The 72,089-nt window shown below is 42.6% G+C and overlaps 1 long non-coding RNA gene and 1 pseudogene across 1 annotated transcript; one reads left to right on the top strand and one right to left on the bottom strand.

Annotated features, from left to right (window-relative positions):
* Window positions 1-35,191: 35,191 nt before the first annotated feature.
* Window positions 35,192-48,673, bottom strand: LOC136158198 (uncharacterized). Its single transcript, XR_010661322.1, has 4 exons — window positions 48,555-48,673; window positions 45,046-45,140; window positions 44,605-44,695; window positions 35,192-35,447 (listed from the first exon to the last, which is right to left on the bottom strand). It is a non-coding gene; the product is annotated as an uncharacterized lncRNA (long non-coding RNA).
* LOC136159022 (eukaryotic translation initiation factor 2A pseudogene) lies at window positions 36,363-37,506 on the top strand (annotated as a pseudogene).
* Window positions 48,674-72,089: the final 23,416 nt, after the last annotated feature.

Raw genomic sequence — 72,089 nt, 5'->3', positions numbered from 1 at the left:
TTACTAATTTTATCAAACTTTGAAAATTTCACCTCGCTCATGGTTTTAAATGATATCATTACTGCTTTAAATGGATACTTCTAGATAAGAAATTGATTATCAGTCAATACAAATTGCTGAAAATTTTTATTTCCTTTACTGTGAACAGCCTCTTTAAATATTTTGATGATTTTTCCATTTGTGTTTGTCATTTACAAATAAAGGAGGTTTTCTTGTATTTAGGCTATTGGTCTTATACTTATTACCTATGTTTTAATATTTACTTATAACTTTTTCAACTTTTTAACGTAATATCTATACTTTTACAACCTTTTAAAAATGTTTTTGATTTTACAGTTTAAAATGTTGTCATCATATTTGTCAGTCTTTATGAGTTTAGTCTGTATTTCTTATTTTAGGTCTTTTTACTCCTAAATCATAAACATCCTCTCTCCTAAATTATTTTTGACTTTTAAAATTACTATTGTTTAATTCTATAACCCATCTGGAACTTATTTTTATGAATGATACATGAGGTAGAGAGCTAACCTCTTTTTTAATGTTTATTTAACATAATTATAATTAGATAGCTCATTTCTCTCAATTGACTTTAAATCTTATTATTTTCCTATGTTAACTAACCCACATCTATATGAAAATGCCTATACATTCTATACTTTAATAAGTCTGTCTATTCTTGAACATTGTTTTATTAATATATTCCTTTTCTTTATATTAAATTATGATAGACAATAAGGAAAATTGTTACTTCTGCTCCTTCTTCAAATTACTTTGGAGATAGGAATCAGAATTAGAATTTTACAATTCATAAAAAGACACTGTAGCATTCTAATGAGTGTTGAATTGAAATTATAGATTTCTTAAGAAGGTATTGATATATTTACAGTATTGAGTTTTTCCCTCAGTGAAAATGGTTTACCTCTTCATGTATTTAGCTTTATTATTTATGCATAACTATATTTTGTTTATAAAGAATTTTATTCATAAAGATCTATATTTCTTGCTAGAGTTATTCCTAATTGCGGTATACATTTTATTATTACTGGAAATCAATTATATGGCATATTTGTTAATTGGTTGCTACAGACATATTGAAATACCACCGATATATATTTTGTCTGTTAGATAGTGACCATAAGTGGGTCAGTAGGACTGATGGCAAGTGTGGCACCCACAGATTTTACCCACACTTTCTAAATCATTGTATTCCAACTTGGGGCATAGCACTGTAATGTGGCCATTTATGGTAAATATTTAAGGTAAATATTACATCTTGCAAGTGCCCTATTCTCACAATAATCTGTGTCCAGACTGATGTCTCAGCTATATTTTTAAGAATTATTTCTCTGTTTGCTGTGAAAGTGGTTTCTGCAGGATGCGATATATGAAAGGATCCTCTTCAATGTGAAGTGGGTTGCTTATCTGAAGTGATGTTGTGTGGAATCCCCCATAGGTGGATCTAACAGTCTAACCCTTAGGTGGTAATGTCTTTTCTGAAGGCAGAAAAGACAAACCTACACCTAGGACACATGTTAGTCAGGGTCAGGGTGATGCTACACCCCTGCCAGAGTGAGGCATCAGGTTTGATGTAATCAGCTTGCCACCAGGTGGCTAGAAGGTCTTTGCGATGGAGGGTGCTGATACCATATTGTAGTTTCGGTGTTACTCTGTTCCAAGTAGCTTAGCCTTAGATAGATCAGACCTGGCAGGTAGGAGCCCCTACTTTTGAGCAAGCCCATTCCTCCAGAACCTCCATCCTTGTTACCATAGCAACTGTGCTCATGTACCAATTGTGCCAGCACTAGGGTTGCCAAAGATGTAAGCTGTCTGAACTCAGCTGGCCGAGTCATTCTCACCACTTGGCTGTTTGTGCCATTTCTATTGTGAGTGCTCTCAGTGGACATTAACATGTGATTAAAAAAAGTCTTCACACTTTCCTTTTCCATCGTTTCATACACATGCACATTCCTCACACTTTCTTGTTTCCAGTTTTTCAAGCTTTCTCCATAAAGAGCCTTGACCAATAAGCCAAGAAATTTGAAATGCTCGTGAGTTTACTTTTAACCTTGCTTAGAATGTTTTCTCTTTCTGCACATAATTAAGCAATAAGGTATATGCTTGCATGCTAAATTGCTTCAGTCATGTCCAACTCTTTGCAACCCTATGGGCTGTAGCTTACCAGGCTCCTCTGTCTATGGGATTCTCCAGGCAAGAATGCTGGAGTGGATTGTCATGCCCTCCTCCAAGGGATCTTTCCAACCCAGGGATTGAACCCGTGTCTCTTGTATCTCCTGCATTGGTAGGCATGTTCTTTACCAATAGTGCCACCCTTGATAAGCCCATGCAATAAGGTACACTGCCCAAACTGTGCATTTCGAGGCTCTTCTCTCATCACTATCTTTCAAGACTACTCTGTGTGTATGTGCATGCTAAGTGGGGCTTTAATGCACTATACAAGGGATTATGACTGTTCACCTAGGTATCTGCTTTCAGTCTTCTGACTTATTTTGACTGCATACATTAAGCAATACACTTGCTAGCTACTATGTATCTTGTCTCTAGAGTACCATTATCCATTAACCATATCTCTTTTTGCTACTTAGAGCCCCAGGGCCACTCTGATATTCCTGATCATTATAATATCTGTGCCTACTTTGACTCTGATGTCACTGGACCAGGTGTCAGCTGGCCTCTAACGTTTTGTAAATTTATAATCAGCATCGTTACTAGGCATCACAGTTCCCTAGCAGCATCTTCTATCATCAACCTGGCCTGTAAAGGACAGCCATCACTGATGCTAGAACCAGAACATTTCTAATATCTTTGGGATAGAGTCATAGAGTTAAAAAAAATTGTTCATAGGCTTAAAATGAATTCTATAATGTGGTGCAAGTGTAGGAAATTATGAATAAGCTTACTGATGGGTATAAAGAATGCAATTTTAACATTTGTCTTTAAAATTCACTTTCAATTCAAATGTTTTCTGGGGAAATTCCCTCATGTGATGTATCTCTTATAATGGAACAGAAATCAAAAGGAAATTGGGATTTCCTCTTCGTACATTTGACGAGAACATTCTATATGTAACCTGTATTTTCTAAAAGTTCTCCAATTATAAAAAGTTCTCTCTAATTATAATAACTCTTAATAGAAGGAGTTATAATAATAGCTAACCTTTGTTGAACATTTGCAATGTGTCAGCACTGAGCTAGATGTTTTAATTGCATTATTTGAGAGAAATTAAGGAGGTTGCAGAATGAAAGAGACAGGGCAGAGTAAACCATCACTTGAGGATCAGCTGACTTTATAAAGGGAACAAGACTCTCTGTAACCTCTCAAATGATGGGGTGGGAATTAGAGTAAGGACCCCATTAGAAAACACATATCACATTGAGCAACAAGAGACCTTTTTAAGACCCAGGTCCTCTGGAAGGATGATTTATTTCAATTTATTAAATTCAGCTTTCCCTTCTGGAGATGCTGTGAAGGTAGTCTGTATACATGAATCTGTTTTTCCTCTGCATCTATTACATATAATACCTTAGGAAAATAGTCAGCTTTTCTGACACGGGAGGGCACATATAAGGTAGTTTGCTAAATTCCAAGTTAGGTGAAGTCTTTGAAATTCACTCTGAAGGGCTCTGAGTGAAATTCCAAAAACCCAGACAGCCCTCAGAGCAGCAAAAACTAAGGCACAAGGAGAGAATGGTGCGCGAGACTGAGTGGCAGAGTGAATGTTTTTCAATATAGTTAATGTTCCTCTTGAGCAATGCTAGGTAAACCAGTGACTTGGGATCTATAATTCTGGAATTATAGTCCCATCTTGCTCTGCTCCTTCAAAATACAACTTCCAATTCCTGGAAATGGTAGGATAAAGAAGCAATTTTCCTACAACCCATATGACATTGCTGCTGTCTAATAGGCTGAGAACAGTGAGAAAGGCTCTCTTTTCTTTGGAGGCAGGACATTTCAAAAGAGCCACTGGCTTACCTTAAGGTAAAGGCAAACTGAAAGATGACTGCATGCCATGAGTTTAAGAATCCAAAAAGGAGACAGATTAGAAGGAGCACAATTCCACAGCAAACAGAGAGATAACTTTTACATGTGCATGCATGCTAAGCTGCTTCAGTCATATCTGACTCTTTGCGATACTATGGACTGTAACCCACCAGGTTCCTATGTCCATGGGATTCTCCAGGCAAGAATACTTGAGTGAGTTGCCATTTCCTCCTCCAGGGGATCTTCCCGACCCAGGGAACGAGCCCAGATCACTTATGTCTCCTATATTGGCATAGGGGGACAACAGAGAATGAGATGGTTGGATGGCATCACCAATTCAATAGACCTGAGTTTGAGCAACCTCGGGGAATTGGTGATGGACAGGGAAGCCTGGCTGTGTTGCAATACATGACATCACAAAGAGTCAGACACGACTGAGCGACTGAACTAAACTGATATTGGCAGGTGTTACCACTAGTGCCACCAGAGCACATGGGAGACCAGCCTGAATTCAAGGAATCATACCTTGAATCTACCTAGGGCAGATTCCGTGTGATCTGCCCTAGATTTCTATGCCTGCCATAACACATTGCCATGAACAACACAAATTCATCATCTTACTGTACTGTAGGGTGGAAGTCTGACATGGGTCTCACTGGGCTAAAACCCAGGTGTCAGCAGGACGGCATTCCTCCTGGAGGCTCTAACAGGACTATTTCTTTGCATTAGATCCATTTTCCAGCTTCTGGAGGATGCCCCTGGCTAGTGGCCCCTTCCTCCATCTTCAAAGTTTACAATATTTCACTTTTGACACCTTTTACCTCATCCTGTTCCTATCATCACATCTTTTTCTCTGGCCACAGTCATGAAGTTCTCCAATTTTAGGACTCCTGTGATGACATCTCCCCATCTCGAGATCCTTATCACATCTGAAATGTCCTTTGGCCACTAAGATAATATATTCACAGGTTCTCAGAATTAGGACATGGACATCTTTGAGGGTATTATTATGCCCACCATATCACCCAGTGTGACATGTTATAAAAAGTTCATGATGCGAATGAAAAGTGAGATGGTTACATCTTAAAACAAGTAACTGTGTGCCTCGGTTTTATTTACATGTGAACTAAAGATATCAGTTGCATGGTCAGGATTCATGTAATGTTTCCTAATGGCAGTACATTATCTAGATTCATCTGTCTAAGGAGGGATCTCCTGGGTTTCTCCTACAAAGGAACCACTTTTGGAAAGCAGGCAGTGTAAGCGTGCAGCAAGCAGATGCAGTGGGTCCTGGGAAGCAGGAGCCAGGGAATGGCAGGCAAGCCAGGTTGGGGTGGATGCTCAGGATTGAGACACAGGGTTTGGAGCCCCAGGGGAGGGGCAAAAATGAGGTGCAAATATTAATGCATATATATGGAATCTAGAAAAATGATATTGATGAACTCACTTGTAGGGCAGGAATGGAGATGCAGATATAGAGAACGGACGTGTGGACACAGTGAAGTGAAGTGAAGTTGCTCAGTTGTGTCTGACTCTTTGCAACCCCATGGATTATAACCTACCTGAATCCTCAGTCCATGGGATTTTCCAGGCAAGAATACTGGAGTGGGTTGCCATTTCCTTCTCCAGGGGATCTTCCCGACCCAGGGATCGAACCCAGGTCTCCAGCATTGTAGGCAGACGCTTTACCATCTGAGCTACCAGGGAAGCCCAGTAGGGGGAGGAAAGAGTGAGGTGAATGGAGAAAGTAGCATCGACATATATACACTACCATATGTAAAATAGATAGCTGGTGAGAAGTTGCCGTATGACATAGGGAGCCCAGCCTGGAGTTCTGTGATGACATAGAGTGGTAGGTCGTGGGGAGGGGAGGGAGGCTCAAGAGGGAGGTGATATATGCATAATTACAGCTGATTTGTGTTCTTGTATGGCAGAAACCAACACAACATTGTAAAGCAATTTTCCTCCAGTTAAAAAATAAATTAAAAAAAAAAAGAGACATGAGCTCCTGGTAGATTAGGAGTCCCTCACTTGCACTCCTTCTTTCCCAAACTCTGCCCCATCTAGGTGGCTTCCAGTTCTGATAACCCCAGCTTTTCACCCTGTCTTTTCTCAGGAGAGTCTTCTTTCCCCAGACTCTCATGCTCTCTCCCTAGACTATTAGGAAGGAAGGAAAATTGTGTTACTTCCCTGAGAGCTGGAAAAACATATGCTCAATTGTAGCTTATATTTCTCTCTTGAAAAAAAAATAAAAAGCAATCCAGGTCTATTGGCCCCCAAACGCATATTTCAAACACGATTAGAACAATTTTTTTACCAAAGTAACTCCTTTTATTGTAAATTACAGACAATCTGATATTCCATCCCTAAAGAATTTCATATGAATCTGTAAACATGTTCTGTAAGCATTTTTCTACCAAGCCAAATCCATAATTCCAACTTAACAGAGTTAACAATAATTCCTTCACACCAGCTAATACCCAGATCAAGTCCATATTTACTTACTGTCCAAAAATAGTTTTGGTGGGTCAGTCACTACCATGTTTCAACCCATGGCTGCATGCTGTGTTGCACCTTGAATAAAAGACCAGAATTTGTGAGGAATCTGGTTCACATAGCACTTGGCTTCCTGGAGATACTTTGGAATTTCTTGGAGACTGTATTTAATCCATTACAACACTAAAGGGCTCAAATTTGGGCCCTAAGTCTTTTTCAAAAAGCAATTCAATAATGACATGTTTCCAGTGAGTTGATCACTGATGGGCAATCAATTCTGAACATTTTCATGAACTCTTCTTCAAATCCTCCCACAGCATCGAACATTGTGAGTAGCCACCCCAGCCTCTAGTGGCAAAGATTTTGTCTGGAGATCTTCTATGTTTCACCTCAAAACTCAGAAAGTGTCTATGCTTATGAGGAAAGGAGGACATCTTGAGTATTTTGGGTAAGTTTATAAGCACCAGGCAACATAAGATCCTGGGCCAGTTGATGGCACATCAGAGAAGGCAGAGGATGGGGAGGCTGATAGACTTCAAGACAAGTTTTTTCCAGGGTCCAGGGCTCCGAAGGATCTGAAGTAGTGACTTTCTCTGAGGTACTCCGAAGTTAGGGTAATTTGACATGTCCATTGCAAACAGAACATGACCACATCATTTGCTGTTAAACCCTTTTATACAAGCTGGTCTCCCAACAAAAGAGGAATTCTGGGCTAACTTGAGGAGTCATTTCACCAGATATAAGATTTTTGGATGGGAATCAAGGCTGCTGAGAACAGGCCAAACCTTGCTCTTTGGTCAAATGGTTCCTTGTTTATGGTGCCCAGCTGACAGCTAAGATGAAAACCAGGAACCATTTTGCCCATCAGCAAGGCTGGAAAACATCTGAACTACTCAACTGAGCGGAACCACAGAAAGGGTATTTCTGTGATTGACATCTTCCACCAAAACTGCCTCCAAAGAATGGATTTTTTTTCAGAGTCCACCAATTCGTCTGAGGCTGGTACTTATGGGCCTTTGGGTAACTCTTTCCATGCCCAGATCTGATTAACCTGACCCAATGGTAAGCATGGTGGGAGGCTTGCTACAAGAAGACAAAGAGATCAGATCATGAGGATGAGCAAGTGAGTTCAGTAGTGGGGAAAATAGCACAGAGCACCCACGGATAGTGTCCTCAGAGCTCTGGGCTTCTCACAGGTGGGAGAGGTAGGGGAACTTTGACCAGAAGGGCCACAAATCACAAGGAGGCACCAGAGGGGGATGCAGGGAGTGTATTAGAATGAGACAGCTGACTGAGAAGGTGGGCTGAAAGGTGAGCCAGACTCACCTTTCCTGGCTCATCCTTGTCAGATTTCATTAGTGCTTTAGGTTTGGGGAACAGAAGGAAGAAGAATTGAAACCGAGAGAGGCAAAGCCAAAGAATGTTCAAACTACTGCACAATTGCACTCGTCTCACGCTAGCAAAGTAATGCTCAAAATTCTCCAAGTTAGGCTTCAACAGTTCATGAACCAAGAAGTTCCAGATGTTCCAGCTGAATGTAGAAAAAGCAGAGGAACCAGAGATCAAATTGTCAACATCCGTTGGATCATAGAAAAAGCAAGAGAATTCCAGAAAAACATCTGCTTCATTGAGTATGCCAAAGCCTTTGACTGTGTGGATCACAACAAACTGTCAAAAATTCTTAAAGAGATAGGAATACCAGACCACCTTACCTGCCTCTTGAGAAACCTGTATACACGCTAAGAAGCAACAGTTAGAACCGGACATGGGACAATGGACTGGTTCCAAATTGGGAAAGGAGTATATCAAGGTTGTATATGGTCACCCTGCTTATTTAACTTATATGTAGAACACATCATGAGAAATGCTGGGCTGGATGAAGCACAAGTTGGAATCAAGATTTCCAGGAGAAATATCAATAACCTCAGATATGCAGGTGACACCGCCCTTATGGCAGAAAGTGAAGAAGAACTAAAGAGTCTCTTGATGAAGTGAAAGAAGAGAGTGAAAAAGCTGGCTTAAAACTCAGCATTCAAAAAATTAATATCATGGCATCCGGTCCCATCAATTCAATGCAAATAGATGGGGAAACAATGAAAACAGTGAGAGACTTTATTTTCTTGGCTTCAAAATCACTACAGATGGTGACTACAGCCATGAAATTAAGACACATGCTCCTAGGAAGAAAAGCTATGACCAACCTAGACAGCATATTAAAAAACAGAGACATTACTTTACCAACAAAGTTTCATCTAGTCAAAGCTATGGTTTTTTGAGTAGTCATGTGTGAATGTGAGAGTTGATTCCCACCCAAAAACCTTTCTTTCCATAAAGAAAGCTGAGCACCACAGAATTGATGCTTTTGAATTGTGGTGTTAGAGAAAACTCTTGAGTGTCCCTTGGACTGCAAGGAGATCAAACCAGTGCATTCTAAAGGAAATCAGTCCTGAATATTCTCTGGAAGGACTGATGCTGAAGTTGAAGCTTCAAAACTTCGGCCACCTGATGCAAAGAGCTGACTCATTTGAAAAGACCCTGATGCCGGGAAAGATTGAAGGCATGAGGAAAAGTGTACGACAGAGGACAAGATGGTTGAATGATATCACCGACTCAATGGACATGAGTTTGAGCTAGCTCTGGGAGATGGTGAAGGACAGGAAAGCCTGCCGTGCTGCAGTCCACGGGGTTGCAAAAAGTCAGACATGACTGAGCAACAGAACAACAAAGAAGGTGAGGCAGCAGTTTGGAAGGGTAAGATCATGGGCAATCTGGGTCCCTCCTATCTCTGGCTAAGGGCCTTGAATGCAGCTAAGGGTCATTGACTCTGCTAAGCTTTAACTTTAGGAAGAAAACAATTTGTCTGCCTACCCCATTTCAGTTCAGTCACTTAGTTGTGTCCAACTCTTTGTGATCCCATGGACTGCAGCACGCCAGGCCTCCCTGTCCATCATCAGCTCCTGGAGCTTACTCAAATTCATGTCCACTGAGTGGTAATGCCATCCAACCATCTTATCTTCTGTTGTCCCCCTCTCCTCCTGCCTTCAGTCTTCCCCAGCATCAGGGTCTTTTCCAGTGAGTCGGTTCTTTGCATCAGGTGGCCAAAGTATCAGCGTTTTAGCTTCTGCATCAGTCCTTCCAATGAATATTCAGGACTGATTTTCTTTAGGATGGACTGGTTGGATCTCCTTGTGGCCCAAGGGACTCTCAAGAGTCTTCTCCAATCTAGTGCTATAAGCACTGATCAGCTCCCCGGAGCTATGATGGCCACACTGCAACTCTAGGTCCTCACAATGGGATGCAGTTCCAGAGATACCGGGAACATCCCAGATATTTTTCTTTTTTTTTTTGGCCTTATTCTACTCTATGCATCCACTCCAAGTGTACACATGCTGCTGCACATACGTGCCATTTGTACACAATTCACCTATGTTTCCCTTCAGCATGCATTAACTTTGACTAACTCAACAAACTTTTGTAAAAGTGAAAAACATAAATATTTTGTATAGTTGCAGCTGCAAGATCAATATGTATAAATGAATATGTAAAGATAAGAGAGATATTTTACAAAGTAAGAATGTAATCAGAAGTAAATACTTGGGGAATGCAAAAGAAAAAGAAAAAGTAGTGCCAAAAATTTATTCTAATTGAATATTTGTAGCTCATTTCCATCTGGCAAAAAATGCCACAAATAAAGAGATGAGAGATAAAACATGACACTCCACTGGAATTGGACATCAGTCAGAAAATCTGTTTCTTATATACTCACAAGCTATGTTAGTTCAGATCTCCATTTTTCTTGACATTTAGAAATTGTCTACACATATGAAGGCTTGAAATGCTTGTCATTTGAATTAGTCAAGTTTTTACTTTTCAGAAAAGTCTCCACCGTTCCTTCATGTCAGGCTTTGAAGTGAAAATTTCCTCTGGGTGCCAATTAAGACCAAAGAGACAATATCTTCAACAGCCAAATTAACAAAAATTTAAATAAAGTTACCTTAAGATAGTTCTAAACCTTGCCAGCTCTGTTATAAATCGGTATAATCTTTCTGGAAAGTAACCTGAAATATCCATCAAGAGTCTTAAGCATCCCATTTATTTTTAGTGCATTATTTCTACTTCTAGGAACCTAGGAACTTGGACAAATACACATGAATAATATTTTCATATCCATATGATTAAATTTTCACCATCTTTAATGATGAATTAATCGACTCTAATGAATTAGATCTATATTTATTCAAAGAGAATAGTGCTTGTTATATTCTGATGTGAGAGAAAAATAATTTTTAAATTATTTTTAATTTAGAAATAATGCAAATATTGAACTCCTTATGCTATATATATATGTGTGGGTTTGTGTTTGTAAGTATATCTCATTGATACATATAAGTAGTGAACAATGAAAACAAACTGAAAACAAAATTCCATAAGCATGTCTACTAAAACTGCAAGTAATTCCACTTATTTTGGTGCTTTCAATTATTTGATATCTCAGACTATTTGTTACAGCTATAACTAAAAATAATAAAACTGTTTTTATTTGAATGCACTTATGGTTAAAAATTCAGAAAATAAATGAGAAATACAAAAATAAAAATCACCAAGACAGTCCCCAAATAGAGATAGTATCTATATGTATTTGTTTTTCATTCCAGATTTAGATGGATTCAAAATAAATGTGAATGTATAGATTCAAGCAAATGTGTATTTATTTCATTAAGATACATATAGGCACCCAAATGTCAATATATAATATTTCAGTCTGAAATTTTATTTTGATTGATACATAACAGTTCATCAAACTGACCTGACTTCTATTATTCATGCAAAAATTCTCTTCTTGTTAAATATTTAACTTGTTTGCAAATATTTTGCTACTCATGATAACACAGTGGTGGAATCTTTGCACATATATGTTTGGATAAGATACTAGAACAATTGATAAGCTAAAGTACATATGCATTTAAAACTATATATTTGTATGTATACATGTTTGTATGTATAAATAATCAAATATACTATATAATCATATATAAATAAATAATTGATGAACTGAAGTGCATGCACATTTAAATAAATATATATAGTCATCAATTATTTTTCAGAAAGTTTACATCAATTTATAGCCCCATGTTGAGAATAACAATGATAATTATGATAAGATTAGTTAATGCTAGGTAGCATTTACTACATGCCCAGGAACTTTTCTAAGAATTTTGCATGCTGATTCTCATTCTGCCAAGAACTCTTTGAGGATTATTAATCCCATTATACAGATGATATACTGAAGCATAGAGATGGTGACAGCCAGTGACTAGATATCAAACCAAGGTGGATCTGCTCATGTCACCCTGAGCACTCTGCTTTAAGGCCTGCCTAATAATACACTGTTTTTCTTTTTTTTTCCTTTTTGAACTTTTAATTTTATATTGGGGTACAGTTAATTAACAATGTTGTGATAGTTTCAGGTGAACAAGGGAAGGGCCTCAGCAATACATATATATACATGTATCCATTCTCCCCCAACATCCCCTCCCATCCAGTCTGCCACATAACATTTAGCAGATTTCCTTGTGCTGTACAATAGGTCATTGGTGGTTATCAATTTTAAATATAGCTCACTGTGTTTCTTATATATTGTATTTTTTTCTCTAGGTTTGTTCTTTGTTTCTAATCCGCATATATGGTAGACTGACTTCTACAGAAATTTCACTTTTTATGCAGTCATATTTATCATTTTTTTCATTTGTAGTTTCTGCTCAGATAATCTGTGGAATTTATTTTCTACATATTTGATTCTAATGTGCTTTTAGAAATAGTTGTTTCACTCTATATGAAATATAAGTGTAAGTTGTGAGATAAGAATCCTACTTTTCTCAAGTGGCAAAGTAGTAAACCCAATTATCACTTTATAAATAGAAGAAATAAATTTTCTTGTAAAATGAATAGCAACAAAGGCCCAGAGGAGTGTGAAGCCAACGCTGGGGAGAAATTGTAAGGAAATGGTCTCTTCTTTAAAATCTAAACCCCATGCTCTAAACAGCACAAGGAAGATATGCTCCAGAATAAGATGTCTTGCTGATGACAGAGATCAGAAATTACCCCTCTATATCCTGTATCCTGAATCTTTCTTCTCCTTGGAGCCTTCATCTAACTCCAGTGCAATCCTCAGACATTCACCCCCTACTGCATATGGGACATCCATTTAATTTTTTTGATAGCAGACCCTTTCCTTTGTTTCGTTTGTACCACGGATTTGAGTAGCATTTTCACTGAGAACTTATTAAAAACCAGAAAGACACTGTGGGTAGTATAAAGTAGCACAGTTCTGCTCCTGTCCTCATATCTTGCTCATTCCTATGAGAAGGCCTGGCACCCTGGTACATGGCTATCTGGCCTGGGGAACTAGCCCACATTTGCTCTCATGGCCACAGTTTAACTCTTGGCCCAGTCCCTGAGGCTACTTTCCTGTCCCCCAGCTTTATCTTTCCCAGTCAATATTCAAAAGACCAAGAGTGGGCTCTTATATGTGTGGCTCATCTCAGCAGAGCCTGGAGGACCAGCTGGGCTTTGTGTGGATGAGACGTTGCACTGGGACTTCCCTGGCTAAGTGGCTAAGCTTAAGTGGCTAAACTAAGTGGCTAAGTGGTTCAGTGGCTAAGATTCCACACTTCCACAACAATGGATATGGGTCCCGTCTCTGGTCCTTGGTCAGGAAACTAAAATTGCATGCTGCACAGTGTGGCCAAAAAAAGAGAGAGAGAGAGAAAGAGAGACACTGCATTTTCTATAGGTGGAAGACAGCCAGCAGCTGAGGCCCATGGTAACTGTCTAGTCCTTTGCTTGACGGCATTACATTCCACATTTATTTCCAACTACACATTTGTTTCATATCACTTTCCTCTTTTGACCCATTTCAATTCAAAATTTACCACTCATTTTGTCTTATACCATTATCTCTAGCATGTCTTGACTCATTATCATAGTTTGTGGGTGCCTGGGAATATCCCATTAAGTGATTTAGAATGCACAGGCACTTTTAGAACTAAGCCCCAGTGTCTTAGCGAAACTCTTTCCCTTAAAAAACGAATGAGACAAACTTTATAGTTAAATGTCCTTCGTATACTAGGCATTTTAAATATTATTTCATTTAGTGATCCTACCGTTTCTCTGAGACGGGTGTTATTTCCATTTTACAGATGATGAATGCTAAGTTCAGAGAGGTTAAGTAACTTAAAGATCCAAGATCGCTGTTGTTCTTTAGTCACTAAGTTGTGCTTGACTCTTTGCGATAGGATGGACTATAGGCTGCCAGGCTCCTCTGTCCATGGGATTTCCCAGGCAAGAATACTGGAGTGGGTTGCATTTCCTTTTCCAGGGGATTTTTCCCAACCCAGGAATCAAACCCACGTCTCCTGCATTGGCGGGTGGATTCTCTACCACTGAGCCACCAGGGAAGCCCAGTCCAAGATCACTCAGCTTATAAATGGTAGAATAGGGATACAGATCAAATATGACTTTCTCTAAAGTTAATATTCTTTCTACTATGCTGCCCCTTGAATCTCAACTATGGGAGAGCATCTAGATTTCATTTGTGGTGAAGAAAAGAAAGGTCTTGAGAAACACTAGCAGTCATTACGAGGTAGCATGAAGTCTCATCCCCTTATCCTTAATGGACAATTTATTCTTTCAGTTTATTGGGCCATTTATGGTAGTTTCATATCTTCAGAGCTTCAGCAAGAGGTTTAAATCACTTCAATTTGAATTTTAAACACAGGACTGTGTTTAAGTCCAATTCACTTAAGGGGGATTGACAAGCAGGAAAGAGCGATCCCTGCCCCATGGACAAGTAGAAGGGCCCCTTCCTTGAGGTATACAGTACAGAGTAGACTAAACTGGACATCAGAGGACCAGGCTCCAATCCAGACCCTGCTACAAGAAGCCCTTGTAAATCCAAGTCTTCCTGAGCCTCAATATCCCTCTCAGTAAAATGGAGAGGGTTTCACCATTTGGAGGATGATGAGTAGATTTTAATTCCCATGCCAATTTTATACACGTGGCCATAGCTCCCTGGAACACTGTGTTGGGGATTCTACAGCTTAAGGGAAGGAGTCTGTGCTAATTCCTGAAGTCCACCCAATTTGGACACAGAAGATCAGAATGCTGGCATCTTCATTCTCCTAGATCCAAGAAACCACTAAGTTCCCTTTAAGTTATGACACTTGTGGCCATATAAATCAACCCCTTTGTTCTTGTCTAAATTCAACAGCCTCATTAACATAAGTCCTCCTGGATAGTCATGCATATAGGACATCACAGGACATGAAAACGTGGAGACTCATAAGAGCTGGTCCTCACTGGGGAGGTGCAGGAAAGTTAAAAGGAGAAATGCTTTCAGGCCCCCTTCTCACCCTGGAGCTGTTTTGGAGAAACGGTGCAGTATTTGAAGCTAAGAATACACTTGTCTTAGGAATGTTGATTTTCCTCAGTGGTTCAAAAAAATGTAAAGCCTTGGGCTTTCACATTAAAACAGGGTAGGAAAAAAAGAAAAATGTATTTACATGATTTTTTAAAACTAAGGCAGTGCAAGGAAATGTAGTGCTTTTCTAACTTGCTCTGCTCCCAAGAACTTACACGATCTGCTCCTTTTCTGTTAGCTTTCCTTCTGTGGAAAACTTGGAAAGTACCCATAGAAAGAGGAACAGGAAAGTGATAACCAAACAGCTCAATCAGGAAAAGAAATTGTCTTGGATCAGGATCTTGTCTCTACTTGGAAACAGCAATACTTGATACTAAGAGCCAGACTGTGACCTCAGGAAGCTCTAGGGAAAAGTCTAGACCCCAGCTGGGGCCTGTGAGATATTGTAGCATGAACTCTGTTGAGCAGTCTCCCTAAAATGGGGCCATTGTGCTGATGGAAATGGTAAGGAAGAAACATCTTTTGTCTCTAGCCTGCATAAACGCATGGTTATTCATTAACTGTAGTCTCCATCTTCCAAATAGCCTTCAGGTCATTATATTCACTTGGCAAGTATTTATTTAGAATCTATTATACTATGTACCAACTATGATACAAATTCAATAATCTACTTAATATCCTACTGGTATCTCAGATCCATGACTGCCTTGAACCTGGTCTTCTTTTGTATGTCCATCTGAGTAAACACCACCATCATCACCCCAGGATCTTAGCCAAAAGACAGGCATCATTCTCCTCCCTACCCCCACCCTCCTCCGCCCCAGTTCATTCTTCATCACTGAGTCAATCTCTAAGCCCTGTCCATTTTAGGACAACTCAGAATTGAGTCAGAAAGAGGCCTTTAGTTGTCTTATCTCTGTGTTTTTGGAACTAAGACTTGTCAACAGCTGCTGCTTCAGCTTCAGTCGTGTCCAACTCTGTGCAACCCCATAGACGGCAGCCCACCAGGCTCCACCATCCCTGGGATTCTCCAGGCAAGAACACTGGAGTGGGTTGCCATTTCCTTCTCCAATACATGAAAGTAAAAATTGAAAGTGAAGTTGCTCAGTTGGGTCCAACTCTTCGCGACCCCATGGACAGCAGCCTACCAGGCTCCTCCGTCCATGGGATTTTCCAGGCAAGAGTACTGGAGTAGGTTGCCATTGCCTTCTCTACAGTCAACAGCATCTGCTTCCTATTCTGAAAGCATAAACCTCTGATACTTTCCCATGGGCTTGGCAAGCAAGTCATCCTTTTCGCAATTTTCCCCAGTGCCAACAAGGCTGAGTTTCTCTGGGCAACAGCAGCGGAGTTCAGCCCCTTTGAGCATGGCCAGTGTTGCTGAGGCTGCAGGGCAGGTGGGGCCCTTAGGTGAGGCAGGTATGGCCACAGAAGTTACACCAAACCAACCCTGGGTGTTGATTTTGAACAATGTCTTGCCTGGCGCCTAGCTTCCCTGGTGCCTGATCAATGTCTAGCCACTCTTTCGTGGTCTTCCTAGTGATGCTTCGAATTATCCAGCAGCCTTTCCACAAATCCCTTTTCTTAATGTTATCAGTCAGAGTCAGTTTCTGTTGCATGCAAACAAAGATTTTGCCCAAACAGTTATCAGAGTGCTGGGTATCACTCCCTGGTGAAGAAAAGGGAGGGGACAGAGCCCCAGATGACACCTGGGGTGTGGTCTTAGAAGTAAGGACCAAGGCAAACAAAGCACTGGCCAGGACTCTGCAGCAACAGATGCAGCCAGGCAGAGAAATGTGAAATCTGGACAAATATTTACAGTGAAGCCAGAGAGGAAAGGAGGAAATGGCAACCCATTATCATTATAATAATTAATGTAGTCTTAATAGTGCATCCTCACAGCTCAATGAGGTAGTCATTGTTGCCTCTGTCTCACACTTGAGAAATCGCACACAAATGAAGTGACGTCATAGGCCCATATATGAACTTGACCCAGGCCTATCTTCACTCATGTTCTACAGTCTTTTTCCAGCCCCTTCACTCAGATGCAAATTAATGGAAAGGGCCCAGGACTTGTATTAGGTGCCACTCCTTTCTACCCATTCAACATTGGAAGAAGTCTCTCTCTCTCTCTCTCTCTCTCTCTCTCTCTCTCTCTCTCTCTCTCTCCCAAGTTCTAATCCACGGCCAAGGAAGTCAGGCAGAAACAGGGGGTGAGTCTGGTGGCAGGTGCTCCCCCACAGGCCTCTTTTGTGTGATGAGCTTATTGTTTTCATTTAATTTGAATGCCCTAGGGCAAGTCATGTCCAACTGTTTGCAACACAGAGCCCGCCAGGCTCCTCTGTCCATGGGATTCTCCATACAAGAATACTGAGTCAGTTGCCATGCTTTCCTCCAAGGGATCTTCCAGATCCATGGACCGAACCCATGTCTTTTACGTCCCCGCATTGACGGGTGTGTTCTTTACCACTAGCGCCACCTGGGAAGTCCCCAGGGCAAGCAAGAGCTCTAAAAGTTTCAAGTTGCTCACCCCAACCAACCCTCCATTTTAAATTGTAAGGACCCAGTTCAAGCCTTAATGTCATCTGCTTGGAGTTTGTAAGCTTTTAAACCTGAACTCCTGGGCTAGCTACCACTGTACCCTAATTACACGTGACTCCACCGATGTTCTCATCCCTTTCCTCCCTGACATCTCTTGATGAACCCAGGGTCTGCTAGAACCCGGGCATCAGGTCCAACAAGAAGCCAGTGTTACAGGACTGCTGTCCTCTCCTCTTGTCAGTATATCTAAGGGTTATTTTGAGTATTTTTAGGATAAGCACACAAAGATGTGAGACCCTCAGGAAAAAAAAAGATGCCTACAAAAATACCTCGTATTATTCAGAGGAATTCAAACCATATGTTTATGCTTCTTTTACTGATTCTTTTACAAGTAAACTGTTAAAATGCACTCCTCTAAGAGCTGTTTGATGTCCCAAGAGCTCCCAAACATTTTACAAGCTGTTTTCCTTAGAACCAAAGGATGTGTTCAACTTACCTAAAAGATTGTGGAAGGCACCCAAATCTGAAAGATTCCTTCACAACCTTTGAATTGGATGCAATAAATTGCTTGACTCTAACTCTGCATGACAGATGAAATTTGTAACTGTCCTTGTGAAACCACTGATTTGGTTTCTGGGAGCATTAGAAAGAATGTCCTTGGAGGGAGCCAAGACCTTAGGAAAATTGTGACATTTGTAAATGTGGCTTTTCTGATGCCGAGTTCCTTTCTCTCAGCTGGAAGTTGCTACGGAGCAGGCAGAAAACAATTGAAGTCCAACTTTCATAACCTGTTCATCTCCAGGATCTCCTTCTCATATTTTCTTTTGAAGACTTGTTTAACAAACAAGTGCCATTTCTTTTTCTGTTCTAACCAGCAGATAATAATCATCTCACCTCTGCGGCAGGCTGTGCTTTGTTGTTTGTTCAGTTGTGTCCAATTCTTTGCGACTCCATGGATTGTAGCCTGCCAGGCTCCTCCGTCCTTGGGATTCTCCAGGCAAGAATACAAGAGTGGGTTTCCTTGCCCTCCTCCAGGGGATCTTCCTGACCCAGGGATCGAACCCAGGTTTCCCCCGTTGCAGGCGAATTACCATCTGAGCCACCAGGGAAGCCCCAAAATACTGGAATGGGTAGCCTATCCCTTCTTCAGGGGACCTTCTGGACCCGAGAATCAAATCAGGGTCTCCTGCTTTGCAGGAGGATTCTTTACCAGCTGAGCTACCAGGGAAGCTCCATCTTACCTCACACAGTAGATCTGAGTCCATCTGAGAGCAAAGATCCAGTGTATCTTCATCAGCCTGCCCTATCTTGTTGAGACTCAGTGTATGGCTTCCTTTTGGCTCTTGCAGAGAACATTATTATTATTCTACTTCCACTTTCTAAGGCTTTTCACAGACTATATTTCTCTCTCAGGTATTAATTTTTTATTCAGACAAAAAAATACAATAGTAGCTTAAATATCTCACTTTGTCCAGAGATTTAGTCTTTGAAAATTCTCCATGAATTCTATTTTTTTATATTTTACTGAGGTGTAATTGACATATTATATTAGTTTCAGGTGCACAACATAATGATTCAATATTTGTTTGTTTTGGGGAATGATCAACACAGCAAATCTAGTTAACATCCGTCACCACACATTATTACAAAATTTTTTTCTTGTGATAAGAACTTTTAAGACCTACTCTTTTAACAACTTTCATATATACAACACAGTATTATTCACTGTGGTCACCATACTGGACAGGACATTCCCATGACTTATTTATTTTATAGTGGTAACCCATGTATTCTCTTAAGCCTTACATTTTATTCTAACAACAGCCCTGGGACCACCGTCTCAGCAATCCATCATCCAGGTAAGACAAGTGAGGCTCCAGGGGAAATTAAGGACAAAGCTGAGACTCAGGGTCCTGGGTTTAAAAACCACTGCACCTTCTACTCTGGGGTCTTAAGCACAACATACTTAATGGAGCTCAACAAGCCAATCTACCCTATGAACATCTATGATTGAATCAGCAAAAAAATGAGCAAATTTCTAGCACTAAGGAAACCAGAGAGGATTTCAGCTAGTTAGATGTCTAGCTGAGAGATGGGCATCTAACTAACCTATTTTAAGATTAGCCCAATGGGAGAACTATCCTTTCCAGTGAGCTGATGAAAACCTTTAAGATCAAAGGGAGAATACAAGTAAGACTGAGCAGGTTCATTCTACTTTAAGAAAATACAAACTAGTCAAATTAAGAGACTTCTGGAACTGCATAATTGTGTACAGAAAAAAAATAGCCTTGGGCACCTGGATCTTTTCACAGTGGAAGAACTGTTTAGAGAAAAGTCAACAGTTGGCTGTAATTACTGGTTATCCAATACTTTGCAAAAGCCCTCGATGTTTGCAGTGCCAGAGTGATTCAATGTGAAATATAGCTTCGATCATGCCTTGGTACAGATGACAAAGAACACAGTGCTCTTTCTGGCTCCAGCCATGCTCCTGCCTTCCTCCATGTCCAGAGCATAGGAAGAGGGTGGCTTAGTGAACTGGGCAGTTCCAGTCCAGTCCTGAAGTCCAGTCCTTAAAGATCCAAGAAAGTGTCCTTCTGAGCCTTGTGACCAGCATGCACACAGAGCACTCTGAGCCCTATTATAAAAGTTCCACCAGCTTCAGCTTAATATTCATTCATCCAGTCTAATGTCTCTTGACAAAGAAAGAGAAGCATTACATGTGAGGAGTCCTGTTTTCTGCCTCAGTTCAGTTCAATTCAGTTCAGTCGCTCAGTCGTGTCTGACTCTTTGCGACCCCATGAATCACAGCATGCAAGGCCTCCCTGTCCATCACCAACTCCTGGAGTTTACTCAAACCCATGTCCATCGAGTCAGTGATGCCATCCAACCATCTCACCTTCTGTCATCCCCTTCTCCTCCTGCCCCCAATCCGTCCCAGCATCAGGGTCTTTTCCAATGAGTCAACTCTTCGCATGTGGTGGCCAAAGTACTGGAGTTTCAGCTTCAGCATCAGTCCTTCCAATGAACACCCAGGGCTGATTTCCTTCAGAATGGACTGGTTGGATCTCCTTGCAGTCCAAGGGACTCTCAAGAGTCTTCTCCAATACCACAGTTCAAAAGCATCAATTCTTCCGCGCTCAGCTTTCTTCACAGTCCAACTCTCACATCCATACATGAGCACTGGAAAAACCATAGCCTTGACCAGACAGACCTTTGTTGGCAAAGTAATGTCATCTGTCAAAATTGCCCTCTTCACCTCCAGCCATGGGCTCATACTCTCCTTGAAATTCTTATTCAAAATGTCACTTAAAAAAAAAATGTAAAAGACTTGTTGACATCCTTAGTGTGATGATCACTGCCTCAGATTATCAGAAGTTTGATACCACCCATGCCATTCCAGAGGGGTCACCCAGTTCATGGTCAGTGTCTCATGAAAGGGAGTCTCAGAAGCTATTTCTTTGTCCATGGCCTCCGCCCTGAGCCTCCTTCATCTAGCACCATGTTTTCATCCAGTTCTCTAATTCCCGTATCATCCAGTCTTATTACAGTTTTCTTACATAGGACTTAGTTCTACCTTCTTACCTAACACCTTCACAATACACACACGTGCACGCACACACACTCACACACAGGGCTTCTCTGGATCCATCCTCTGTTGTATGTCCATAAATACTCATAATGTATTATTTTGGTGATGCTTGTTGTTTAGAGAAAGCCCTCACTAGTTCATCTGGGGATCAGATGAAAACCTTGGCCAGAGCATCTTTTTCTGAGATGGTGCTCCCATGTGCAGGTACCCGTGTCCATGGTTGGTCCCTAAACATCCTTAACATTGAGTGTTATTCACAAGCACAGGCTTAGGAGTTGGAGGAACTTGTGTCTCAATCATGCCAGCACTGCATCATGCCTGTGAGGCCTTGAACAATTTCTCAGTCCTCTGGCCCAATTTTGGTTTAACCCAAAGACAACTTGCCTGTTCAAAATGTTGCTGGCAAGGATTATGAACTTAGCTTTGCCATTTTTTTTTTCCTTCTGTGCAGTCAGCCTCCTGTGCCCACATTCAATGCAGTGCTGCTCAGGAGCAGCCCTTGGTGACTTCTCTTCTCACTCCATGGTCTTGTTCCGAGTGATGCCACCCAGGTCCTTAGCATCACTTCCCACCCACAATCAGGTGACGCACACCTGTGTACCTCCAGCCAGGCCCCTTCTCTGAGCTCTGGATGTGGATATTGCATAACCAACTTGACACTTCCTCCTAGGTGACCCAGGAACTATCAATTCAACACTTCCAAGATTAAAGGTGGCATCCAGACTTCCCTGTGGCCCAGTGTTTGGGAATTTGCTTGCCAATGCAGGGGACATGGGTTCAATCCCTGATCCAGAAAGATTCCACATGCAGAAGTACAACTAAATCCGTATACCACAACTACTAAGCTAGCACTCTAGAACCCTCAAGTCGCAACTACTGAAGCTGCGTGCCTAGAGCCTGTGCTCTGCAATGAGGGGTAGCTTCTTGCTGCAACTAGAAAAAGCCATGTGCAGCAATGAAGACCCAGCACAGCCCAAAATTAAAAACATTTTTTTTTAAAAAGAGCAAGGAGGCATTCCCCCCTTTAAAAAAAAAAAAAAAGAAGAAGGCAACGTCTCCCACCCTGCTAATCAACGTTCTCTTTCTCCACAAAGGGCAGCACCACCCACCCACCTCTCCAAGGCACAGGCCTCCTCTCATCACCTGATTTGTCCACTGCCTCTCCAGACACAACCATCACCAAGTGTCACCTACCTACCTGCAACAGCAAAAGGAACTCTTGGGCTATAAAGTTGCATCCAGCTCCTCACACTTCTATTGATTTATTGATACACTTCATCCACTCATTCTCTTGATAAATATTAATCGAGTGCCTACTAGGACATTGTTGATTTCTGTTGCCTTGATTCTTAGTAGTTTTAAACACATAATTGAAACATAAATTATATTTAGATAGCATCTCATAGTCTCCAAAGGGCTTTCTGATTTCTCATAAAAACACAGTGGAGTAGGAAAACGGAGATCGATAGACCCATATTCATATAAGCCAACAGAATCCAACTCACTCAGGGCTACACCACAAAATCCCATTGAGGCTATGATGGAACCCAGACAGCAGGTCTCTCTTTCATTGTACTTTCAACTCTACTCTGCTCTCTCCACCAACTCACCAGGTGCCAAGTTAATTGATTCTCCCTCAGAACCTTGGCTGGTGGTTTCCAAATTTGGCAAACATCAGAATCACAAAGCTTTTGTTAAAGAGGAGGGTGTTGGCCCTGCCTGCAGAGTTTCTGACCCAGCAGGTCTAGGGTGAGCTTGAGAACCTGCATTTCTAACAATTTCCTGATGCAGCTGCTCCGGGAACCAACAGGATGAAAAACACTGATGTGGGCTGACTCGTCCACCTGTGTTCTTGTGCCCTTTTCTTATCACCTTCTTTGAGAAGAAACTTGGCCCTACCTGTGTTTTCTGCCTTAACTCACCTTTGAGCAGAGGCAGGAGTCTTCCATATAAGGACCATCCCTTATTTCTTGACATTGACAAGAAGACCTGCAGTTGTGGTCATATGGAGGGGCTACTTGGTTCTTTAAGCTTTTACCACTGACTAAAGAGGTTTGCCACATGGGTGCTTGTCAAACCCCACTGTTACAGCCTCACTGCCTTTCAGAATTGTTCAAAACCTGGCTAAGGAAAGCAAAGTTTATGGAGAATTCAGAGACTCTTGCTCATCCATTTCTCCAAATACCCCCAAAGACTCATTACTGTATTGAGGCAAGCCAGCTGATATCCCCCACCTGGTCCCACCTGGCCCCACCTGGCCCCCTGGTACATCCTCCTCTGCACAAAGCCCTGAGAGACGCTGGGTTAGTGACCTGTGCGTTGCGCTGGGCCGTCACGCACACCCGGGGCCCTGCAGGAAACGTCCTCTGAGGGCACACTCTGTGAAGCAGCCTCATCGCTGGTCCCAGCGGAATGTCACTCCTGATTTGTTCCCAGCATCATTGTTATTCATGAGCAGAAGTGACCTGTGCGTTGCGCTGGGCCGTCACGCACACCCGGGGCCCTGCAGGAAACGTCCTCTGAGGGCACACTCTGTGAAGCAGCCTCATCGCTGGTCCCAGCGGAATGTCACTCCTGATTTGTTCCCAGCATCATTGTTATTCATGAGCAGATGCCATGGCTTTGCCGCACAGACACTGCAGCTCCTACATTAATAACTGTTTGTGATCACCTCATCTCTTGGCCACTAGGTGACTTGGCACCAGCTCTGTGACCCTCCCTAGAGGTCTATGGAACACCCACCTGCCTATTTTTTCCTTGTTTCATTATCACACTTATTTGGAATGTGTGGTGTTTTGTTATGCTATATGAAAACATTTGACCCTTCCTAAAGCATGACAGGTAAGGGAAGATGGGTGGAAATGTGGACCAACAGCTGAAGAGGCAGAATGAAAATGTACTGGAGGGTTCACTGCTGGTCAATGGCAAACACTCTTCCCACAACACAAGACAACAGCTCAGCACGGCGATGATGAAGGTAAATGCCTAGACCAGGGCCTAGAGGGCAAACCATCTGATTTTGTTCCTGACCTTCAAGATGTCATGTTTGAAGGGGTTTTCAAATGTTACAGACCCAAAATGTGCCATTTTTTCTGGTTAAATTAGACCGAAAGTATTAATCACTCAGTTGTGTCTGACTCTTTTCAACCCCCTGGACTGTATGTAGACTGCCAGGCTCCTCTGTTCATGGAATTTCCCAGGTGAGAATACTGGAATGGGTTGATATTTCCTTCTCCAGGGGATCTTCCCAATCCAGGAATCAAACCTGGGTCTCCGGCAAGGCAGGCAGATTCTTTACCATCTGAGCCACCAAGAAAGTTCCAAATTAGCCTAATAAATTAATTAGTACATAAATGAACCCCAAACTGGCTCTGAGCTTTGTGAACTAATATTTTCTGGTAGTATTGTAATCAGTATGATGTTTTCCAAAATAAATTTGCAAAATGTATTAAATTAAATGCAAAGGTCTATACTGGCCTTAATATCTAACATAAATATGGAAAAAAAACATTCACATGTAGCTCATCATAGCAGTATTTCTTGTTACATGATGAAAAGGCTAATAATGACATATGCTATATGAAATATTGGGTTTCCATGGTAGCTCAGTGGTGAAGAATCCACCTGCCAAGCAGGAGACAAAGATTCGATCCCTGGGTCAGAAAGTTCCCCTGGGGAAGAGAATGGCAACCCACTTCAGTATTCTTGCCTGGGAAGTCCCATGAACAGTGGAACCTAGAGGGCTACAGTCCATGGGATTGCAAAAGAGTCAGACATAACTTAGCACCTGAACAACAACAGCAACATATGAAACATTAGGGAGTAACCAAGTATTGATCAACAAAACTATACTGCAAGGTGAAAAATATAATTTAGTATTAAGTAAAATCAAAGTCATAAAGCTAATTGTCAGACTTAAGATCAACTATGATAAGAAATATTCTCGGAGAAATGACAACAGTGTTTATAGTAATGAGATTTAGAATAATTTCATCTTGCCTCTATTTTCCAAAACACTTTATTATGTGGTTATATTACTTTAGTAAAGTAAAGTATATGAAATAAAATTTTAAACATTACCATTGGGAGTGGAAACTTAAGTTGTTCAAGAGCATAAACAGGCAGCCCACAGGCCCAGGCTCAGAGCACATGCAGAGATGCCAGAATCGGACAAAGTAAACAGAAGCACAAACGTGGCTCCCGTACGGGCAGTGGCTGCCAGACCCACAGGAGGCTCAGGGGAAATGGGCGTCCAGTGTGCCGGAATCTCCAAGTGTCCATGAGTCAAACTTGATACACCGGCTGTTGGTCTCAAGCTCTTATTGTCACAGGCCATAATCTCGGAGAACACTTAGCTCCTCCCACCAGGCTGTGGCCTAAACATTTGCTGGCTGGACTTTTCCACTGAACACAGATGCCAGCCCACAAGTGAAGGAGAATTACATATTTGAATGTGAAGCAGAATTTGTCTCACTTCGGGTGTCTTTGATTTTCCGAATCTTGGGATGATAAATATGACCAAATAAGAAGCATCATCTCAGAACCACATCCAGGGATGTGGGTAGTGGGCAGAGGCCTTCTCTTTCCCTCTTAGCTCTTCTTCTGCAAATAATACTTTGAGACCAAGTGATCCTGGGAAGAAGCGTACGCTACAGGGAACACAGACATCCTTAGGTTCTCAATGACTTTCATGGACTCCTCCTTTTATTTTCTCCTACTTCTTACCAGTGGGGTAACTTCTAATATGTTCTGTTTTAAAGGGAAGCTTTCTGCTCTGTGGAAAACTCTAAGTTGTGCAATGGCATTCCTGAACCATCCTGAGCAGGCTGGATGCTGCAGAATCTCCCAGGCCCAGCAAAATCCATTGATGTAAGACAAATCAGAGAGCCAAGATTCCTCATCAAGACCCCATATCTGATGAGCATCATAAACTTGGGAGCTCTAGGAAGCCCAAGTCAAAGATGAACTCCCAGCAACGGCTGCATTTTCCAAGGGGAATTCCTTCCCCTGAAGTGAGAGAGTTGGCAGCTCCATCAGTCAGTATGGTCCTGGTACTGACCTAAGAAGGAATGGACAGAATTTATTCACCATGACTTTCTCAGCCACGGCCAGGTTCTATGAATCTATTTCACTCAGTAGTCGCTCATGTCCTTTGCAATCTGAGATTAATGCTCCAAGTGAGAGATTCTGAAAGCAAGATATCACAAGCTTTTGCCATCTCATTCTTATGCCTCCTATAATCCTCAGACTCCCATCCCCAGAAGTCAGGTACCAGCAACCCACATTGCCTGTGAAGTAGTTAATACTTAAACCAGGTCAAAGGATGCATGTTGTTCTTAGCTTTGACAACCTGAAAGGGACTTCCCTGACCATCTGGTAGTTAAGATTCTGAGCTCAGAGTGCAGAGGACACGGGTTCAATCCCTGGTCAGGGAACTAAGTTCCTGCATGTGGCATGGCATGGCCAAAAAATAAATAAGCAAATAAAAGTTTAAAAAAATAAAGACGTGCAAGATTCAGCTTTACATCCTGCCTGAATGCCCCAGGTCACTATATCCCCAAACAAACCAGGCAGCTCTTAATGAAATCTCTGGGCAGGGGAACACTTTTAATTCTCAGTTTTCTTGAGGGAAAGTAACTTTTCCCATTGTCCCCAGTGAAGTCACCAAAAACTCTCCTGTTTTTTTTCTAAGCTCCATCTTTCCAGCCTCTTCATCATCTTTGGGACCATTCCCAATAAGGCCTCTGGCTTCTCTAAATCTCTCTTAAAAGCCTTCCTTTTGTACTAAATGAAAGCAAGCTGACACATTCCCTGGACCCAAAAGTCTCTAGCTTTGCGTGGCCTGCAATTTTTCAAGAATGAAAAAAAAAAAAAAAAAACAATAAAAAACGCATGTCTTTGAGGAATGAGTCAGAGGCGTTAAAGTAACTCCTTGTGCAGGGGACTGTCTCCACAGGCTTGATACCTTGGCCCTGCTCTAGACATTTCTCATACTGGGAAGAGGTCTGAAATGTTAATGCCTTGGGACCCTGCCACAGTTTACAAAAAGCACCTTCTCCTTCAAAAGCTTCTGTGTTAACCAAAAGTGATTAAAACCAGGTCCTTGCCAAGGGCGTTCTTTCACAGTTCTGAACAAGTAAGGAAAAGCAGAGATGATTAACCGACCAGCCCAGCAGAGATTTGCTCCTTTCTATAAAAATATACATGCTGACAAAACAACAGCTGTAGATTTACAATTTGTCTGATTTGATCACCTTTCAGCACAGGAAAACCTGGCTTGTACACTCCATTAGAGGAGCTGCTGTGGGGACTTTCATGGGAGACAAGGCCCAGCCTGGGACCCAGAGCAGAGATCAAGCTCGGATATCACCTGAAACATCACTCCCGAGATTCGGCTGGAATGTCCCAGGCCCCCAGGAAAGGTCCCTTGGTTTCTATGTTCCTGCAGCCTCACGGCTGACCCTTGCAGCACATTGTGGGGTGTGTGGTGATGTGTGCCTCTGTCCACCTCATGCAATAGCTTGTGAGTTCCTTCTTATTTCAGTGGGAGCCCATTAAGCTTTTTCTGAATCACTAAGGGCTTTTCCCTGGAAAGTCAAGAGAACTTCTCTTTCTTTTAAACAGACGTAAAATGGAAAGAATCGGTACCTTCATTTTCACCCAAACAAAGCAGTGCTCATCCAGGCTACTGACAACATCGTCTCAGGCAAACTGTGAAGACATTGCAGGTTCATTTCCAGAAACAACAACAAAGCAGACAACACAGCAAACCTAAAACAAGTCCCAAGAATTTTTTGGTCCCTCAGTACCATTAAGTTATATTTATACTATACTGTAGTCTATTAAATGTGCAATACAGGATCATGTTTTTTAAAAAGTGTACATATCTCCACTAAAATATATTTTATTGCTAAAAATGTTAACAACCATCTGAGTCCTTGGTAAGTCATAATCTTTTTACAATAGTAACATCAAAGATCACAGATCACCATCACAAGTATAAAAATGAAAAAGTTTGCAATAATGTGAGAAATACCAAAATGGGACACAGAGACATGAAGTGAGTAAATGCTGTTGGAAAAAACGGTGCCGATAGACTTGCTTGATGCAGGGTTGTCACGAACCTTCAATTTAAAACAAACAAACAAAAAAAGAAAAATAGCTGTTTGGTTTGGTTGGGGATATAGGGACCTGGGGGCATGCAGGCAGGATGGAAGGCTGAATCTTGCAGGTCTTCATTTTTTCATCTTTATTAGCTAATTTTTTTTTTTTTTTGGTCATGCCATGCTACATGCAGGATCTTATTTCCCCCACCAGGGACTGAACTCATGCCCCCTGCATTGGGAGCTCAGAATCATAACCACCGGATGGCCAAGGAAGTCCCTTGCAGGTCTTTAAAAACAGGAACAATGTATGAAACACAATAAAGAAAAGCACAATAAAGAAAGCACATTTTAAATGAGGTCTGCCTATAATTGTAAGACGTATCCAAAGGCACTTCCTCTTGTGGGCAGAATTCAACTAGAAAGGTCCCAGTTCATGGATACTGAAGATGCAAGAACGCTAGACAGGAGAATGGATGTTCTTGCCCAGCACCTCCGCCCATCCAGTGGTACCCACCCTCTCTCCCAGAGACAGCCTTAGGAAAGAATCGGTTCAGTTCTCCACCATAGCAGAAATCAAAACCATGCAATTTAAAACAATGAGGTGCTATTTCTAGTCTATAAAATTAACAAAGTTTTAACTAATAATGATAGTTTTCATAAGGCCATGTTCTAATAAATACTCTCTTACACTACTTTGTGTGTGGTGGGGGTGGGGGAGATATATTGGTGCACATTTTCCAAAAATCAGAATATATTCAAGGATTTTAGAGATACAAACAAAGATACATGCTTTAACATGTCCACTGAAGCTTTATTTTCAAATAAAGAAATTTAAAACAAACTCAGTTATGAACAAACTGTGGTGACGCACTAGTATACACTAAGTTGTGCAAAGTATACACTAAGTAAAGGTTGAAATTTCACCATCTCGACACAACTGAACTTTATTTCTTACTTAAAGTCTAATATATGTTGAACATCTCCAGGCAGTTTTCCCCCAAGCAGAGACTCTTAGATCCAGGCTGCTTTCATTTGCCATCTGCCATCCGCCGTTACTGATGAGGGGACAGAAAGCCTGGGGAGCATACTGGATTTTTCCTTTAATTATTTGTTTGATTATTTTTGGCTGTGAGGGGTCTTGGTTGCTGTGCATGGGCTTTTTCTAGCGGCAGCAAGCAGAGGCTACTTTTCGTGTGGTGCACAGGCATCTCATGGCGGTGGCTTCTCTTGTGGAGCACGGGCTCTAGGCATGCAAGCTTCAGTCATTGCTCAGAAGTTGTGGCTACCTGGCTCTGGAGCACTGGCTCAGTAGTGGTGGCACAAGGGCTTAGTTGCTCTACGGCATGGGAGATCGTCCCAGATCAGGGATAGAACCCGTGTCCCCTGCATTGGCAAGTGGATCCTTAACCACTGGACCACCAGGGAAGCCCCTGGGGAACATACTTTTCTGAGAGCAGTGTGGTTCTCCCTCATCTGCACTTGCAATGTTTTACTAAGCTGTTCATACAGAATCATGTCACAGGTTCTCCACAACATTTCCTCTCTCTGAGCATCAGGGAAATGTGGGTTTCCAGATCTCCTCTGCAGTCTGATTGGACCAACAGGTTGAAATTCTGGACAATAGGATATGGCACCTTGGCCCTTTGTGCTTAGGGCAGCACTCCCGGTTTATTTGTCTTTGGCCAGTTTTGCCTTGAATTTCATGACTTTATATTTTCCCCATTTAGTCCTTCATACTATGTGTCCCCAAACGAGAGTACAAGGCTTCATGAGGAGAGGAGTTTGGTCTGTGTTGTTCACTGCAGTATTTCTGAACTAGACTATATATACATATGTGGCGGGGCGGGGGGGGGGGGGGGGGGACAGGTAGAAGGAAGAGGTGGTGAGAAATAAATAATAAATAAGTAAATTTTCCACACAGTGTGCTTAACCACTGAATGAGGACACATAAAATGGTTCAAAGGATAAAGTTCTGGTCAAGGAGAAATCATTGTATGAGACAGCTCAGAGAAAAATCAGGGAAAATGGCATTTTTCTCATGTGAATCTTGCCTTATTTCTATCCTTCCATATGAGCGTCCCACTCACAGCTCTGTGATCAGCCAGGTAGCACAAAAGGCTAGTGACTTCCTGGGTGTAGATTAAAGCACTCTGGGCTGGGGGCCAAGAGACCCCGAGCCAGTTATAGCTATGCCCTGGGTCTGAGATTTTCCTACTGTGAAATTAGAGGGCCAATATCATAAAACACTAAAAGATTCTAAAATTCTTCAGGAAATGAATTCAATATGTATAATTGAGATATTTCTATTTGGAAAATGGACTCCAAGCAGATTTGTTGCATGAAAGCATGTTTTGATAGCATTCTCTTGGTATTAGCATACAACAGAGAAATGATCACCATGTCAGACCAGCAAGACTGATATCAAGAACACTTTGTTGAGGCTAGAATACTGTTCTATATGATTTTCTAATCTTGGATTGCTGATACCAACTTATCAAGTGGGACACTGAGGCACAGAAGGCCTAAGCAAGCATTCAGAGTAAGAGAGGCTACACGCCCAGCTAATATTCAACCCTCTATAAAATCTTGACCTAACTTGAGTGAATATTGGACTCAAAAGGCACAGCCTTTTGGGAGGTCATGCTGCTTCAGAAGAAAATAAATAAGTGCCACAAGTCTTTGCTCTTCTTCACCAAACTGTGGCCTAAATACCAGGGCCCTTTAGAAGACAACAGGAATGACAGACAAGTACCAGGTGGAAACAATTAACCCAAAATTCTATCAGCCCAGGTGGCTCTGGCCTAGACACTCCATCTCCATCCCCCAAACCATTATGATGGATAAAGAAGGCCAGTCCCCCAAAGACAGACATTTGAGATTCTTTGAGATTCTAGGTCATGCCCTCATGTCACCTTTTAAAAAGAACCAGCTTGAAGCAGGGGGACCTTCTTTGAAATTCTGTTCCATGTCCCAAGTGGACCCTGCAGGCTCCTGTTGGGCTATTCATTTAATAGGAAGCAAAAGCAAATGATGATGGTGTGAGGTTTTAGTGCTGCCTTTCCCTTAAATGATAGGAATTATCATCCTACCCAGAGAAGACAGCTATATTCAGATAGACTTGGAGTCAACGTGGCCACTTCCTCAGTGTCTGGCCTCTACAACCTAGCTTTCCAATGTCCTTTCAGAGAGGCGTAATAATGGGGCCTGCTCCAAGGAACCGATTGGGAAAATACAGCTTCTGTGTTCCCAGATGAAATCTGCCCCAGGACCTCAAAATACTCAGAGGAGCAATGGAAAGAACTCTGCACTTATTAGCTGTGAGAACCTTAAAATGAGAAACCACTTGAGTGCAAAGGTAATGCATAATAGAATATCCGCATTAGACAAACAAGAGCACTGGGAAGAGAAATAAAATTGTACCTGACTAGATCAACACACTAAGGAAGAAAAAAAATCTAGACCAAGTGATGTTTATTACAAAGGTAGTAAACAAAATGGAAGAAATGAATTGCTCAGTATCTACATCTGAAGTCAGTGTGTACGGACTGAATTTCCTTATCCAAATGTAAAGATATTCCGGTAGCATAGGGTTAAAATTGTGCATCAAACCATCTAGATAACAAAAACTGACATCAAAAACAAAATTATGGAGGACCACAACCTCCACAATGATAGAAGAAATATATTTCCTTTTCCTCCTGCTGCAAAGTAGAGAGGAAAAGGCAGACTGACCAGGGCCTCAGAACCGAAGCCATGATATGGTGGTGAGTTCCTGGGATTTTCTTTTGAATTCATATATTCTAGACTAGGTACTAGGGAAGACAGCGACCTGAAAATGCCAATAGGTACAGAAAACAAGGGCTTGCCAAGAAAAGTCTTTTTTTTTCTTTTTAACAATTGAAGAAGCAGAATTAGGGTAGCATCACAAGACCAAAAAGATTTGACAGGACACATGGACAACAAGAAAGTGATTTTGTTCTGTTTTCTATAAAGAAGTGAGCATCACCCAAATTCCCAATATCCTAAGATCTTCACCATTAATATTCTAGAACCAAACTTTCTTGTATAATTTTAATCACACACACATGTATTTTATTTTCCCACAACTGGGGCATTCATGCTGCACTCTCTGATACCTTGAAGGCAGGCTAGGCTACAGCCAAGTCAGGCAAAGGGCTGGCTGGGTGCTGGTCTCCCTGGGGGTAATTGGGGACCTCTGGTTGAATCCTCAGAGCCTGGTATTCCCTGTGGCCCAGAGCCAGGCAGGTGAGACTGCCTTCCCAGCCCTGGAACAGAACGGGCTGGGGTTATGCAGAAGCCAAGAGAAAAAAGTTAGAGATGAAGTAGCTGAGATCCATCCTTTTTAACATTAAAAGAAAATCCAGTTGTCTTTCTACAGGCCCTTAAGAAATGAGAAAAAAAAAAAAAACCCAGAGGCTTATACTGATACAATTAATACTTTACTTAAAAATCAATTGTCAATCAAATGTTTTTACATCAAACCAATCCCATGGATAGAGGAACCTGGCAAAGTACAGTCCATGGGGTTGCAAAGAGTCAGACACAACTGAGCAACTAAGCATGATGAAGCCCAAGGAAGTGCAAATATCCAACAAAGACTCTACTAATTCTTTTGCCAGACCACAGTCAACTTAGCAAGCAGACTAGAAGCAGAGCAGAAATGGAACCAACCTGGAAGTGAAATGAGGACAAGGAATGTGCTGGCAGAGGACTGAGGATCAGTCTCCTGGAACCATAACCCACCAGAGCAATCAGAATCAGCCAGCCCCTCAGCAATCAAGAACCGACCATCACACAGAACAAGAAAAAAGACAGCACCTATAAGAAAATGTCCTACTAAAACCCTGCATTCTGTGTTAGTGTGGTGGTGATTATTCTTCAAGGGATGTGTCTGAGTGTTTGTATTGTTGTTGTTCAGTCTCTAAGTCATTGTCAAACTCTTCTGTGACCCTGTGAACTGTAGCACCACCAGGCTTCTCAGTCCGTGGACTTCTGCAGATAAGAATACTGGAGAGCCATGCCATTTCCTTCCCAGGGGATCTTCCCAACCCAGGGACTGAACCCAAGTCTCCTGCATTAGCAGGCGGCTTCTTTACCACTGAGCCACCAGAGTTGCCAAGCGTATGTGTGCTTGCACTATTTGTATGTACTTATAATGTTTTGACTCATTTTTTTCACTTAGTAGATTTTGCTCATCCTCCCTCTGCATAGATGTAGATTAACTCATCCTGCTTCATCTGCCAAGTGAATTAGGAGTTCACTGCAGGGCTGAGTCATCGGGTTGGTGTTTCCTGGTTTATGGTGTAGGCCAGAGTCAGCCAAGGTTCCCTGCGCCCCTGCTCACAGGGGTTCAGAGCTTGCAAGCACATCTTTCTCATCCACACACAGGCTGAGCAAGATGAAGCTCGGCAGGCCATTAGCAGGGTCTCCAAATTCCTTCCCTCCGACCCTACTTTCTGCATGTTGAGTGGATTACAGGCTCTCTGCAGCAGCCTATCCCTTCCCTCTGAGATCCTGAAAATCTGGAAATCTCCAGCTCCAATGCTGTCGGCTTCCTATCATCCAAAACTTCCTTGATGTCTCAGGGCCATTTACGGAATCACTTTCCATCTTCCAACTGCTTTGCAGACATTTCCTTAATTTCTCCTCTTCAAAGATAAACACATGGGCCCAACTTGAAAATGTGAAACTGGAAAATGTGGATTCTCAAATCATCAAGGGAAGACAGAAGAACTTGTTCAAAAACAGACCCAGGGAAGGGCGTGATGTAGCCAGAGAATCTTAGGAACATAAATGGAAAGAGCAGAGGACAGTGGGAACATTTGTTTAATAAGCATTTACAGAATGCCTTCCAGGTGCCAGGTTTCTGCAGAGTCGCAGGGGAGGAAGTGAAAGGGACAGCCAGGGGCCAGAAGGTGCAGGACTTTGCCAGATCCACATGATATTTCTTCTGTGGTATTAGGGTTTTCTTATCGTGTGATGGTTGAAGTCCCTAACCAGACCCTGTAGTATCGCTGGGAGCAGGCACCATACTAGTCCACCTTCATGGAGTGAGAGGGGCAGCCACAGAAATGAAGCCCTTGGCCAGAACAAAGAGTTCAAATGAGTGCAAAGTTCCAGTAAAACCCAATTTTTTTAATATTTTTTAAAATTTTTCTTCCAGTTTTATTGAGATATAATTAACATACAGCACCACAAAGGTTTAAGATGTACAGCGTAATGATTTGACTTACATATCTCATGAAATGATTACCATAATACATTTAGTAAACATTCTTCATCTCATACAGACACAAAAGAACAGGAAAAAAAAAATAATATTTTCCTTGAGATGAGCACTCTTACAAAATGCTCTAATAGCTTTCATATAAAACATATAGCAAAGAAAACATATAGCAGTATTAATTATGTTAATCATAGTGTATATTACATCCCTAGTATTTACTTATCTTATAACTAGAAGTCTGTACCTTTTGATCACCTCTGTCATCATACAAAGATATTACATTATTATTAATTATATTCCCAACACTGCATATTTCATTGCTGGGACTCATCAGTAAAACTCAGTTTTTAAATAAAGTTATCAGATCAGAAATCCAAACAGTGAGCACTTAAGAGCAAGGAGGTATATAAAATAAGAAAGTGCTGCACTCGGCACTTTTTTTGAATGGATGAGAGTTATGGCCATTGTGCTTTCAGTGCCTGGGAAGGGTTATAAATAGCCAGGGGGAAGGGATTTTCCCATATGCTCTATCAAACACACTCACACGCACACACAGACTCTTGATTTTTCAGACATGCCAAATTTTAAAACAAATAAGTTATTGGAATAGAAACATGAAGTGTGCCAAGTTTTCACCAGCAACCAAAGGAGCCAAAAGTATGAACATGTGAAACTTCAAGACACAGACCAGGAGTCTGACCCTTGGTGGAGAGAGCGGGTCCCCCTCAGAGCCAGGCAAGGGAGGACAGGCATGTGAGGGTGGGTTCCCAGGTAGGAGCCTTGCTTCAGTTGTTGAACAGAACAACTGTATTGTGAATATCCACCCTTCCTGGAGCTCCCAGACGGCTCCTTCCATGGAAGGGTCCAGCCCAGCTTGGGGAGAGGAAGCTCTGGAAAATTGGGGAGCATGCTTATTCCCATTTACCCTGATCTCTGGGACCTGAGGGGTGGGAGTCAGTTCAGGAGGGACACATGCCCCTTTACAGCCAGTCTTAGAAGGAAGCTTCTCCAAAGGAGGGCAAGGATGGCCAGAGTTAGAGACCAAGGTCCCTGGAAAGGAAGACAAAAGGTCAGTCTGGAGGCAAGTCTCGGTGGCTGTTGTGATGTGTCCCCTTGCTTCATCTTAAGGCTGTTCCTACTGCCACATGTCTTCCCCAGATGACCATTCTACAAGCTTCCAGGTGACTCTGATCTGGCCTGAGACCCACTGATTCACAGAGTTCTCCAACTGGAGAAAACGCACAGGAGAAGGAGACCTAGTCAGAGGGAAGACCAGGTCAGGGATTGACTTTGGTTTTACTCTAAACCACAGACAAGGAAAATTAGAGCTTTCTTTCATTCAGGGTCCCCCATCTAGGAAAAGACAAAGTCAAGTTGAGGGAATTCCTTGGTGGTCCACGGGTTAGGACTCTGCACTCTCACTGCAGAGAGCATGCTCTGATCCCTGGTCAGGAAACTAAGATCCCGCAAGCCTCACAGGGCAACCAAAAAAAAAAAAGAAAGAAAGATTAGTGAATAGGATTCAAGTTGGAAGCAATAGTTTTTTTTAATAAAAAACCGAGCTGGGAGACATTTCAGGGTTACACAGTTATAATGACTTCCACCTACACATGATTCATTCTTGTCCTGGAAATGATCAAAGGAAATCTGCTTATAAACAACAATGCCACAAGAATAAAACCAGTAGGACAATTGGGAAAGAGGTGTTCTCATGCCTAGGGGCTGCTTTGCCATGCTTGGAGGGCATTTGCAGCAGAATAAGCAATAGAAATATGTATTTATCATTCATTCATCTAATTATTCTTTAATCAAATACTATTTTCTGAGTATGTTGGGAACTGAGGGCAAGGGGAGAGACAGCAGTCAACTCATTTAACAAATGTATACTGAGCACCTATTGCACATAATAATTGTATGATTACTGTGTGTCATCACTTGGATTCCAGTCACATAAGAGTACCGTCTATGTTCCAGGGGGTAAAGGTGCACGTGCATTTGTTAAATTTTGTCTATACCCCAACTTTGGTGTACCTCATGTAGGTTTAGCCAACAATCATTCCTGTAAGGTTGATAAGGTTATGATGCTATGGAATAAAAAAGCCACTGCTGTGTTGTGATGGCTAGAACAATTTTTAAGACAGGAGCTTCCTGAGAATAAATGATGTGTTACTTCACAACAAATGGAGAAAATGTTGTAATCTGTTCAATTACCAAAGCATTTAGCCCCAGTTACGGTGTAATTTGGAATTCTAGGTCAACTGAGTTTTACACTATTTATGGATTTATGCCTGCCAAAGAGACGGTTTTCAACTTGAAATGTGATCCAGTGTTTGACTTTGGAACTGGTGTTCTAATGCAGCTTATTCAGTTCTCATGGCCATATATTAATGCTAGTTAGATTTAGAAATCTGAGGGACAAAGGCAGTCATGAGATATTTTAAAATGCAACCCTATTTCTAAGCCCCTAGCCTCTGATGCTACATATTTTGCTTGGTGTCCAGATGGGGAACACATTTTTATCAGCCTGCATGCTCCCAGCTTGCATGTTAATAATGGGTACACACTTTGGTATTATGCCAGCCTTATCCTGGCAACTATTTTTGGATGGACTATTTCCAGTGAAAACAACTACTTCCCAAGTAGTTTTAAGTGAAGTACCCAATTAGGAACAGAAATTTGCAATGGTTGATAGATTCTCAGCTTTAAGAAATAAACTAATTGTCAATTCCAAGCTGCCTAAGAAGCTACTCCAGAATAAGAAACCACAACCAGGAAATGATAAGCCATTACCAAGAGCAGTCTTTAAAAATCAAAGGAAATATGAGACTAAGAAAGCTGCAAAGCGGGAAGTGACTAGAACCAAGACTTGGCACCTACCCCTGCCCCCCAGAGCACCCCCACAGAACACTGTGTCTCCATTAACATCTGGAGACCGTGAGACAGACGAAAAATTCAAGATCCTAAAGGAGACCCAAAAGCAACTGAACCTTTAAAGAATAAGCAGCAACTGAAATATGACTAGAAAAACAATAAGTTAGAGAAAATTCAAAAAGATATCACCCTTCTCCAGGAGCTGGAAGATTTGGAATTGGTTATGTTAAATATTTAGAGAAGGCAAGCTGTTAGCATAAACCAGGAAACACATCCTGTGTACTAAACCTGGTGGAGCACCCTGAATGTCACCAGGCCACCACAGACCCACCATGTACGGCTCATCTATAATGCAACCATTTAGCCAAGCTTTGACATACAGGCGAAAATGAAGTGTTAGTCACTCAGTCATGTCCGACTCTTTGCAACCACCCCACGGACTATAGCCCACCAGGCTCCTCTGTCCGTGGCATTCTCCAGGCAAGAATAGTGGAGTGGGTAGCCATTCCTTTCTCCAGGGGATCTTCCCAACCCAGGGATGGAACCTGGGTCTCCTGCATTGCAGGAGGATTCTTTACCATCTGAGCCACCAGGGAAGCCCTCAGTTAATAATGTCCACTAGGGCAACCTTCTCTACCTTTCAATACATGTTGAAGAAAAGAGATAACAATTTCTTAGCTAAGCTCAAGACATTGAAAATCAAGTATCACTTTTATTCAGTATAATTTACCATGTATGGGGAAAGACATCTTAAATTTAAATAAATGTAACCCATTTAACTGCTTTAAATTAGTGCAAAACAAGCCAGGTGAACAAAAGCTTGTTTCTCCAACTTGAGAATAAGTGTTTTCTCCTAAACCTGTACTAACTCACTAAGTTGATCAGCATAACCTCAGAGTAATTTTGTAGAAAAGTGAATTGCTTTATAGCACAGTTCTTTTGAGAATCCTTAAAATTTTAATTTTTAAACCAAGACTCAGGCTTTGCTCTTTCCAGTGAGGAACCCCATAAGAGCCTGAATACATGGGTGTCATTTCCCCCTCACAAAAGGAGTTTCAGCAATCTTTTTAGTGGCCTTGAATGGTCAGAGATAGAGCTGGACACATAATACTGGTATGTGGAAGTCCCCATTCATTTATGCATATGTATTTCATGCCTCCCATGAGCTAAGCTTTGTCTAGACATAGTCAAGATATAATAAAATGTACCATGTGGAGTCTGTCAGGAAGGAGATTAATAATATGCTAAAGTTTTTAGCAGGTAGAAGAACTTAAAAGGGCTAAGAAACAAACACACACACTACAGAGAACAAGGAGAAAAAAATACAAGGTGGCAAGAAAAGGATCCCCAGAGAAACTGCTTTAAGAAACCAGAGGGAGGGAACCACTCAGCCCCTGACTGGTGATGACACTTGTGAGGGAAGTCCAGGAAGTCAGGTTTCCTCTAACTCTGAATTCCTGGAGATATGGTAACAGAGATGCTCTGCAGAAGCAGGGCTCTGTGAAGCATCCACTGGAGGCAGATGATGGCTGAAGTTTGTGGGGAGGGTACCATCTGCCCACTGAGCAGTAGCTCTTCCCTAGTTTTTCTCCATTTTCAGTTTTTATCTTGAATCCAAATTTGAGTTGCTTGCCCTGTTGCAAGACACAGAATTTCTTTTTGAAACTTTACACAGCTGATCCTAGGTACCACACATACTGTACCTCAATTCTAGAAGCCATGCTTCTTCCCCATGTGGGTGGTAGGATGCTATCCTTAAACTTTATAATGTGGAAAGCAGGCTGATGAAGGAGTGTGTTCATCAGCTGTCATGCTCTTTATTTCTGCACTGATCATGACCAGGCAAACAGGATGCCCGTGCCATAGGACACCTTCAGACTGAGGTTACTGGGAAGGAGATGCTTACTTAGAGCAACAGCTACTTAGAGAGGTAGGAATCTCCCCTAAAGGGAAAAGGCAATTCTCCTACAAAAATAAAAGCTCTCAAGGCAAAAATTTCTTGCCATTACCCAGGGAGGGATAATAGAAATAAAAGGCTTCATTTCCTTCCTGCATATCTTAGTAGAAGCCACCCAAGCCAGCCAGGGCACTGGTTTCCCAGCACAGAGCCTCTGATGAGGTGAGCCAGGCACCGCCTGGAAAGCAAAGGGCAGTTTCTACTGAAGGGAAACAGATCTTCCCGTGAGTTCTCAAGAAAGTGCTGGAATTCCTCCTTGCACTGCTGTAGCCCTGTGACCCACATCCTTCCCTTAATTCCTTGGCTGAAGAAACGGCAGGAAAAGGTTTCGCTTCCCTCTGCTCCTGGAAAACCATTTGAAGTCTGGTTCCTGTCATCCTTGCAGCCGGGTCCTTTCTCTGGGAGAAACTGATTGAGTAGGGTGACCAAGAGATTTATTCTCAGGCCTGAAACCAGAGACCAAGGAAGGGTCTGGGAAGGCAAAGGAGAATAAGAATCACGTTGAAGTTCATAAGCTCTTTTTGTGGTTGGTAGGGGAATTGAGGAGGGAAGAAGAGAAAACGAAGATGTTCCTGCCTTTCTTCTGCTCCACTCCAGCTAGGAAACCATACACTGTTCCATCCTGCCCAACACCTGCCTCAGCAGGCTCGGGATATTGATGGGAATGTAGTGACCGAGGTAGCATATTTATCATTCACACTGTCTTAGAATCAACTGCATATGATCCCGGGCCTCCTTGGAATCTGCTCTCTATCCATTGTGTAATCAGAAGCTGTCATTTTGTTCACATACAGTTACTAAGTTATTTCACATTTGTTCACTCAAATCAGTTTACAATGTGGGGAAAGCACCAACGGGGGACTCTGGGCTCTAACAGTGAACAAGAGACAGATGGCTGTGTCCTCAGGGAGCTCCCAGCCTCGTACAGAGACAGGCATGAAAAAAGGTCTTAAGTTCAGAATGTTGTGATAAACGTGAAGAACACAAATAGAACCTAAGATGCAATGTGTTAGTAATTCTATAAATGCAAATGGGTGTGATTCTTAAATTAAAAGTCAGAAAGGGAAATAGGAAGGAGTGCATTAATCCCTGGATACAGGGTCATCTTTGGAGGGATGACAAGGTTTTGAAACTGGCCATTTTTGCATGGAAGAGCTTATACATTGAATAGTCTCACTGCAGGTTGGTGGGATGGCTGACCGACAATGATATTAGTGACCCTGAAATGCCAGGACATGTAGTTCTTTTCTCTGAGTGGTTTGGTTGTTCCATGAAAAACACTACAATTTCCCATTTGACAGTGGAAGTCTAAGGATGTCTCTAAACCTGTTAGCAACTAATTTAATTTTCCTTTTCTAACCCAATTTTGTTTGCTTGATGTCTTCAAATACAGAACCTCTTTGTTCTCATTTCTTTAGCAAAAGAAATCTCAAGCATTCACTTTGGGTGACAGAGGTGGCTATATAGATTGTGGTACCAACTGCAAAATTAAAATGTGGTTTCCCTTGTTCAAAAGCTGGAAAAAATGTTGTCAAAAGTTCTTAAATATAAAGCTTTTCCCTTCTTCCATGATCTGACCTCTCCTGAAATCATTTAGAACTATAAATTCAAGTTTGTATTAATTGTCACTACTTATTTTAAAAATAAATACTTATTTAGAATTAGTTATGTTTTTGCTGACCACTATTCCCTATATTCCAAGTCTTCTTCAAGTTTAATTATCAATATTTTTGCTTTATTTTGCTGGAATAGAGTCTCCAAATTTTCTGGTAAGGCCTCTCACTGGTAAACTTCCAGATTTCTTAAAAGGTTTTAAGAAACTATTTTTCCCTAGTATTTATTTGTTTTTATATTGCTTGGGATAGAATTCCAGTTAAAAAATCACATGGCAACAATTTTGAAGAAATTGCTCTATTGCTTTCAGAAATCCTCTCTTGCTTTTAAGAACTATAACTACAATCTGTTCTTACTCCTTTATAGAGAAATTACATTCTCTCTTGTTTTGCTTTATTAGCCTTTAGGAAACTTTTTTCCTGCAATATCACCACAGTGTGTACATGTGGTTTGTTCATTACATTTGACCTACCTAACACCTAGTGGGCTATTTAGATTCGAGGACTCATGTCTTCGTTTCTGAAAATTTTGTCCTCTGTTATTTATTCCTCCCTTCACTTCTCTGCTTTGTTTTCTTTCTTTTTTTTTTTTTCCCTTTTACAAATTGAATTAGGCAGAATTTGGAATAATATGATATGTCTCTCTGTCTCACTATGCTTCTTTAATACGTTCTGCTTCCTTGTCTTTGGGGCTATATTTTGGAAGAATTCTTTGTTGACATCTTTCAGCTTACAAATTCAATTTTCAGCTACATTAATTCTGCTCTTTAACCCACTTTTTTATATCATTGACTTTATTTTCTTTTCTCCAGATCTCTGAGTTTTGAAATAATTTATTTAGAAAATACTCTCATCCATTTTTATATTACTATATCATTTATTAAAGTTAATTATACTTATTCTAAGGAATGTTTTGATGCTTTTAAAGTTTATCTCCTGAGGCAATATCTTTTTCATGTTATTTTTAATTTCAATGTACTTTCAAAGTAATTTTACATATCATTCTAAAGATGCTGATTTTCTTCCAGTGTTTTTAGGTTCTTTATGTTTGTTTCCTTGACTATGAAATAGATGGATACATATTATTGCTGAGTTAGGGTTGCCAGATATATAGATATAGATATATGCCAGATTTAGAAAAGGCAGAGGAATCAGAGATCAAATTGCCAACATCCACTGGATCATCAAAAAGCAAGAAAGTTCCAGCAAAACACCTACTGCTTTATTGACTATGCAAAGCCTTTGACTTTGTGGATCTCAACAAACTGGAAAATTCTGAAAGAGATGGGAATACCAGACTACCTTACCTGTCTCCTGAGAAATCTGTATGCAGGTCAAGAAACAGCAGTTAGAACTGGACCAGGAACAACAAACTGGTTCCAAATAGGGAAAGGAGTATGTCAAGGCTGTATATTGTCACCCTGCTTATTTAACTTATATGCAGAGTACATCATGAGAAATGATAGGCTGGATGAAGCACAAGCTGGAATCAAGATTTCTGGGAGAAATACCAATAATCTCAGGTAGGCAGATGACACCACCCTTATGGCAAAAAGTGAAGAAGAACTAAAGAGCCTCTTGATGAAAGTGAAAGAGGAGAGTGAAAAAGTTGGCTTAAAACTCAACATTCAGAAAACTAAGATCATGGCAACCAGTCCCATCACTTCATGGCAAATAGATGGGGAAACAATGAAAACAGTGAGAGACTTTATGTTGGAGGGGCTCCAAAATCACTGCAGATGGTGACTGCAGCCTTGAAATTAAAAGATGCTTGCCCCTTGGAAGAAAAGCTTCCCTGATCAACCTAGACAGCATAATAAAAAGCAGAGACATTACTTTGCCAACAAAGGTCCATCTAGTCAAAGCTGTGGTTTTTCCAGTAGACATGTATGGATGTGAGAGTTGGACTAAAGAAAGCTGAGTGCCAAAGAACTGATGCTTTTGAATTGTGGTATTGGAGAAGACTCTTGAGGATCCCTTAGACTGCAAAGAGATCCAACCAGTCAATCCTAAAGGAAATCAGTCCTGAATATTCATTGGAGGGACTGATGCTGAAGCTGAAACTCCAATACTTTGGTCACCTGATGCAAAAAACTGACTCAAAGAAAAGACTCTGGCACTGGGAAATATTGAAGGTGGGAGGAGAAGGGGATGACAGAGGGTGAGATGGTTGGATGGCATCACTGCCTTGATGGACATGAGTTTGAGGAAGCTCCGGGAGTTGGTGATGGACAGGGAAGCCTGGCCTGCTGCAGTCCATGGGATCGCAAAGAGTTGGACACAACTGGGTGACTAAACTGAACTGAACTAAACATATATATAGATAGATAGATACATATTGAAGGAATGGCATATGTCTTCCCAGGAAGACAGTCTATTCTGGTATTTAATATTTCATGTATTTTGGGTGATCGACTAACCAGCAATGCCAATTACTAACTACCTGACTTTGAGTAAATTATTTGTCTTTTCTGATACTCAACTTTCTAATCAGAAAAAATGGGTACAGCATAAAAATAAGATTAGGATTAAGTATAACCTTGCAAATCTATACACTAGTGCCTGGCAATAGTAAACAATAACACAAATGTTAACTGGTATTTCAGTTGGTTCAAGTCAGAACCCAGGAGTGGGAGAAGTTGACATCCAAAGAACTGAGTCACTTACATTAGAACTGGTAATGTGATGATGGATGAAATATTTTGATAAATAGGAGATGTCCAATTGCCTTGCTCACTGTCCCCTCATCTCTGCCGCTCCACCTCCATCTCTTATCCTGAAACATCAGGTGGGGGAAGCCCTAAGGAACTCCATGCAGCCCCAGGCCTGGCAGGAGAGTCTATAACCACTGGGTGTTGCAGCTTTCTGCTGAGGATAGGAACCCAGAGCGTGCCCTGGGATTTCCGTCCTCCTGGCCCATCTGTTCTGTGTTTTTGTCTTGATTGCCACTGGTAGCTTTCGAGGACAGCAGAGCATCTTCTTTCCTCCCAAGGAATAAGCAAGGCAAACTGTAGCCAAAATCAGCAGCTGCTGGTGTGCTTAACTGGGAAAATAATCTCCCAGAGCTGCCAAGGCTATATGATAGAAGGGGATCGAAGAAGCTTGAGGTTCTCTTCCCAAGACATAAAGTAAGTTTTAGTACCAAAAAAATCACATCGCTCATTTCCACACAGGAGACCCCCAGGTGTTTTTCAGAGACACTGTCCAACTATTTGTGGTGGGCTGCACTGGCCCATAAATAAATCTCCAATTGTTTCTGCTTGCCTGTGTTTTCTCCATTGCCTAAAATCTCCTTGTAATGGAATTCCCAGGACATCCTGATAGCAGGAGAAACCTTGCACCCGGCCATATCGTTTTCTAGACTAACCATTATTTCTGCCTCTCCAGCTCTAAAATCAATGTGTGAGTACAGACTTGGTGCCAATCTGTGGACACTGGGTTTGTCCAGGCATGGAGAAGGAGACACAGTGCTGAGATGATGGGCTGGTGACCTTGGGTGTTAATCAATACTACCTGATAGCAACCAGCTCCTCAGTTACAATCCTGGCAAATGAGAAGCTAAACTGGGCAGGGAAAGTCATTCCCACCCCCATCCTCACATTCCAGTCCTGCTCTCTTCCCTCCACCTCACCCTGGAGGATTTAATGAAGTTAAATTGCACCACCACCCCCCTGCAAACCACCACCACACCACCCTGCCGCCTGGACATCCCTCTCCAGCCAAGGGGTCAAGAAACAGGATGACTGCAGGGCGGGAGCAGACTTACATCTCTCCAAGTGTTGGAAGGAGCGGACGAGTCCAGCTGAGAGCTCTTCTTCTTAAGTGCTTCCAGCCCAGCCAGTCTGGAGAGAGCAGGTCTATGAACAAGAGTGAACAAGGGTCAGAAGGGAAGGGATAGCCTCTGGAGCTAATGCCAAGGCTGGAACCTTGCACCTCCAGACCAGCTTTTACTGAAGATTAGTCTGGCATTGGGTCAAGAATAAGATCCTAAATTGGAGCTGAGGGCTGAGCATCCAGGCTGAGCCACACAGCAAATCAGGCCAGCTGACATATCACTGCCCTGGCTGGGTTCTCCTCTCCCGAGGCCAGCTTGTTCCCAGTGCTGTGGGACTATCCTTCTTACTATAATCTCAACCCCATTCCCAGAATTAGGCCTTATCCAGGTCTCTCTGGGCTTGCCAGGTGGCGCTAGTGATAAAGAACTCACCTGCCAATGCAGGAGACTTGAAGAGACACGGGTTCGAACCCTGGGTCGGGAAGATCCCAGGAAGAAGGCATGGCAACCCACTCCAGTGTTCTTGCCTGGAAAATTCCATGGACAGAGGAAACTGGTAGTTGCATAGGGTTAGTAAGAGTTAGGCACAACTGAAACAGCTTAGCACGCATGCACAAGTCTCTCCTCTTAGGGAAGGGCTTCTCCTGATAGGGGCCAGGGCTTTGTATGCTACCAGTGACTACTTCAGGGTTGCAGCTATCAAATTTCTCTTTGATCCTTCCATTCAGGTATCCCCTGCCTCCCACACCAGGACAGTTTTGACAGTTTCGCATACTGGACCTGGGTTACCACTTGCTCTCAAGAGGCATGGAGCAGAGGAAAGTGCTTTCACTAATACCATTGCCACTACCTTACCATCTCAAGCCAGCAATATCCTTCTCTCAGCCTGAATAAGTCACCTGTGAACCTCACCTCCGATATTATCTCCTCCAGGAATCCTTTCTTGCCTCCTCCCTACTTGGTTTAGGTGTCTGCCCTGCCACCCTGTATGTCCCCTTCCCTCCGTCTTACACTAATTGACTCCTCTGTGATCTTGTCTGTGTTCAACACTGGACCAAGAGCCCTCAGATCATAGGGACCTTGTCTATCCTGTCCTTTTTAATGTGATGTTCCCTCACTCCTAGCTGGCACAGCAGAGGGCAAGTAGATAGTATATCCCAATGGATATACTCTATTTCTCTGGAATTGAACTTACCAAAGATGTAGGTAAGACTACTCAAGATTAAAGGAGTCTAAACCCAATCTCTGAGTCTGGTTTGGATCCTGGACCAGAAAAGGGGCATTTGTGAGACAATTGTGAGGTTGGCATGAGGTCTATAGAGCAGATGAGTGCCACATCAAGGTAATTTCATGATTTTGATCTTTGTACTCATGTCCTACTAGATATACAGATTCCCAGGTGGCTCAGTGGTAAAGAATCCACTTGCCAATGCAGGGGACGTAGGTTCAGTCCCTGGGTTGGAAAGATGAAAGATCCACTGGAGAAGGAAATGGCAACTGATTCTAGTATTCTTGCCTAGGGAAGCTCATGAATAGAGGAGCCTGGCAGGCTGCAATCAGTGGGGTTGCAAAAGAGTTGGACACGACTGAGCGACTAAACAACATATTAGATATAACATCTGGGTTGGGCAAAAAGTACAGAAATTCTGTGTACAATTTTTGCACAGTTTTATAATATAAAATCATATTAAAATATATAAATGTTAGATGCTTAGTCATTCTGACTCTTTGCAACCCCATGAACTGTAGCTTGCCAGGCTCATCTGTTCATGGGATTCTCCAGGCAAGAATACTGGAGTGGATTGCCATGCCCTCCTCCAGGGTATCTTCCTGACCCAGAGATCAAATCCAGGTCTCCCACATTGCAGGCAGGTTCTGACCATATTAATATATATAAAGTTACATTAAAATATAAATTAACAAATGTAAGCAAAGAAAAAGTACAGTTTAATTAGAAAGAATGAAATCCAATCTCAGGATTCCCTCTGAACTTGATTTTCTTAATAAATTCAGCATTAGTTTGTCTTTACTTCTGCTCTTCTCTTTTCTATGAAAAGTAGAAACTGCATGTTTAAGGCGGAGGAGAAGATCCTTATTCCTGAGTGTCTGCCTGAAAAGGCTGTAGGTACGTAGGATGCAGTGGTGTGTTGGTCCCCAAAGGCCTGCTCAGTGACATCAAACCAGCACACCACTTTCCGGATGAATTTCTTATCAATGGGCAGAAAAGGGCCAGTTCCAACCCACTGGCCTGAGCATCCTTCAGCTGGATGGGGGTGGAGCAAATGATTCCACTGGACTTGAGCAAACACTGGAGCTGCTTCCTACAGACCAGCCTAAGTTTCAACCTGCTGAGAAAGACAACGCCTGAGATGTTCTTGGGAACGGGCTTCACAAACAGGGAGAACACCTGAAGAGAGAAAACCCCACAGAGCATTCTATAGTCCAGCCCCCAACTCAGAGATCCAACCCCTGCTTTTCAGCCTCAGGCCAACCCAACATGGGTCACCCTCACCCTTGTCTTCAGGGCATAGATTGGACTGTCTGAATCGGGATTGGAGCCTTCCCTTCAGATGTTAGGAATGCAGGAGGGGCTGCAGGTGAAACTCCAGGCCTGGTTCATCAGCCTGAGACTTAAAGCTGAACAAACATCCCCTGCCGGCCACGGCCAGGCCCAGCACCCTCCGTGAGCACAGCATGGTTTTGCCACCCTCCTTCCATGCTTCAGAGCCATTCGTGAGGCACCATAGCCAACGCTCCTAAACAGACACTCGTGCTCGGAGGCAGGACACCCAGCATGTGCCCACCTGACTCCTGGAGAAACGGAGCCAGCCTCGGCTCACGCACCCAGGGTGACGTGGTGACTGCTTTCCCACGGGGCTCCTGCTGGGGTTGCTAAAGCAGAGTGAGATGACATCTATCCCCTGCAACTTCTACCTACAGATCAAAGTTCTACCCTATAGTGACTGCTCAGAACCCATTTGTTTTCTCTACCACACTGTAGCTTTTTAAACATCTGGAGACAGACATCATTTTTCTCCCAAGTCTTTTATTTTTTTCAGACTAGACAGCCCTATTGGATTCCACAGCGTTTCCACACATCTCTATACAACATGGTTTCTAGATTCCCTCAGATGTTAATCCATCTCTTGCATTTATTTTCAAGGTTCTTCCTCTAATGCAAAGGACAATTAGAATACTAAGTTCCAGACCGAGTAGCCAGCACAGAGGACAGGAGAACTCTCTGTTCCTCTGATCCACAGACTGTTCCTCCACTGACATAGTCCAAGTTTTCCTTCTTAGCAACACGTGGTGACGCTGGCTCCCACTGAAGCCGTATGACACCTAAACTCCAAAACATTCACCATCTGATACTTACCCAATTAACTTCCAAATGAAAGATATTTTATGTTATCACTGTTCATTTTGTCTCTGCAGTTAACACAAATTTAGCTCCTACTCATGGGCCTCCTGAAGGCACTGGAAGACCTTCCTAAAGAAATGTGTCATGGTGGGTCCAGGTATGTTGCCTGAGATGGGAGAACATATCAAAAGGCAAAGTATCAACATTACCCAGATCACCAGAGAAGGTCTCACTTATTCCTAGTAAAACAGAGCAAAGAAGGCCCTAAAGCATGAGATGTGGAGATGAAGCCATAGGAAGCCAGTGGGCTCCAGAGGGTATGGAAGGGTATGTGAGGAACTCTGAAGGCAAGGGGCAGCCCCACATGTATGAGCACTTGGAAGCCAAATGGGAACCAGCAGATCTGTGGGCCTGGAGGAGGGCCTGGGTGACACAGACCTCTTTCTTCACCTCCATCTACAGTAGCAAAGACAAAAGCTTCAGGCTGGCTTAGCCACTTCTAGAAGAAAGATTGTTAAGGAGATTGAATGTACACCTCACAAAGGATCTGATTTACTGCTCCTGAAAAAAAGGGCCAAACCTTTTTCATCTTGATAATATCCAGACTCCCAGAGGGGCATCCATTCGTTTCAATGAAAGACAATTATATCTCTGCTGTGCCACAGTCTGCAGGAGGCAACGCCACTCAGGAAGGCAGCACCAGGAAAACACTTCCTGCAAAGACAAAGGACACATTAAATTGATCCCTAACAAACACATTGCAACTGCAGTGAACTGTCAGAAAGAAAGGCGATGTGTTGGCTTTTCTCTCAGCACGTAAAGGAAGTCCTTCAAGTGGAGCGCTGGGATTTTACCAGCCAAAGCATCAGCAGGAAAAAAGGCAAGGTAATCTTGACCTCCTGCAGGATTCCACAGATTTCAAAGTGTCCGTGCACATGAGTGGAGTCAGCTGTGGCCAAGTGGTTCCATCAATAAACCATCCATGGATTAGATGGTTGCCAGTCTAATGCTCACTGTAGGCACTTATAGATGGTAATAAGAGCTAGGTGGTCTTGTGTACATCCTGTGGTCCCAGGAGGGGCGCAGGCTCCCTCCTGAGCAGTCTTCATCTTGTGCCGACCCAAAGGCATGGTATTTGGCAGATGTGTTACCCCATTTCTTGTTTGAAGTTGTGGCAATTTGTTGTTTCATTAAAGTTGCTCATTTTCACCACTTCCCCTCCTTAGAATTTGTTGTTATTTCAGCAGTGTTCAAAGTATCTTTAAGTCACAAACCTCAGTGTCTAGAGATTACTATTTAATTAACAGGAAAATTCACAGTATACTTAATATTAAATGAATGTATACTAATTAAAAATGAATGTATACTAATTAAAAATAAATGGCCTTAATGAAAGGTAGAGCTTCCAAACCATTCTGAGAGTAAAACACAAACAAACAAACAAAAAATAGTCAAAATTTAAGAAATGTTGCAAAATTTGAGAAGAGAGTAAAATAGCAACAATAGCTGAGGGAGGATTTACTCTAGGCCAAGTGCTATTCTAAACACTTTATACTAATATTAATATTAGTAGTTAAATAGCATTAATATTAGATCATTTGAATTTTCACAGTTCCATGAGTTATAAATTTTGAAGAAGATAAACCTTAGACTCAGGAAAAGTAAGTGGCTTTCTCATGGGGGCTCCTCTAGTAGCTTTAGAAGATGGAATTTGACCCAGAGCCCATACCCTTAGCTACTATGCTCTATACTTCTTTTCCCTCAACACAGTCTATTAAACACAAGTTATAAAATTAGACGGCAGCAATAAAACCAAAGGTATAACTGTTTATAATGACTGTTATTGAGTAGATCTTCTCCCTCAGCTCAGGTCAGTGACAGCCACCCCCTGACTGAGCTATTATTTGGTTCTGTAAGGAGAACACTTCTTATCTGCACCTTCTGGAAGAAGCATCTGTGCTCAGGGCTGAGTTAAAGGAGGACATCTGGCCTCCTTCCCTGAGAGAAGGAAGGAATATATGAGTGGACAAGGATCCAGGCCTGCATCTCCAGACGACAGGCCTTCAGAATAAAGAGAAAACTGGCCAAACTCTGATCATTAGGGAGTGGGAAGGGAAGGGGAAGGGGGAAAAAAATCCTTTCTCTATTGGAGTATGGAAAGTTTTTTGTTTTTTTTTTAATATGTGAATTAAAAAAATAAAAATTGGCTCAGTTGACCTACCTCCTCCCAAAGGCAGAGAAAACATAAATAGGAATGTGGATGGTTTTAACTGCTGTGTAGCAAATTTAAAATTTTGTAACTCACAGAATGTCAGAGGCAAAAAGGTAATGGCCATCAGGTGCACCCCTTCATTTGACACCCGAAACCTGAGTGGGGGAGGCCTCATCCAAGGTGATGCCACAAAGGTGAGCAGCAGACATCAACACAGTACCCAGAGCTGAGCCAGAGACCTGCTGGGAAGGAAGAAATCTCCAGGCTTCGTGAGGATCAAGATAAACCAAAACATCAGCCTTGTTGCCCCCAAATCTCTGACTGGTACCACTCATTTGGAAATATTAAGAAGGAGCAGAAGTAAAAACGATAGCCTTGGGAGCCACAGACAGAGGAAGGCTGTGTGGCCAGAGCAATGAGACGAGCTCACAGAACTCTTTCATGTGTATCACTGTGCTCATATTTCCATCCACAGAGTCCATCTTTCAAAATTTCGATGAGCCAAGCTCTTGCCTTCACTGCGTCTTCACCCCAGACCAGCTCCACGTTCAGAGTCTGCGCCTCCCACACCCCACGCTTTCCCATCCCTCCCACCTGCCGTTTCATGCATGAGGACAGTGACTGTCCTGCAGTCTTCAATAGCGCCTGGATCACCAAGGAATACTGGCTGAATGGATTAATCTAAACTCTCATCATCTAGGATAAAAATAGCATTCCCATTTTGGGGCAAAAAAAAACTGAGGCTTTGATTTTTATCCTCGTCCTAAGTGTAAGAACTAGGATTTGGTTCCAAAGCTTCTAAGTGTCTTCTAAGCTTCTAACATGCTACATGCTCAACACAAAGTTAGTTCTTAAGTTGCAAAGTACTGCCTTCACCATTTTTTAATTTTTTTAAAATTGAAGTATAGTTGATGTACAATGTTATATGTTATAGGTGTATAATATAGTGGTTCACAATTATTTTCTTTTGAACTTTTTGTTTTGTATTGGGGTATAGCTGATTAGGAAATGGCAACCCACTCCAGTATTCTTGCCTGGAAAATCCCATGGACGGAGGAGCCTGGGAGGCTAGTCAGTCTGCGGGGTCGCAAAGAGTTGGACATGACTGAGCTACTTCAGTCACAGCTGATTAACAATGTTGGTGATTCACAATTTTTAAAGGTTATACTCCATTTATAGTTATTATAAAATATTAGCTATATTCCCTATGTTATACAACATATCCTTATAGCTTATTTTATACATACTAGTTTGTACCTCTTAATCCCCTGCTCCTATAATGACCCTCCCTGTTTTCCTCTCTCCATTGGTAGCCACTAGTTTGCTCTCTTTATCTGTAAGTCTGTTTCCTTTTTGTTATATTTACTAGTTTATTTCCTAGATTCCACATATAAGTGATATCATACTGTATTTGTCTTTCTCTGTTTGATTTTGTTTCACTTAGCAAAATACCTTGCAGTCCATCCTTGTTGTAAATGAAAAAATTTACTTTTTACAGCTGAGGAGTATTTCATTATACAGACACACACACACCACATCTTTACACATTCACCTGTAGATGGACACTTAGCTTGCTTCCATATCTTGGCAATTGTAAAGGAAGAGTTATTGATCAATTTGCCAAAAATCAGTTTTCCAAAAGTCAATTTATAAGGCATATCAGATGAATATCTTAAACACAGTGAAGAAGATTGCTGCAGCTGCTTTGCTGATAAAAGCAGAAGCAGGGGTAGACACCGTGGCCAAGGCAGTGCCATATAGAAGGTCGGGTCATAGAGTCACCAAAGGGGCATGATGGTAAACTGTATTTAAGGGGAAAGCCACCCACTCATGTATAAAATGATGTGTGCAAAAGCAGAGAGAACTAAACTTTGTCGCAAAATCCACAATCAGAGAGCAGGTCATTCTGTGATTTGGAATTCCATCACTTGATTCTCAATGAACTAGCCATTGGCAAAATATTTTTCAGTGAACTGTGCTGCTTCCCACAAAAGACCCTACGAGAGATCTATACCCTTGGCTAGCAGAACAATCACTTTGGTCACCTACCCAAGTGTAGGAAATTTAAAAACAACTGAACTTAGCTCTCCATAGTCATCTCTTTCCTTACCCCACAGTTCAGCTCTTTTGAAAAGAAGGCTGGTGTCATTTCTGTGATATATTTAATCCTTTTTCTTGTCCATTTCCATCTTCACTAAAACATCCTTTCTTCAGGTTGCTTTCTCCCTCATTCTCTTGTTCTCATCCTCACTCTCCTGCTAATTCTTGTTCTTTCTTCCTATAAACAAGGATATAAATTACCACTTAGCTTGAGCTGTGTGGTGTATCCTTGGTCTTTATGGAGACAGCGTGCTCCATAATGGATCGCCTTTGTGGAAAAGTGCAATCCCTGTAATTAGTAGCACTTTGATGGAGAACTCAAGCTCTATAACTCAGGAGATCATAAGCATTTCTGCTCTGGTGAAGTTCAGTTTAATGCAAAAGAAACATGTGTTTCCTGTCCCTTATTCTAAATCGATTGAGCCATTTGTCTAATTTAAACACTCTATAAATTACATACATCCTCTAAAGATAGGGACGAGGTCGACATACTTGATATATGTTTTTTCATATGGCTTGAATCCATCACTGTCTTCCACAAGGCCCCTTAGCTTTATCCTGAGTGGATGGAGGCCCCATAACTCTCTGATCTACTCCATTTTCTCTGACACCCCTTAGCATTCTTGTTCAGAAAATTTGGCCAAAGAATTATGGCTGACTTTCAGTAGGCATGGATTGTAGGATAAACTAGTGCTGCATCCTTCACTATCCTATACGTTAGTAGCACAATCATCAAATTCTCTCCTACATCTCTTCTCACTTTGTGCATTATTATGGGAGACTTGATGAGGAAAAAGTCAAAGAAAGTAGACTGGGCATGGCTGCTTCTGGCTTAGCTTGAACTCACTGCACCCCTCTGATTCCTAGGAGGTATGTTGTGACTAGCATATGAAAATGGCAGTTCCAGAAATCAGAGAAATCCAGGGATCCCTCAACAGAAGGTGGGACATTTCAGAGAAATGAGTAGACACCCCACTCTCTTATAGCTTCTCATGTGTCTGTCAGGAAAACAGAGTTTGGAAAGTAAAAAGCAGCTTTATTCAACTCCATAACAGGTAGGGGTCTGGATCATTTAGTTTCTGCCAATCAAATGACTTTTTACATTTTAATTTGAAGTAGAATTGAGTAAATTCTGTAAATGGACTATATACACCAGCTAAAAGTGGGATTGGCAGAGTACATTTTTTTTAAAAAAGAAATCAAATATATGTGGTTCGTAAGATAGTCACTTCAATTATAACAATACAGACAGATTGAAAGTAAAAGAAGGAAAAAGATTTATCATGCAAATAATAGTTAGAGAAAACAGAAGAAACTTTATTAATATCAGATAAAGTAGATTTTCAGAGCAAACATAATTACCAGAAACACAGAGAGGCATTATTTAATGGTAAAAGAGTTGATCTACCAAGAAGACATAGTAATCCTGTGTGTATGTGCCAAACAATGAAGCTGCAAAATATGTAAACTAAAAAGTGATAGACCTGAAAGGAGAAAATCAAATCAGTAATTACAATTGGAAACTTAAAAACCCATTTCAAAAATGATAAAATAACAAGACAGAAAATGGACAAAGACACTGTCAACCAATAGAAACTAATAGGCATTTATAGAACACTTTACTCAACAGCAGAATATACATTCTTTTCAAGTGCCTACAGAACATATGCCAAGTAGATACTATCTTCGGCTTTGAAACTGGGTTTAAGAATTAAAATCACAGAGAGCGTATTCTCTGCCTACAATAAAATCAAACTAGAAATCAATGACAGAAAGTTCCCAAGAAAATCTCCAAACACTCAGAAACTAAACAGCACACTTCTAAATAATCATATGAGTCAAAGAGCACATCTCAGTGGAGACCAAAACTATACTGAACTAAATGAAAGCAAGCATATAACATCAAAATTTGTGTGACACAGCTAAAAGCAATGCTGAGGGGGAAATATAGCACTAAACGCATATATTAGAAAAGAGAAAAACTTTGAGTAATTTAAGCTCCCTCACCCCCTAAAGATCCTGGAAAAAGAAGAGCAAAATAAATCCAAAGCAAGTTTCTGGAAGTAATAAAGATAAGAGCAGAAATCAGTGAAATTGAAAACAGAAAATCAATGGGGAAAACAATGAAACAAAGTGCTTTGGAAAGACTGATGAAATTGACAAATAACTATCTAGCAAGATGAACAAATTAGAAAGAGATAAGATACAAATTTCCAATATCAGAAACATAGCAGGGGACATTACTATAGACATTTCAAACACATGAGACGGTAATAAAGAAATACTATGAACAATTCAAAGCACATAAATTTGGATATTTAGATTAAATGGACCAATTCCTTGAAAAGGACAAATTATCACAGCTTACCCAGTATAAATAAATAGTTTGACTGGCATATAGCTATTCAGGAAGTTTGATTTCTAATTTAAAAATCCCCCACAAGAAATTCCCAGGTACACATAGTACCACTGGAAAATTCTACCAAATGTTTAAAGAAATAGTACTAATTCTTTTCCAGAAAATCCCTTTAAAAAAAGAATCCATTAGAATAAATGGAGTAGCCCTCATAGTCAACAAGAGTCAGAAATGCAGTACTTGAATGCAATCACAAAAATGACAGAATGATCTCTGTTTATTTCTAAGGAAAACCATTCAATATCACAGTAATCCAAGTCTATGTCCCAATCCGTAATGCTGAAGAAGCTGAAGTTGAACAGTTTTATGAAGACCTACAAGACCTTCTAGAACTAACACCTAAAAAAGATGTCCTTTTCATCATAGATGATTGGAATGCAAAAGTAGAAATTCAAAAGATACCTGATCAAGAGATACCTGGAGTAACAGGCAAATTTGGCCTTGGAGTACAAAATGAGGCAGGGCAAAGGCTAATAGAGTTTTGCCAAGAGAACACACTGGTCATGGCAAACACCCTCTTCCAAGAGAAGACTCTACACATGAACATCACCTGATGGTCAATACCAAAATCAGATTGATTATATTCTTTGCAACCAAAGATGGAGAAGCTCCCAACAAAAATAAGACTGAGAGCTGACTATGGCTCAGATCATGAACTCCTTCTTGTCAAATTCAGACTTAAATTGAAGAAAGTAGGGAAAACCACTAGAACATTCAGGTATGACCTAAATCAAATCCCTTACAATTATACAGTAGAAGTAACAAACTGATTCAAGGGATTAGATCTTATCAACAAAGTGCCTGAAGAACTATGAACAGAAGTTTGTGACATTGTACAGGAGACAGAGATCAAGACCATCCCCAAGAAGAAGAAGTGCAAAAAGGCAAAATGGTTGTCTGAGGAGGCCTTACAAATAGCTGAGAAAAGAAGAGAAGTGAAAGGCAAAGGAGGAAAGGAAAGATATACCCATTTGAATGCAGAGTTCCAAAAAGTAGCAAGGAGAGAGAAGAAAGCTTTCCCCAGTGACCAATGCAAAGAAATAGAGGAAAACAATAGAATGGGAAAGACGAGATCTCTTCAAGAGAATTAGAGATATGAAGGGAACATTCCATGCAAAGCTGGGCTCAATAAAGGACAGAAATGATATGGACCTAACATAAGCAGAAGATATTAAGAAGAGGTGGCAACAATACACAGAAGAACTATACAAAAAAGATCTTCATGACCCAGACAACCATGATGGTGTGATCACTCACCTAGGGCCAGACGTCCTGGAATGTGAAGTCAGGTGGGCCTTAGGAAGCATCACTATGAACAAAGTTAGTGGAGGCAATGGAATTCCAGTTGAGCTGTTTCAAATCCTAAAGGATGATGCTGTGAAAGTGCTGCACACAATATGCCAGCAAATTTGGAAAACTCAGCAGTGGCCACAGGACTGGAAAAGGTCAGTTTTCATTCCAATCCCAAAGAAAGGCAATGCCAAAGAATGTTCAGACTACTATACAATTGCACTCATCTCACACGCTAACAAAGTAATGCTCAAACTTCTCCAAGTCAGGCTTCAACAGTACATGAACCATGAACTTCCAGAAGTTCAAGCTGGATTTAGAAAAGGCAGAGGAATCAGAGATTAAACTGCCAAAATCTGTTGAATCATAGAAAAAGCAAGAGAGTTCCAGAAAAGCATCTATTTCTGCTTTATTGACTACACCAAAGCCTTTGACTATGTGGATCACAACAAACTGTGAAAAGTTCTTCAAGAGATGGGAATACCAGTCCACCTTATCTGCCTCCTGAGAAATCTGTATGCAAGTCAAAAAACAACAGTTAAAACTGGACGTGAAACAACAGACTGTTTCCAAATCAGGAAAGGAGTACATCAAGGCTGTATATTGTCACCCTGCTTATTTAACTTATATACAGAGTACATCATGAGAAACACTGGGCTGGATAAAGCACAAGCTGGAACCAAGATTGTCGGGAGAAATAACAATAATCTCAGATAGGCAGATGATACCACCCTTGTGGCAGAAAGTGAAGAAGAACTAAAGAGCCGCTTGATGAAAGTGAAAGAGGAAAGTGAAAAAGTTGGTTTACAACTCAACATTCAGAAAAATAAGATCATGTCATCTGGTCCCATCAGTTCAGTTCAGTTCAGTTCAGTTCAGTCGCTCAGTCATGCGCGACTTTTTGCGACCCCATGAATCGCAGCACACCAGGCATCCTTGTCCATAACCAACTCCCGGAATCCACCCAAACCCATGTCCATCGAGTCAGTGATGCCATCCAGCCATCTCATCCTCTGTCGTCCCCTTCTCCTCCTGCCCCCAATCCTTCCTAGCATTAGAGTCTTTTCCAATGAGTCAACTCTGCATGAGGTGGCCAAAGTATTGGAGTTTCAGCTTCCACAGCAGTCCTTCCAACTGGTCCCATCACTTCATGGCAAATAGATGGGGAAACAATGGAAACAGTGAGAGACTTTATTTTCTTGGGCTCCAAAGTCACTGCAGATGGTGACTACAGTCATGAAATTAAAAGACACTTGCTCATTGGAAGAAAAGCTATGACCAACCTAGACAGCATATTAAAAAGCAGAGACATTACTTTGCAAACAAAGGTCCATCTAGTCAAAGCTATGGTTTTTCCAATAGTCACATATGGATGTGAGAGTTGGACTCTAAAGAAAGTTGAGTGCCAAAGAGTTGGTACTTTTGAACTGTGGTGCTGGAGAAGACTCTTGAGAGTCCCTTGAACTGCAACAAGATCTGACCAGTCTATCCTAAAGGAGATCAGTCCTGAATATTCATTGGAAGGACTGATGATGAAGCTGAAACTCCAATACTTTCACCACCCGATTCGAAGAACTGACTCACTGAAAAAGACCCTGATGCTGGGAAATATTGAAGATGGGAGCAGAAGGGGACAACAGAGGATGAGATGGTTGGATGGCATCACTGACTTTATGGACAAGAGTTTGAGTAAGCTCCAGGAGGTGGTGACAGACAGGAAGCCTGGCGTGCTGCAGTCCATTGGGTCACAAAGAGTCGGACATGACTGAGCAACTGAACTGAACTAACTGAACTTTCCAGAAAATAGAAGAGGAAGGAAATTTTCACCAAAATTTTAAACTTCTATTAAGAAAATGATAAGACAAGCTTTAGGGTATGAGAAAAGAATCATAAATCACATATACAACAAAGGACTAATATCTAGAATATATAAAGAAGTCTCAAAACTCAACAATAACAATAATAATAATAATTGAATTAGGAAATGCACAAGAGACACAGAGGCATTTTAGCAAAGAGGATATACAGATTGCAAATAAGCATGTGAAATGATATTTAAGATCATTAGCCTTTAGGGAAATGCAAGTTAAAACCACATGAGATATCACCACATACTCATCAGAATGACTAGAATTAAATGTAGTAACACCACAAAATGCTGGCTTGGATGCAGAGAAACTGGATCATTCATATATTGCTGGTAAGAATGTAAAATAGTCAAGACACTTTGGAGAACAATTTGGCAATTTCTTAAAAAACTAAAATTTAACTTCAGTCATGTACCTTCAGTTGCTTAGTCATGTCCAACTCTTTACAACCCCATGGACTGTAGCCCACCAGGCTTCTCTGTCCATGGAATTTTCCAGGCAAGAATATAGGAGTAGGTTGTCATTGCCTCTTCAGGATGCAACTACCATATAACCCAGTAAATATGGAGTTGAATTAAATTAATTGATTAAGGGCTGACACCTGGAGCAATGAAGACGAATGTTCACATAAAAACTTGTCCACAATGCAACTAGAGATTATCATACCAAGTAAAGTAAGTCAGAAAGAGAAAGACAAATACCGTATGATATCACTTATATGTGGAATCTAAAATGTGGCACAAACAAGCCTATCTATGAAACAGAAACAGAATCAAGGACATAGAGAACCAACTGACATCTGCCAAGAGGACATGGGGTTGGGAAAGGGAGGGAGTGGGAGCTTGAAGTTAGCAGATGTAAGCTTTTATATAGAATGGATAAACAACAAGGTCTTACTATATAGCACAGAGAATTATATTCAATATCCTATGATAAACCATAATGGAAAAAGGACATTTTTAAAAGAATGTACATATATGTATGTATGTGTGTGTGTGTGTATATATATATATATATATAACTGAATCACTTTACATATATGTACATTATATATATATATATATATATAAAACTGAATCACTTTACTGCATAGCAGTAATTAACACAGCATTGTAAATCAACTATACTTCAATTTAAAAAAAAAAACTTGATCACAAATATTTCCAGCAGCTTTGTTCATAACAGCTAAAAACTAGAAATGATCCAGATGTCCTACAGCAGGTAAACGGTTAAATACATAAGGTATATCCACACCATGAAATTCTACTCAGCAATAAAAAAAAAACTGTTGATACACACAGAAACCTGGAAGAATAGCCAGAGAATTATGAGGAGTGAAAAATGCCAATCCCCAAAGATAGCATACTTTATGATTCCATTTATATAACATTCTTGTGATGAAAAAATTATAGAGAACAAAATAGTGGTTTCTGGGGGTAAAGGAGCATTGGAGGTAGGAGGGAGTGGGCATGATTAAGAGGCAACACAAAGCATCCGTGTGGTGATGCAAATTCTGTGTCTTTACTGTATCAATGTCAGGCTTCTAGGTGGGTGGGATATTATACCATAGATTTATGGTACGGATGTACCACAGTCTGTTTATCCACTGGAGAAAACTGAGTAGTGTGCACACCGTGTATTATCCCTTACAACTTCTTGTGAACCTACATTTAGCTCAGAATAAAAGTTTAATTAAAATTTTTTGAAGTATTACCTATAGGCAAATGGAAACAGAACAGAATGAATTAATGAATAAATGAACTCCATTAATTCTTTTCACTACAAGTTGTCTTGCAAGAACTCCTCAGAGTCTGTCCTGAATAGAGACTTTCAACTCTACTCAAATAATCTTCTCCTTATTCTAAAGATGGAATCAAAGTGGCATCATCACCATCCAACTCAATAAACTGCACATTTTATCCAATTCACCTCTTTCTTTTTCAAAGTTCAATCACTTTGTTATCTTATAAATTCTTAAGACCTGAAGCAAGGAGTCCTTAGACATAATTATTTCACTACTGATCATTAGAATAATCTAGTTCAACTCAACAAAACTTTATTGGAAACAAGATTTATTCTTTAGAAATGTTTGTTGAAAATCCCTACTACAATATTATTACCAAAATAAAAGTGGGAAGGAACAGTCTCTCAGTGACTCACTTTCCAAACCTAAACTCAGTAAGAGTCCCTTTTGCTTTCACTTCCATCTAATACCTTGATTCATGTTTTAGACAAGCTGTATATGTGCCCACATGCACAGCACATAGGGAAATGAGTCCCCTCCCCCACCCCTTGCTAATGACAAGATTTACTACTGTGAGTCAGGAGTGACCTTCAGAAACAGCTACCCTGTGGGCTAATTAAGCTTAGAAGGAGGAATAAAGCATTAAGTAGGCTGAGGGTTGCTGTTGCTCTTGGCAGACATTCCACACCATTCTTCTCAATGAATCTGTAGACTCCATTACATCTACTTAGGGTCCATTTTGTAGTCCACATAACCTGTCAATCTCAGACAGAAACAAAATCAGAAATCCTACTAAGGCTCGCCAGCTGATGAAACTCAAAGCTTAAAACCCTAGACAGATATCATACTGTCTATGCTCTGTAGATCTGGAGCCTTGATCCCCAATCAAGTGTTTTTCCATCTTCTTGAGTTTCCTTTAAAGGTTGTTAGTTTTTTGTTTTTCCCTAGGAATGATCTTTAATCCATCCAGTGGTCCCCTAAAGGGTTTATTTCCACCCAGAGAAAAGACAGTTCTCTATTTTGAAATGAAGCCATCAAACTTGACAATTTCCATATCTGAAAATTAGATTAGGTTGAGCCCACTGTGTCCTGGGTCAAAGAGAACTAGACACATCGGGTGCTGGAAAGCCATCCCTGCCAGGTGATAGGATGTTGTCCTAAGTCTTAGCTTCACATACTCTATTTGGTACCCCACCCATCCACTGTTTTGCTCTAAATCACTACCAAATATGTCCAGTTTCTATGACTGGATTTCTGCTCTGTCTCTGATTTTTGTATTCTAGTCCCCATTTGGCTGTGACCCAGATTTTTCTGGCTGTCCAGGCCTCTTTTTCTACAAGGGCTGAAACCTGATTCCTTTACCTCCCAGCCACTGACAACTCAAGATGTTATCATTCACCTGATTTTCAGTGTTGGCAGTTAAAGATTCAAGCTCATGTTTTCGGAATGCCATGACACAGAAATTCTTGACTTTTCTGCACTCACAGAAAAGGAGAAGGTAATCCTCATTCAGATTCATCTTGGACTAGTCTAGACAATGGGGACAGTCAAGTCAATTTAATTCAGTAATAATGTCTTGAGTGCTCACATGCACTTTTCTAGTTGCTGGAATTGTAAAGATTAATATGACACAACTCTTGCCCTCCTGAAGCTTGTTGCTAATTGGGTAAACACACACAAACACAGATCTTCCATCTCATATGGTAAATAATTTGATAAGATACAGACTTATGGATCATTGAGAGTAGGACATGGATTCTCCAGAGGAAGAGGAGAGAAGCTGTGTACAGAGGAAAAGCGACATGACAAGGGGAAAAACAGAGAAAGAGGTCCCCCAACACCAAAAAGGACACATTAGGCAGATTTATGTAAGCTGCAGGTGGGCAATGACCCACTTGGGGCACCCCAGGAAGGAGCAAGCCCTCACAGGGGGCAGCAGTGTGGCAGCCTCAGGGAGACTGGATCCTCACCCGCAGCAAAGAGCCCCCCCCCTCAAGCCTGGCATGGAAGCCCAGTACTGTCTGCCACCCGGGAGGCAGAAAAGAGCCCAAGTGGACTTGGACAAGGAATGAATCAAAGTGCACATAATGAACAAAAAGAATCTTCCCAGATGTTCTGTTGAAAGTAAGGTCCCCACAAGCCTTCATGGAATTTTGGAGTGGGTGGAATAAACCCTAGAGGTAGAGAAGATAGATTTTTCTGCCAGCCTTAGCAGAAGTGGGGCTTAAAGCCAATTATAATTGATTTCATAAAAATAAAGCACTATGACCACTGAGTGTGTGAGTGCGAAAAATAAACACTCTCTACAGTGAGGAGCACAGGGTCCAGAAGTTGTTCAGAGGCAGGCACATGACACAGATGTGGAGTCCAGTGAAATCTTGGAGAAGCTGATGGGTAAACTGAGTCTTGAAGAGTGGCTTGTAGGCTGGCAAGGTACAGAGGTGGCACATAGGAGACCCAGGTAAGATGAACCACGTGGAGGGTGGCGACTGGAGAAAAGCTCCGTAGAGGGGCCCCAGCAGGTTTGCCGATGGACCCAGGCCTACAGCCCTCTTAGGCTTGGCCTGCTGCTGTTTTCTGGTTTCTGTTTGTAAATAGCTCCCAATATCTTGCACATGTTTGTGGGGTCTGCTCCAGCCCTCTGTCTCCTCTTCAGGAACTACCCCAGAACTACTAGCCAAAAGATTCTCTCTTTTACTTTGTCATTAATTCAACATTCATAATCTTTCTCCACAGCTGGGCTGATAGAACATTGAAACATTGATAGTTATAGCTTAGCTGTAACTAAGCTGTCTTGGTGCAGATGGGAGATTGAAGGTCAGAGAAGGGAAATGACCTATCACTTGTCACACATCTAAGTGTGGGTGGAGCTGAAATCTGCATCCAGGTCCCTTCATGGCTAACCTGGCCTCCTTGGTTAGCTGCTTTTCATGGCTTATGCAGCTCATTCTCTGTGGGTGGACCGGTTCGCAGGCTCCCCTCAGCGCTGTGTGTCATGCTCACTGCACTAAAACTTCACCACTGAAAGGGCCACAGGTTTCCAGTGGTAGCTTCTTTCGGGCATCAGCGCTGCCACGTTGGGAGTTCAAGAGGATGCAGAGAAATGGCCGGAAATGGCACCAAAGGTCTCCCATCTCAGGGAACGAAGATGCCCAGTGTCAGGGGAAGAGAACCATATCTTCTTCAGAAACAGAAATTACCTGGGCAGGGAGAGGAATCGGAGGTGACCTGCTGTTTCTTTTCTTGTTCTAAAACCACGCCTCCCTCCCACTTTGCTCGTCCTCTGTCCTCCAATTCTCTGCTGCTGCCACCTAGGGGCCATGTGACAGGAAAACCATAGGAAGACTATAAGTCCAGGACAGAAAATGTGGCTCTTATCATTAAAGAAGAAGCGTGGGCCTAGTGTGACCCTTTATATCCCCCTTCTGGAGTTGCCTGGCAACCACCAAGTGCTGAGCAGCAGATCCCATCCATCCCCAGTGGAATCCATCGCCATGGTACAGTGGCTGACTGCAAACTCATCCTTAGACACGCACTCTTCCTAAGAAGGGGAACAGGAGAGGCTCAGATTAATGGAAAGCAACGAAAACCTTGTTGATGGAGAAGCCAGTAAAAAGGAGAAGAGAGACACATAAGCCACGTAGAGGTGTCCAGTCCTAGGGCCCACGCCAGGCAAAAGCTCTCAGCCAATGGTAACTGTGAGCTGAGCTGGAGAAGTCAGCTTAAAGACAGCGGGGGCAGTTCCTTGATTTGGGCTGGAGCCGCTCTGGGAAACCTTCAAAGAAAAGGAAGGAGTGAACTAGCTGGCACATTGCCAATTGGAGAGTTTCAGAAATAGACCTTTCAGATACTCCCCAATTCAGATCTTTATGCATTTGCACTGATCTAGTTTCATGCTAGAGTTACCCAAACAGAGATGCTAGGCTATGATGCTATCTCTAGACTGTTGCAGTTTCCTGTCCCATGGAGTGTATAGAGTTACCTGGAAGGAGGGGTGACAGTAAAATTGAGGAGGCAGGGCTGGTAGAGTAGGGCTTTGGGGGGAAGCCTGGCCCTCAGAGTGCTCTTACACCCCAGTTATACCATTGCCTCTTTAGAGCTGGAAGGGGCTTGGAAAGTGAGGTGGTATTGAAACCTGTTCACAAATACACAAATTCTTTGAAATCCCCCATAAAGGAGACCAAACCAGTCAATCCTAAAGGAAATAAACCCTGAATATTCATTAGAAGGACTGATGATGAAGCTGAAGTTCCAATACTCTGGCCACCTGATGCAAAGAGCCAACTCATTGGAAAAGACCCTGATGCTAGGAAAGATTGAACGCAGGAGGAAAAGTGGATGACAGTGATGGTTGGATAGCCTCACCGAACCAATGGACATGAGTTTGACTAAACTCCAGGAAGACAGTGAAGGACAGAGAAAGAGAAGCCTGGCATGCTGCAGTCCATAAGGTTGCAAAGGGTCAGACACAACTTAGTGACTCAACAACAACATCGTCAAAAAGTGGAGCCTACTCCCTCCCCCGAATATGGGTCAGTCTTAGTGACTGACTTCTAACAAATAGAGTACACCAGAACTAACTTGAAAGGCTAAATCAGTAAAGTTGATATACACCTTCTACCCGATTCTCTCTCTCTATCCCCCCTCCCTCCGCCTCTCTCCCTTCTCCTCTCTTCCTCTCTGTAAGGATGCTGGCACCTGGCACCCAGAAGCCCAGCAACCACATGGAAAAGCCACAGGTGGGTGTGTGGGAGAGAGCCCTCCAACAGTTGCAGGCCTGGGCTGTGCAGTCTCCCCGAATGGTGCTCATAGACGTGGAGCGATAGGAGCTGAACAAGCTGAGTCATGGTCAAACTGCAGATTCATGAGCAAATGAAAAGTTGTTGATCGAATCGACTAAGTTTGGGAGTGCTTTATCACACATCAATAGAGAACTGGACCAGAAAGCTCCCTGTTCGAACTTCTCATTTCTATATTTGGAAATGAAGCCCCAGGGGGCAATGTTTGGTCAATGTTGCCCTGAGATGAGATGGAGCTTCTGCTCAGACTCCAGCTTTCTGCCTGCCTGGCCAATGCCGTGTCCACTGCCCAGCTTGAGGACACCTGGTCTGTGTCTCCTGGATGAGTGCTCCCTAGAGGATATGTGGTCTGTGTTAGCTGGCTGAGCGCTCCCAGGAGAATATGTGATCTTTGTTACCTGGCTGAGCACTCCCAGGAGAAGCAGAAGATGGGGAGGGAAGCATCTCTATCCCACCATATGGCCTCACCTGAGCAGCCTCTGCCTTCTCACATAGATGTGAGACCCTGGGCTGGGCCCAGTTCCCTGCCACAGGCTCCTGGGAAAGGGACCTCTTTGTAGGACACTTGGTCCTGTTTGTGTAAAGAACCCTGGAGGCCCAGCAGGGGCTGGAGAGACAGAGGTAGCGCCATTTACTGGGTATCTGTCTGCACACTGGGAGGTAACCTCACAGGGAGGCGGAGAGGATGAAGCTGTCCCCAGCCCTGGAGAGGCTACCCATGTTGGGGGAACCAAAGGTCAGGGGTTGTGCATTGGAGCCCAGAGTCAAGGATCAATAAGAAAGAAGTAGCAGTACAGTCTTATTCACATCTTCTCTGTCTGGGCATTAAAGCAGCATCCAGTTCCCCCCATACACATAATCAAGCCATCTTACAGAGAGCTTGTCATTGGAAGAAAACTGCTGTGCTCCTTGATGGACGCCGAGGGAATTTACTGGCTATAAGAGATGTGGTGGAGTCAGTGGGGTGGGAGCAAAGAGGCTGGACCTCTAGGGACCACTGGGGTCAGAGGAAAGTCCCCCAAACCAAGAGGCAGCACTCAATTTTTTATGCATATACTTCAATTTGCATCTTGTTGGCTGGCAGTCCCGGCACCAACCAGTCAATCAGCAAAATTGTGCTGAGCACTCACTGTTTGCCTAGGACCCCCTGGGCACCAGGACCAAGAGGGTTAGGCTCTTTGAGGAGTTGCAGGACCCCCCAGAGGAAAGCTGAAGGTGAGTGCTCACACACAGTATGGTGAGTGCTGAGTGCACGCTGCCCACTCAGGGCAGGGTCAGGGCTTGCAGGGAGGATCTGCGCTTGTAGAAGCAGAGATGGGGCAAGGGGCAGGGGCTGAGCATGAAGGCCTTATTAAAGATGGGGCCACGGGAGCTTAGAGACAAGCTGTCGAGCATCCTCTATGTGTGTGGCCCTGGACAGGAGGCGCGACTCTTCCACAGACCCTCTTCACGTGGAAAGAAGAACCCCAGATCCGATCCCACTGTCTCACTACCTCCGGGAGGTGAATCCATTTCCCTCTGCTGCACAGTAGCCCTCTGAGTGTCCAGTTCATGCTGTGACCCTCCCGTTTCTGTGTATCCATGCATGGTTGTTAAGCACGCATTCAGCCCCAACACTCCAACCCTGCACCCTGGGTCAGCACCTTCCCCAGCAACCCACAGCTCCTCCACAACCACTCATCACATGTGGACCCCCATCACCCAGCCTTTTCACTGAGCTCACACACAAGGAGGAAAATGGGGGCAGAAGGGGCTCTTGGTAGACTCCCCTTCTAGGATGAACTGGGAGGAGGCAGTGCCATGATTCCCCAGTCCCTCCCTCAGCTGGGGTTCCTAATTCATAGGACTGGACAGGTTCACTGGCTCCCCATGGCTTCAGGGGGACCCTGAGCCCATAGACACTGGAGGTCAGTATAGTCTCTTGTCATGAAGCGTTCTTTACAGAAAACAGAGGCTGCCTGACCACAGGGAGTGCGGGTACCCCCTGGTCCTCCAGATGGGCTAGCATCCCTGATGCTTCTGGGTAATAATTAAGTCAAGGGGTGACCTTCCCAGGGAGTGTCTCGCCTCACCAAGTGGTGAGGGGTGGCCTCATGGGTGCAGGCAGTAAAAGAGATGGAGGGATGGGGAAGAGAATCCAAGAGCTGGATTTGGCCAGTGCAGGCTCTTCTTTCCAGGCCTCTTCAAGAGCCCATCCTATGCCCAGGGGGAGGAGCTGCCCAGCCTCCTTAGGTGCGCACTGCTGCCTAGGGCTCTGGAATCTTCAACGAGGCTCCTAACCCTCCTCTCCACACTCACTGGCTCCGGGAGTTTGCAGAGCAGGGGATAAAGAGCAGACTCTCCTTCCAGCATGTTAACTTGCCATAATTTAGCATGTCTGGGTAGTCAGCTGGTTGGGCTTACAAGGCTGCCAGGATGTGGGGCAACCTCCCTGATCCAGCTCAAATGCCCAGTTCTTCATGAAATCATCATTGTTTTCTTTTATTCTGCTTTGTCACTTATCACAGGAGCTTAAAATTATATCATTTTAATGAAAGGTGGGGAGTTCCAGCAGAGAGACCTGAGTCATTTCCTGCATGGCCCCTGTCATTCACCCAGCATTTGCTCCCAGGTCTCCTGGAATCCCACAGCCCACAGGGTGTCAGTGATCTGAGACCCTGCTAGCAGATAAAGAAAAGAAGGGAGATTAAATTCCACACCAAAGTGAAGGGCTTGTCAGTTTAAACCAATGACAACAAAGTTACATTTTACTAGGATTGTTATAGCTCACCTGGAGAATTAAAGAATAAAGGTGGTTTTCTGTCTGTCTGCCTCTCTCTCTCTCCATCTCTATCTTTGATTCCAAAACGTGTAACCAAAAGCACAGCACTCTTCCTGAAAGCCTATCATATTCCCTCTGCCGTGGATCCTACAAAAAAGCCAAGGTTGCACAGGCAAGAAGCTTTTGTGAAGGGGGAGAAGGTGGATCCTGGTGGCCCCATGAATTCATCTGCTGCAGGACCAGATTTCCTGCCTCACCCACAGCATCCTGCCAGAGAAGACAGGAGCGGGAACAGGGTCACTTGCAGCACCTGCCCTAGATGGGAAGGGGAGACCAGAAACCCTGAGACCAGGACCTAGAGGCAGAGAACCCAGGCAGAGGCTGCCCAGCTCTCCACCCAGGGGACCAGGCTTCTCCCAGGGGGGCCGGGGGAGGGAAGGAGGGAGGCAGAACCCCCAGGGCTGCAGCCGCTGCCACAATAGAGCCATTGAAGGGGATGTGGCAGAAGACTGTCGTGGAGCGAGGAGGAGAGCCCAGAGGGAGGGGGCAGCCAGAGAATTCACATGAGAGGGTCCGACGTCCAAGGAGCTGGAAGGAAGGGACTGCAGTCTGGCCTCCTGACCTTTAAGTCCACCCTCAATGTCACAAAGCGAAGCAGGCTGGACTGCCAACACCGCCCCCCCCCCCCCCCCCATGGCTCAGGCTCGGGTGCAGCCCTGCATCTCATTATCTGCCCTGCCCCCAGAGGCATCAAATGCTTGTTGTTCTCGGATTCCCCGCCCTGCTGCCTTCCACATCCTTGACTGAAGTACGTGTTGAAGGCACAGTGACCACAGGAGAGGAACTGAATGGAGATCCCTCACTCCTGTCCCCAGACCCCTTCATCATTGAAGAATCCCAGTTCTTCAATGGCCCTGGGGGCTGGAGACAGCATTCCTCCCCTCTCCTCCCTGGTGCAAGCCCACAGCCCTGAGGAGGTACCTGGTCCATGGATGGGCATGGATGTGAGATCACCATGTGGTCCCCATGGCTTACACCAGGCTCTGCATCTAATTTGCTGTGTGCCTCGGACAAGGCCTCTCACCCTCGGACCTGTAGGTCTAGCTCCTGTACCCTGAGGAGGTCTGAACGGATGATCCCAGGGCCAGCATTCACTTCTCTGAGTTGATGACTAGCAGTTGGTTGACTAAATCCTCTAGCAGGAGCAGGTTTGTGTTTTTAGCCTCCTGAACAAGGAGAAGAGGGCGTCAGAGGATGAGATGACAGGACAGCATCACCAGTGCAATGAACATGAACTTGAGCAAACTGGGAGATGATGAAGGACAGGGAGTCCTGACGTGCTGCAGTCCATGGTGTCGCAAAGAGCTGGACATGACTGGGTGACAGAGCAACAACAGCAAACATCCCTTACATCTTCCTACTCTTTCCATTTTCACCCACACCACTCATTTCAATCCCAGCTGCCCTCCTCCTTGCCTGGACCACTGCAATATTCTCCAGGCTTCCCTTCCTGACCTGCTCCAATTCATTCACTTAAAAACAAAACCAAAAAAATTAATGGGACTTCCCTGATGGTCCAGTGGCTAAGATTCCATGCTCCCAGTACAGGGGTCCCAGGTTCTATCCGTGGTCAGGGAACTAGATCCCACATGTCACAACTAAGAGTTTGCATGCCGCAACTGAAAAAGACCCCAGGTGCCACAAGTAAGACCTGGCAAAGCCAAATAAATAAGTAAAATTTTTTAAAATTAAATTTTAAAAAAAGCAAACCTGATTGCATCACTCACCCCCTACCAAAAATCCCTTTTTAAATTTCCCATTATTTTTAAGCTACAGACCCAAATCCTTACCAGGGCCCAGGAGGCTATATATGGCCTCTTAGCCTTCTAATTACTAATTATCTTCTTCAAAGTCAGGGGCTATGCCTGGTTTTGCTCTTTAAACTATTTTCAGTTTGTGATTTCATCTTGAGCTCTACCAATAGCATTAAAAGACTGAATGAATGAATGCATACAAGCTAAAAGGAGGCCAGTGTCTCTCTGGGAGGTAAACGGAGAGCTCCCTTTGCCCCAGTCATGCCCTGTTAGTCTGATGCCTAAAGCTCCATTGGGGTTTCCCAGGTGGCTCAGTGGTAAAAAACCTGCCTGCCAATGCAAGAGATGCAGGTTTGATCTCTGGGTCAGGAATATCCCCTGGAGAAGCAGGTGGCAACCCACTCCAGTATTCTTGCCTGGGAAATCCCATGGACAGAGGAACCTGGAGAGCTACACAGTACATGGGGTCCCAAAAAAGTCATACCCAACTGAACTACTAAACAACAACAGCAAATTTCCATCAAAAACTAGACTAGATCCCTCCCAGGTCCCTTCCAACTCTACAGAGTCTTTGTCTCAAGAGACACTCATGCAGGCTCCCTTTTACTGAGCAGCTGCAATGTGAAAAGCACCTTGTTTGGGGTGGACCCTGAATGAGTCTGCGCCCCAGCTGAGACACATGGGATTTGGCAATGCCTCTGCTCAGCCAGTCACTGCCATGATCTTCACGGAACCAGGAGCCTCCTGAAAAACATTGGAGCTATCTGTCTTTCAGCCTTGAGATAACCATGTTACCAGCGGACACAGTTTCCCCAGGGGAAAAAGTTGCTCAAGCCAAGGAGATAGTCAGCAGCACAGATGTCCCAGAGGGCTCAGCGATGCTCCCACATCTGCAGGGGTGGCATCTGTAAGAGACCTCCTTCCTTGATTCCTCCCACACCATAGGCATCACCAGGCAGTCACCCATCTTTCCTGGCCCCCTGGAACTAGTCCTGTGGCCAAACAGTCAGGACCTTGTCAGATTGGCCAAGGGCATGGGGGACCTGCCGGCACCAGTTCTGGGCTGGGAAGACAGGCTGGGACTGAGGATTCAAAGTCAGAATCAGAAGAACCTGCCTGTGAATGAAAAGGGAATGGTGAAATCCGGAGAAGCGTGGACACATTTCCTGAGCACTTTGTCTGTGGAAGGAGATATCTTGTATGTAGGAATCTTTCTCTTCTTCATGATCCCACACAGGAGACAGCATGACTTTCTCCACCTTGATGATAGCCCCAGAGGGACAGATGGTCTCTGAAGCCAAGCTGGCTCTTTCCACCGCTTCTTGTGCCCACTCAGTCATGTCCGGCTCTTTGTGACCCTATGGACTGTAGCCGACCAGGCTCCTGTCCCCCCCACCGCCCCGGGGGATCTTCTGGACCCAGGGTTCAAACCTACATCTCTTGTGTCTCCTGCGTTGGCAGGTTCGTAACCACTAATGCCTTTTCTGTTGCTTCTTGGTCCTAGGTAAACATCCTAGGTTTACCCAAAGAATAAATTCATGAGCCAGCAGAGCTGTCTCTTCTTGAAGCTGTGTGGTCACAGGCAGCCATATCTCCCTCCTGAGATCCATTTCCCTCTTCTCTGCGATGTGCAGGACTTCCCTTCTCCAGGGTTGCTGAGGAAATTACATGATTCTCACACGGAGCTTGCACTCGACAGGTCACCAAGACATGTCTGTTATCCGCTCCGTTCCTTCTGGGCACCTTGACCCCTTTACAAACAGAGCCGTCAGACAAGAGATGCTCTGCCGGGCCCTTTGGATGCTGCTGTCCACAGGTCTGTAAGAAAGACCCTGGGTCCACCCAGGACCACTTGCTGCAAGGAAGCCTGACATGGGTCCTTGTGGACACAGGGGAGCCTTTGTTCTGATGGACTCTTGATCTGCCACTCTAACTAAGCCCATTGGTGCATGGGGGTGGGGAGGGGGATAAAGAGAAAGGCCTCAAGGAATGCTAGGGAAGGAAGAGAAGCCAAGTGTCTGGATTATGTGACCCCGGGCTGCAGCGCTAGAATGACTCTCAAAACATTCTCCTTTGTGAGAAGCTGGAATGTGAGTCACACTCCGCGCTCCCCCAGGGTGGCTTTGCTGAGCAAGACTGCAAATTGTTCAGCTAATTAACTAGAGTTCTGAGCTCAGCCTCAGCCCAGAACCGGCCTGTGCCTCAGGATGCTCCTGGGATGGATCCAAGGGGGGTACTGCCCCCTATGGGCAGAAGAGAGAGCTACGTGGAGCAGTGGGTGCCTGGGGAAGGGAAGGGAGGCCCCCAGTCTTTCAACTGTGGCCAGGAGATAGTGAATAAAAAAGCAAGTGGCCCGGTGTTGTCTTATGTACCAAGACCCTTCCATCTATAATGATTGGATCCTTAAAACAATCCTGTAAACCCAGCACAGCAAGGTTATTTTTTTTACTAAAGCAAAATGATGTTTATTATACAAATGCAAAGAATACATATTCAAATGAGACATTCTGCATACCCAATTAACAAGATTTAAAGAATTGTTTGATGTTTAGTTAAGTGTTAGCAAGAATGCAGAGAATCAAATATTCTTATACATGTTTTGTTGCTATCACCCAACATTTTAAATGTTTAAAAGTAAACTACTTTTACTTCTCGTCACATACCACAAGAAATACCTCCTTACGCAGTCAAAGATATCTACGCAGTGCACATGGAGAATGGATCCCAGCGTGCTACAGGCCAGTGGGTCGCAAAGAGTCAGATGTAACTGGAGTGACTGAGCATGCAGTGTAAGAACAAGAAAAATATGAACAGCCAAATGTCTACTGATAAGGAAGAGATTAAATATGTTTTAATCTGTGTGTACTACAGACATACTAGGGAAGACTTGAGAGCCTTTAAAAAGTAGAAGACCTATAAAAATCTCTAAGACACTTTTAGTTATAAAACAATATTTCTGAAAAATACAATAGTATAATAGTATTTATACAAAACATGACATTTGTAACTGCGTATAAGTGTAAGAAAATGCTTTTCACATTTGACTGTATAGACTTTTGTGTTGCGGCTTCCCTGGTGGCTGAGGGTAAAGCGTCTGCCTACAATGCGGGA

The sequence above is a fragment of the Muntiacus reevesi genome, chromosome 2 (genome assembly GCF_963930625.1).
Source record: "Muntiacus reevesi chromosome 2, mMunRee1.1, whole genome shotgun sequence".
NCBI lineage: Eukaryota > Metazoa > Chordata > Mammalia > Artiodactyla > Cervidae > Muntiacus > Muntiacus reevesi.
Note: the sequence above shows the minus strand (reverse complement) of the source record. Positions and strands in the feature narration are given on the sequence as shown.